Raw genomic sequence first — 72,089 nt, forward strand, 5'->3', positions numbered from 1 at the left:
CATACTTTAAATATAAGTTGAAAACACATTGACATTAAGCTAAAATTAGTCTTCAGATTGATTTTTCTGTGACCTGTCAAAGCCATTTAGAATTTAGTCAATACTGAACTCAGTCCAGTTTTGAAAAACTCAAAACTTTCTAAGGGTCTACTAAACTTTTCTGATTTAGCTAATTGAAAGGTATGACTTTCAAAGTGAGAAATCTAATTCTAGCAGCCTGTATAAAGGGTACTTCTATCTCTTCTCCTCAATCAAGATTTTGAAAGTTAAATAAGAGTATTATAAAAATAATGACCAATATCATATTTTATAATGACATATGCTCTAATTTGTCAGTCTATAAATGTACATCTGTGACATTGATAGGGACAGAGATGAGGCATATGACTACTCATTAGTGCCATTAGGCTGTGATAAGCCTTTTCCATAGTGCAACTTCTATAATTTTCAGTTTTGCTTCCTTAGAGTGAGGTGAGAACCTAGGAATACCTGAAATGCCATCTCAGTGCAGAAGATTTCAATTTTTGAAAAGTTTCTCATTGATAGTATTTCAAATTAAATTAGATTTTATAGATTCATTAATTCCCCACACATTATATTTTGCAAATCTATGTAGAATTCACTAAAGCAAGGAATCACAGTAACTCTCAAACATAGAGTCAACTTCTACTTCTAGGAAGATAGAGTACACATAATTTTTCCAATTTCTCTCACTAAATAAAAGCCTTGGATATTATGCGTAAGCAGGCTTTGAAACATAGAGAAAAGAAGGCAGATGGGATAGTGACCTTGGGATCAGAGGACTGACACAGTGAGTTTCCTAGGATTTCCTTTTTGCCTTATAAGTTTCAGATATGGAGGTGAAAAAGCCGGCCACCCAGAAATGCTGACAAGCTCAGTCAACAAGAAAGCCCTGTCAAAGCCTCCTCTTTTCAGCCAGAGGATCAGGGAAGGGACAGCCTAGTAAGACTGGAAACTTTTAGATAAGAACTGCTCTACTCCAGCCAAATACTGCAGGACAAACTGTGGCAGCACCCCATCCATGCAAAGGTCCCATTGGGAGCCTAGATATCCCACCACATCTGGTTGTAACCAGGTGCCCCAAGTCCCACAGTCTCCTGCCAGGGTGATGTCAAAGACTCAACCAGAAACCAGTACTGCCTGTCTGCTGTAATGAAAACTCAGTCCCCTGAAGTACCAATGGGGAGGATTTAGGGATCCCAGAGCTTCACATCCAGCACTGTTCCTGCTCCATTCTGGGATGATGCCAGTGAGGCCCAGTGAAACACAGGACCTTTACCACTGCCCAGTGGTGAAAAGGCTGGATACCCTTCCCTACTCACGGTGTCCACCTGTGTCCTTAGTTTTGACTACTCCAGCCAACACAATTTTTTCATATTTCATTAAGAATTATTTTTGCACTGCTGATCGCTTTTTGTCTGTATATGAATATATGTATTTGTTTATTACCATTTGTTCCATTATCCTTTTGTTCTTTTGCTTTGTTTTTCCTTTGATGGAGGACTAGTGAAATTTTTGTCTCTGTATTGTTTTGGTGTTTGTTTCTCCTATTACTCTTTCTCTCCTTTCTTCTCTCACTAATAGCCAAATCCTCTTGTTCTCTCTTTTTCCTTGTTCCTTTCATTTTTTTCTTCTTCTTCTTTATGAACTTCATTTGATATTGCTCTTCTGCTTTCTTCCCTGTCACCTTTTGAATACTCTAAACTTTCTTTTGCCTTCTTACTCCATTGTCTTTTTTTCTTAAGGAAATATATTTTTTTACCATCTTCCATAAGTATTTAATTTATACAGTTTCTGTCCCTACCACTTAGGTTGCAGTTATTAGTTCAGTGAATGTCACTGTTGACTTTATTGTTGTTGCTATTGTTAATTGCTGATGCCACCATTTCTGGGTTTGAGGGATTTTGGGTTGTAAACACCTGGTATTTTTTTTTTATGCCATTTACTATTTACTGCTATTGCTGTTCTTTATTTCCATCTTTTCTGTGAGGTGTTGTGAATTTAGTGTGACACTGTGAGTTCACAGAGTAGCTATTCAGCTTCGAAGATTCACACCCAACTTATCTAAGATACAGGTATCCTTATTCCATACACAACCTAAACCCATTCAAACTTTAGCAATACTTTAACACAACAAATAGGTGAAGAAAAAACAAAACAAAACTCCAAACTGATGACTAACCCCAAGCATAAATGTCTATGGGGGGACCTCAAGTATCTTTCATCAATATCTTCTCCTGCAGCAAAAGCAGAAAGAATTAAAAACAGACTGCAGACCCTACACCTGCAAGAGGCTTCACTGTAGATTGCTCCCATATCCTTTTAGAACATACAGAGTTGTCAAGTTTAGAAGAGTAATCACTGAGTATGTACCCAATATATTCTACTGTGGATAACACAACTGTCTGACCTGCTAGAAAAACCACAGTCTTGTAAGATCTACAGAGAAAATGGGATCCTCAAGCTTTGATACAATAAACAACATATAAAAATACTCTAAATATCACAAAATAACTAGCAGGGGAATTACACTACGAAAACTCAGAAATGTATTCAACATTTCACTGCAACCCGATATCCCAAAATACTGTGAGAGAAGGCTCTGCTCTAAAAAGGTCCTCCTACTGAAAGAGAGGGAACATCCATTTCAACAGATGCACAAGTCTCAACATAGAGATACAAGTAATATGAAAAAAAAAATAGGTAATATAACAGCTCCTTTAAGGTTCATAATTCACAAACAGCAGATTCCAAAGATATTGACATAGATGAAATAATGGATAAATAATTCAAAAGAATGATTATTTAAAAATTAATGAATTTTCAAGAGAACACAGAAAAAGAACTGAAAGAATTAAGAAAGTCAGTTTAGCATAAGGATAAGAAAATCAATAAAGAGAGAGAGATTGTAAAAGAGCAAAATGAAAATCTTGGAAATGAAAGGTACAGTAAAGCAAACAAAAATTGTTGTTGAACACCTCTCCAATAGAGTAGGCCATGTAGAAGACAGAATATTGTAGCTGGAAGACAAAGTGGCTGCCCTTGAATACACAGACTGCATTGAAGAAAGGAAAATAGATAACCATGACCAGAATAAACAAGAATTCTGGGACAACATTAAGAGACCAAATTTAAGAATTATTAAAATTGAAGAGGGATTCAAGATACAAGCTCATGACATAGATAATCTTTTCAGGAAAATAATAAGAGAAAAAAAATTGAATTTTATTCTGTATGGTAGGTATTTTAATTATAACATGTCATGGATTTTCAGATATAGAAGGCATTCAAAATTCCAAATAGACAAGGTGAAAAAACGAGCCTCTCCATCATATAATTAAAATATATAATTTACACGACAAGGTAAGAATTTTAAAAGCCTCAAGAATAAAACACCAAATCACCTTTAGAAGTGATTCAATCATACTTATTTATGATTTCTCAACAGAAACTATAAATTCCTTGAAATACAAAACTGTCGCACAAGATCGCTATATCCAACAAAGCTGTCCTTTATAATAGATGAAGAAATGAAAATCTTTTAGCAAAAGCGAAAAGAATTCCTGACTAGTAAGCTGCCGCTACGTAAGAAAACATATAAGGAAATACTACCCCATGAAGAAATTAAAAACAAACTCCAGAGCTCACAAGTGGAAAAATATCATTAGATGAGGAGAGAAGGAAATGAAACACAAACATTACAAATAAATAAAAATGCCAGGAAATGACAAAAATCTCTCTGCAATGACATTGAATATAAACTATTTCAACGCTCCAATTAAGATATAGATGGGCAGAATGGATTTAAAAGACTCAACTCTATGATTTTTGTTTTTTTTTTCAAATGATTCACTTCCAGACAAAGACAATAGGAAGCTGAAAGTGTGAAAGTGAAAGGATGGAAAATGATACTACATGCACATGGAGCCCACAAACAAAGGAGAGTAGTTACTCTGAAACCTGACGAAGCAGACTTCAAACCAAAATTAATCAGAAGAGACAAAGATAGTCACTTCATACTAGCAAAGGAAAAAATCCAACAAGAAGATGCGATGGTGTAAATATGTATGTCTCATAAATACATGTCATGCAGTGTAATTAATTAACACAACTCAACTCAGATAGACCTAAAAACAATAATATTGATTGATTTCAATACAACCCTCTCACTAAAAGGTCAATCAGACATAAACAGAGTAGATTTTTCAGACCTGAAAGATAAATTGTAAATCAAATTGATCTAACAAACATCAGTAGAAAATTACATGTAATGGCAGTTGAACTCACTTTCTTCTTTGCTGCCCATGGAACCTTCCACAAAAGATACCACATGTTAGGCCAGAAAACAAATCTTAGCAAATATAAAAACAATCAATAAAACCCTTTGCATATTATCAAATCATAATGGAATGAAATTAGAAATCAACAGCAAGGAATACTATAGAGACCACATAAACACATGGAAATTGAACAATATAATTTTGAATGATGGATGAGATAAGTAAACAAATCAGGAAAGAGATTTAAAAATTCTTAGGATTAAACTAGAGGGGAGACACTACATATCAGAATCTCTGGTACACCAATGAAGGTAGTTGGAAAAAGAAAGTTTATACCTATGAATGCCTACATTAAAAAAATTATAAAAATCCCAAATAAATAAACTGATGGTGCATTTCAAGGCCTTCAAGGAATATGATTTATCCTATTTCAAAACTAATAAAAGGAAGGAAATAATTAAAGTCAGAGCCAAAATTTATCAGAGAATTTTAAAAGATATAAAGAATCAATATAATGAAAATTTTGATAAAATAAAACATCCTTTTTTTTAAAAGATAAAACAGACCTGAAAAAATTTTGGTCAAACTAACCAAAAGAAAGAACAGAAAGACACAAATTAATAAAATTAGAGCTGAAAAAGGAGATATTTCCACAGACATGACAAAAATGGGGAGGATCATTGAGGGCTATTTTGAAAACTTATATTCCTATAAATCGAAAAGTCTAGAAAAAGTAGACAAACTTCTAGACTTAATAAAGTTGAACCAAGATGATACAGAAAACCTAGCCAGACATGCCCAAAACATATGCCCTTCCGAATTTGAAACAAGAGGATATAGAAAACCTAAGGAGACCAAAATAAAGGCAATGAGGTTGAAACAGTAATAAACAGCCTTTCAACAAAGAAAAGCCCAGGACCAGAAGCATTCTCAGTTGAATTTTATCAAACATTTAAAGAAAAACTAACTCCAAAGCTTCTCAAATTATTACAGGAAATAGAAAGGGGTGAACATTTCCAAATCCATTCTATGAAGCCAATATTACCTTGATATAAAAAGCAGACAAAGAAACATCAAGGATAGAAAATTACAAACCTAAATCCTTGATGGAAAATAGATACAAAAATCCTTAATAACATACTAGCAAATTATATTCAACAACACTTTAAGAGGATTTGTACATCATGACCAGGTTGGTTTTATTCCAAGGACATAAGGATGGCTGAACTTGTACAAATCAATAAATGCAATTACTGCTATAAACAAAATCAAGAACAAAAATCACATAATCATCTCAATAAATGCAGGAAAAAAGCCAACCAAATACAACATCCATTTACAAAAAAAAAAAAAAAAACTAGAGATAAAAGGAACTTATCTCAACATCACAAAGAATATCATGAAAAACCCAAAGCCAACAACATAGTAAAGATGGTAAAACTGAAAATATTTCCTCAAAGATCAAGAATGGGACAAGGACGTCCCCTCTTACCTATTTAATATGATGATTGAAATTTTAATCAGAACAATTATTCAAGAGAAAAATAACAAAGTGGATATGAATAGGAAAAGAAGAAATCAAATTATCACTGCAAATTATATCATCTTCTATACATAGAAGACCCAAAAAAATTCCATCAGAAGACTTCCAGAACTAATAAGTTGAGCAAGTAGGGGGTTACAAACTCAATAGCTTTTCTATATTCATTTCTAATAATGAATCTCATGAAATGGAATCAGGAAAACAATTTCATTCACAATAGCCTCAAAATATATAAACCAAAACAAACAAACAAACAAACCTAAGAACAAATCTAAACAAGGAGATTTATAGAACACTGAAGAAACAAATTGAAGAAGATACCAGAAGATGGTATCTCCCTTCCACATTCATGGATAGGCAGAATCAATATCATTCAAATGGCCATGTTACCAAATATGATCTACAGATTCAATGCAACTCCCATCAAGATGTCAATTTGACTAAGAAAAAAAGTTCTAAAATTCACATAGAAAAATGAAAGCCTCAGTATGGTCAAAGTAATATAGTGAGCATAAAAGCAATATGGAAACATCATAACATCTGATTTCAAATTTTACTACAGAGCTATAGTAATAAAAGCAGCATGGTACAGGCACAAAAACAGACCCATGGAAGGGTATAGAAGACCAAAGGAGAATAAAAGACACAGAGACAATCCATATAGATGCGGTTATCTATCTGTTCCTTAACAAATGTCCCAAAAAACATGTTGGAAAAAAGATAGCTTTTTTAAAAATGGTGCTGGGAAAATTGTATATCGTTATGTAGAAGAATGAAACTAGATCTCTTATCCTGCACCATAGTCAACTTAAAATTGATCAAAGACCTAGGAATTAGACCAGAAACATTGCAACTATTAGGAGAAAACAGGTTCAAATTATAGGCACAGGCAATAACTTGTCAATAGAACTTTTAAAGCTCAGGAAATATTATTACAAATTAGTTAATGGGATGGCATGAAACAATTAAGTACATGAGGAGAGAGCCTATAGAATGGAAGAAAATCTTTGACAGCTGCTCTTTCAACAGAGGACTGATATCCAGAATACATAAAGAACTCAAAAAACTGAATACCATAAAAACAAAGAATCCAGTCAATAAATGGGCAAGTGAACTAAACAGTCACTTCTCTAAAGAATATAAATATCCAAGAAGTATTTGAAAAAAATGTTCCATATCTTTATCACTCACGGAAATGCAGATCAAAACTCCACTGAGATTTTATCTCACTACCCAGTTAGAATGCCAATTATCAAGAATACAAATAATAATACTGGCAAGGATGTGGGGGAAAAGATACACTTGTTCACTTTTAGTGGGCTTGTAAATTAGTCCAATCACTACAGATATCAGTGTAGAAGTTCCTCAAAATATTAGGAATAGAATCATCATATGACCCAGCTATACCACTCCTCAGTATTTTTCCAAAAGAATTAAGGTCAGTATACTATTGTAAAACATGAATACACACATTTATAACTGCACAACTTACATTAGCCTAATGAGGGAACCAGCCTAAGTGCCCATCAGTAGCTGAATGAATAGATAGATAAATAAATAAATGTGTGTGTGTGTGTGTGTGTGTGTGTGTGTATGAGAGAGAGAGAGAGAGAGAGAGAGAGAGAGAGAATTATGTCATTTGTAGGAAAATGGATGAAACTTGAGAGGATTATGCTAAATGAAATAAAGCCAGACTTATAAAGCCAAGGGTCACATGGTTTCTGTCATACGTGGAAGCTCGAGAAGAAGAAGGTTAAAAACAATAGGGGGATATATTATGAAACTTGAAGGGAGATAAGTAGAGTAGAGGAAAAGGACAAGGGAGAAGGAAGAGAGGGCAAAAAAAATTGGGGAATTAAATTAACCAAATTTTGTTATGTGCATGTAAGAATATGTAAAAATAAATCACAATATTATGTGTACCTATTATGCACTAATAAAAATGAAATATGATATATGTGCAAGAATAAAGAGTCATATTATATACATATTTTAAGATCTGTCCCTATTGTTCTTTCCATAATTTCAATGTTAGTTCTGCTCTTTGGCACACATCTGGAGAAAATTAAATAATTGTTTTGTAAGTGAGTTAATCAAGAAAAGCAAAAATAAGAATACACAATAGTGAAAAGACAGTCTCTTCAACAAATGGTTTTGAGAAGAACTTATATCCACATGCAAAAGAATAAAGTTGTTCTCTTTTGTACACAAAAATTTGTTTTAAATCGATTTTTAAAAATTAAATATAAGAGGTAAAATTAAAGCTAGAAGAAAATACAGGGAAAATCTTCATATATTGACTTTTGACAATGATTTCATTGGTATGATACTAGAAGCAGGCAACAAAAATAAAAATAAAAAAATAAGATCATGACAAATGGGAAAGCTTCTACTCAGCAAAGGAAACCAATCAACAGAGTGAAAAAGCAAACTAAGAAATGGGAGAAAACATTTGCAAATCATATATCTGATAAGGGGTAAATCTCTACATATGTAAGGAACTCCTACAACTCACAAGTAAAATATCAAAGTCCTGATTTTAAAATGAGCTAAAGATTCAAATAGATCTTTCTCCATAAAAGACATTCAAATTCTCGGCAGATATATGAAAAAAAAAATGCTTCATATCACTGAATATTAGGGAAATGGAATTTAACACAAGGCCACCTTATACCTGCATGAATATGCACGAGTAGTGCATAATTCCACTTATATAATGCACCTAGTCAAATTCATATAATTAAAGAGTGGAGTGGTCATTTCCAGGAGCTGAGGTAGGGGAAGAAATGGAGGGTTTTAAATCAATGAATTTAACGTTTTTAGAAATATGAGTAAGTTCTAAATATCTGCTGCAACATTGTACCTATAGTCAACAACAATGTAGTACACATGTAAAAAGTTGTGCACAGTATTTATCTCATTTGAAATGTGCTTATCACAATTATAAAATCAGAGAGGTGAAGTTTAAACTAAAATAAAATAGATCTTAAAGAAAAAAAACTCATTTAAATTTTAGAACTAAAACATACAGTAACAAAATAAGAGACTCAATGAAAAGATTCAACACAGAATGCAAGGACAAATGTAAACCCCATAAACTGGGGTGTATTACAAAAGTAATCTAATCTGGAAAATGGAGAATATAAATAAAAATAATGAACATAGCCCCAGGAACCCATGTGATTATAACAAAAGACCTAATATTTGCATCAATAGAGTTCTGGAGGGAAAGATTTCCCTTGAAAATTTGAAGACTAATCATATATAATACATATCTTATATATATAAGCTAACATGTATGTATCTGTTTTTCAATATACACAATTTTTTTCTTGAACATTTGAAGACTGATCAAATTTAATTAGGTCAGTCATCGTGAAGGTTTTGAGATAACAAAAAATTCATCTATCAAAATGAAAATAAGCAAGTGATTGATTGCTAAAGAATATTTTGTATTAGACATCAGTATTAAGCTCTTATTCTCCCTCTCTCTCCCCTTCTCTTTCTCTCACTCTACTTACATATACTTTACATATACCAGGCAGAGTACTAGGTGCTAAAGATTATTCAAAGGCTAGTGGAGGGCCCAGTCACTGAATGAACCAACTCCATCTTATCTGTGGTGCCATTTGCCTCTTTTGACTTTTTTCCTCTCTGAGCAATTTCCTTCTGCAAGTTACCTTGGATTTTAGGAACAACAGGCCCAACTAGTAAGTACCTTCATGATAAGGCACTGAAACTACTTACAAGCAAAGACGAGCCTTACAGAACAGAACACCCATAACGGGCGTGTCCCTAAACGAAGCAATTGTCCTGAAAGAAAACCAAGGACACCGACTCCAAAGCAGGAGAAATCTCGCAATGTGAACAAAACTACCCCCTCTAACGATGACCTTCCAGAACCTCATAGAAACCAGCTGAGAGTCTAACAAGGTAGGTTTATTCCACCAGGTAAGCAAACCCCCTACCGTGTGAGCCCCCAGCCCTAGCCTTTGTTGCTCTATTCTATAAAGTTCCAAAGTTTCTGTCAGTCCCTTGAAGGCAGATCTTTTGTCACTGTACCCTCACATCTGTTCTTCCTAATGTGGCCCACCAACGCTCAAGTTTGTCTAATCGACATATTGAGAGGAGTGGTCAAGCCTGGTCTTTGAGCCCAAGCTGGGGCTGGGCCTTCACCCAAGGACTCTGGTAGCACAAGAACTAGGAAAGACCGTGTCCGTGCTATTAGTGAACTATGTATGCTTAGTTCATAGAATACGTTTCTTCTTCTTCATCTAAATAAGCTACTTATTTTCAACTTTAATCTTCAGTAACTGGAAGAAAGCAAAGCAGGTACTAGGTCCTCCGGTGTTGCTGGTCTGACGCTTAGACATCAATGAAGAAATGGAAGGTTGTTACGTCTTATTCTCCAATTTGGGGTTTTCCTCTGGAAAAAGCAGAGTTCTCCTAATCATAGTTATCTAAGAAGCCAGTTCCTCCAGCAAAATTCTGTTTTCCAATGAAGTGGTGAAAAACCATTATTTAGCTAAAAGACTGAGTAGTGTTTTCTCAGACACAACCCTCTGCCTTTTAAGTAAGTAGATATAATCTTGGAGCTAGAATTCCTCTCATGTCACTCTGTCTCCTGGGGTAACTGACATGAGTCCTTAACATAATATCTTAACATAATATTTCTTTAATAAATATTACCTGAACAAATAAATTCATGATTCAATTAGTGACTGGTTACCTAATATCTAATAACTAATACCGAATAATCTAATATCTAATAACTGACCTAGTGCCATACTGTGGTTGGATATTCTGAGAGGAGCCAGACTGGATTTGTGTAACTTCTTTTCACAGAGCAACGATTGCAATAAAAAAAAAAAAAAAAGACATAATAGATTTTGAAGTAACAGAGTAAGAGATATTTGCAGTGAATGTTGCTGGTGTCATTTTATTTTCTTAACAACACTATGAAAAGATAGAGAGGATGATGTGATATCCACTTTTCACATGAAGAATCTTGAACTCAGTGCAAGTTCCTTGCCTAAGATCCCTCGGCTTTGCAGTAGGACCAGGTAAAACAACAGAAAGTTTATTCGGCTCAGGGTTCAGGAGGTTGGGAAGTCTGTGAGTATGGCTTGCCTACATTGGTCAAGGGACTTTTTGTTCTGTTATTTCATGGTGGGAAGGTAAGTCAAAATGCACAAAAGTTGAAGACTCAATCTTTATATCAGGAACCCACTCCCATAATAACCAACCCACCTGAAATCATGGTCTTCATCCATTGATGAAGGCAGAGCCCTCGTGGCCTGATCATCTCTTAAAGGCCCCACCTCTTAATCTTGTTATAACAGCAATTAAATTTCAACATGTGTTTTGGAGAGGATTTTCAAACAATAGAAACTCTTTCAAGGAAATATTTCAAATTTTGCTTCTAAGCCTTTGAAACATAGAGTGTCATGGTTGGGATATGGAAAAATTCCCCCCAAAGCTCATGTGTTAGGCCACACAACAATGTTCAGAGGTGAGATGATTGTATCATGAGGCTCTGATTATCATCAGTGGATTAATAACTTGAATGGATTTAAGAGTAGGTGGTGAAAACTATAGGTAGGTGAGGCATGGCTAGCAGCAGTAGGTCACCAGGGCTCTGGCCTTGGGGATTATATCTGAACCTGGTCTCTTCCTTTTTTTCTCTCTCTCTCTTTCTCCTCTGTCACGAACGGAGCAGCTTTCCTTCACCAGGCCCTTTCCTCTTGATTGGTGTTTCTGCCTTGGGAGCAGATGACCACGGACTGAATCTTCTGAAATGGTGAGCCAAAATTCATCTTTCCTCCTCCAAGTGGTCCTTGTCAGGTATTTTGGTCATGGTGATGAAAAAGCTAACACAATTCTAAGCTTTAGGTAGACTTGGTGAATACACAAAGTTCCTTCCATACTACGTACTCAATATTTTAAAGAAATTTTTCTTTAGGAATTGAAAATCAAATCTACAGATTTTAAATCTTCCAGAAGACTTAACCACAGGCTGTGGGTGTAGCTCAGATGGTAGAGCACTCTGCTAGCATGAATTTGATCCCCAGCACTGTGCACAGAAAAATGTCTTTGGTAGCATTTTAGTTTTTGAATTCTGGGCATCATCTAAAAATATTTAGTCTATCAGAAGGAAGTCTATCAGAACAGGGGAAATCAAACACGTCCATTGCAACTGAGGAGTGAGTTCTTAGGGACAAGTACACTTGTCATCTTAAAACCTCAGTGTTTTCACCAACATCAATAATTATGGCCAACATTTATTTCTATCAGAGCTTTAAAATAATGATTGTATTTATTTCCCACAATTAACTTCTAGGGTAAGGTTTCACTCTTACACTCATTTTACATATTGATAAATTAAGGCTTAGATGAAGTGATTTTCCAAAGATCCTGCAGATAATAAATTTCTGCGTGCCCAAAGAAATTTAAGTCTAGAGCCCTCAATTTTCCACTTGACACTCACAAGTACCTGTGATAGAAATTACCAGATTAATGTGCCAGCAGGTAACTTATAGATTACATAAACCTCATGGTGTTCAAGACAACCATAAGGTAACAGAAGTTCTTTGGATTTCACAATCACATTTTACCAAAAAAAAAAAAAAAAAAAAAAGAGCATTGTTATTCTTTTTGTTATCCAAGAAGTTTTAAGGAGAAAACCTATACTTTTAAGAATTATCCATAAAACGTGCAGGAAGTCTATTTTGTCATCTATAAGCATCCAGAAGGCTTTCAACCTGGGCATATTCCCAGGGCCCACTACTCTAAATTCTGATGAAATGGATCTGGAGCTTGAACTCAGAATCTGTATTCTTAAAAGCAACCAGATGATGGCAATGGAAGTCACCCTCCCAACACTTTGAAAAACACAGTTTTATATTTCTTTTCACCTCTGATTCTTGAAGCCACCTGGCTTTTCAAAACAAACAATTAAGCTACTTCCTAAATTGCTTAATTACAAGTCTGACAAATTCAGTGAGAACAAACAACAGGTGCTGTTTGCAAGATGAGTTTGGAACCCAATCAAATACCTCCTGTATTTGTTTTTGTTTTTGTTTTGTTGTTTTGCTTCAGCATGATATATAGTTGCTAAGTTCCCAGGCTCACACTGATCTGAGTTCAACTTTGAAATTTTAAAATGCTGAGAAGAAAATTCTATGGGACAGGACATATCTATAATTGAAGAAAATGTCATTCCTTTGATAAGCATCACAATTTGTTGCTTTCATCCTCAAGCTATCCTGCAGTGGCTTTCAGGGTAGTCAGGAAATGCTTTGAGTCACACATCTTAATGGTATTTGTAGGACTGATAGCCCCATACTAGCCCTAGATAATTCTCCTAATGGGGTCTTGGGCTAACACCTCTCTTAAATAAAGATAGGAAGTCTCACTTTACTGAATTGATCCAGGCTTTCCATCCTCAAGGATTTTCACCATGAGTGTTTGAAGGCACCTTTCTTAACCTGAAAACATGGAATAGAATTTGAAGTGTGTGTGTGTGTATGTGTGTGTGTGTGTGTGTGAGAGAGAGAGAGAGAGAGAGAGAGAGAGAGAGAGAGAGAGAGAGAGAGAGAGAGAGAGAACATCAGGTGTCAATATCTGGGGCAAGAGAAATGTAATAGATTCAGAAAAAAATAAGAAGATATGTATTCCCTGCTTTTTCCAAAGTGACAAAATTCTCTTGTGACTCCTTTCTTCCCTAAATTGATGTATTAAAAGAAAATAAAGGGTTTGTTTTTTAACCCGCTTTCTATCTTCTCTTTAAACTTTTAAGTATATGCTGCTGTTTTTAAATAATTAGCAAGTTTAGGATTTCATAGTCTTTTTAAAGACTGTGCAATATTTTTCTTGGATTGATAAGTTTTACCCTGTCTCTGTTTAAAGAGGAACAGTCTCTGAAGCCTTTGAAATTGCTGGCAAACTGGCATGGTGGCACATGCCCATAATCCCAGTGGCTCAGGAGGCTGAGTCAGGAGAATCGCAAGTTTAAAGTCAGTCTCCCCAATTTAGCAAGTTCCTTAGCCACCTTAGCAAGACACTATCTCAAAATAAAAAATAAAAAGGGCTTTGGATGTGGTTAAGCACCCCTGAGTTCAATCTCTGTTATCCTCCTCCCCCCCAAAAAAAGAAAAAAAGAAATTAGATGGTAATGTTTGAGTACATATTAATTATTCTGGGAACAGAGTAACTCCCCACTCCAAATTATCAAAAAAGGTCACTTTACCTAGAAAAGCTTAACAGTTACACCTTCTCATAAGAAATCAGTTTTCCAGAAATTAAGTCTGTCTTAAGATTTTAAAAAGCTAAAAACTTTGTTAAGGTTTCATGAATAAGATGAAATGCCACATAATTTCTATAGATGGTTACTTTTAAAAAAATGATTATTTCCCTTATCTATTCACAACTCATAGCTGTAAATATAGAGAGAGTACAAAGTGGTCTTATAATTTTTAATAGAGTGTGGAATGAGCAAATCAAGCCAACCAATCCCTCCCTCACATTAAATAGGGGACATCTTCGATGAGAACATTCAAGATCCACCTTCTCAGTGGATTTGCACAGTACTCAACTATTAGCTATAGCAAGGAAAATTATTTATACATTGTAGATTCTTGTTTCCACAATCGAGACTGCTAGTAATTGCTTATAGACAAAAATCTTTTCCTTAGTCCTTGCCATTAAGACCATTAAAATATCAAAGGCCAATTGTATTACAGAGGCCTGATAGTGTAGCACTTTCTGTTTTTGTTGCTTTATTTTAGAAAGTGAAAACCTCCTTGATAGAAAGTGTTGGCATTTATATCAAAGATAGTTTTTTTTCCTTTTATGAAATCTGAGTCTGAAAAGTGAAAGTAAAAAAAAAGATATCTTTTAGTCTATGGACCTTCCACACCCTCCAATCTGGGACATGCACAAATCTGGAGATAGTACTTAAAATTTAAATAATTTGATAATGGAAAAGTGAAGTATTCCCACTTAAGTATTCAATGTTTTAAGGTAAAGTACCAAAATCCAGGGTTTGCTTTCTCTTTTAAAGTAAATGATTCAGATGGCCACCTGGGGAGTTTGTTGTTGATCAAATCACAATCTTGACCTCATATACCTTTGGATATCTATCAATCATTTAAGGTTTTGTCTAAGTCATACAATATTTTGAAGCTGGTTTCTTTATCTGTGGAAAGGGCTATTGAGAGATGATTACAAATGGTTTCTAATGATTTGGGGGGTTTTTGTACCCTTCTCTTTCATTTTGGCAATCCTTAAAAGTAGCTCAAACAATATTCAGAGTTTAATTTGAAATAATCAAAGACTGATAAATTGCTGTTCTGATACAGTGAAATCTTCAGAAACTATGATAAATAATAAAGTTATTGATAAATAATCCTACCATTTGTGGAGTTGGAATACAATGTTTTTATTCCACTGCCATGCAGTGTTAATGATAGACAATGTGTTAAATCTCACCTGTATATACAAGACATATAGAAATTGTCCTAAATATGTCATGTTCTCAGAATCTTCCATGTTATAACAAGCATTACTATGTTTCTTATGTTCATGCTTCATGTGTCAGGGCTATTACTGATATTCCTTTTCTTAGTTTTAGAATGTTATGCTCGGATTCGGGACCCCCAAAAGACCACCAGAGACCAAGATGTAAGCAGCAAAGAGGTGTTTATTGTGAGCTAGCTGAGTCCTCCTCGTGCACAGCAACTGGTGACGCTGAGAGGCCCTGAGTCCAGGGTTTGCAGAAGTTCTATATACTCTTTGGGGAAGGCAGGACTTCACATACATCATAGCATCTCTTAGCAAATCATCACAAACCTCGGGAAAATCATAAAACAACTAAACATTGATTAGCACATTCACTGGCGGGAAAAAGTTGGGTAGAGATGATTGGTTAGTACAAGAGGGGGATTCATTTGAACTGATTGGTTTAGGTCACGAGGGTTGTACGTGCTGAACTACAAGGTTTCCCACATGTTATCAAACACCATAAACTACTAGGAGGGTCATCTGGCATCCCAGGTATTTTCTCTGACTCATGCTGATTGGTGGTTGCTAGGCGGTTGCTATGGGTCCTCACCTAGCCTGACTGAGTCAGTGATACCTGGCTAAGCAGATCTCTCCTGTTATTTGTAGATAAACAACTTCAGCAGGGTGGATATGTGCCTAGGAGTGCTCTCTGGGTCTTTCCAAGGACAAGGGTCACGCCCCCTTCCTTGGACAGGCTTTTGCTCTGAAGTAGAGGCTGGTTTTTCAAGAAGTCTTTTCTTAGTGTTTAAAGGAGTGGGAGCTTTCAGGAGGTTGTCTATAATCTTAAAATTTTTAAAAGCCAAAATTATACATCACTGCATTGAGTATAACTAATATCAACCTGTATTCTCCAAAGTGTAGTTTGAAGATTCTTGGGGAAATCCAAGACCCTTTCAAGGGATCAATTTATCTTTATAATAATATATTTTTATCCTTCACTTTGTTGACATGGCACAAAGACAAGGGTATGTAAAGTTGCTAGTGCCTTAGTGTGAAATGAGTCATTGGCACCAAATTGTGCCCCAAGAATAACTGAACACAATGGGTTCTCAGGTGAGCACAAACCCAAGGAGCACTATCAGGAGATAAGGGAATGGAGGAAGACTTATTACCCACAGGGAGTAAGGAGTGCAGAGAAGTTATTTGCAAAGTAATGCTCGCATGGAAAAAAGGAAACATGGGGATGGGGATTTCATTCAGGGAAGATACACATGTCTATTTAGGAAAGCACAGGTAAGGATGGTTGTGTTTCTGAGCACGCTCATTTAAGTGTACATTTCTGAGCATTTTGGTTTAAGGTCCTAGTTGGAAAAGGTGAACACTGTTTTGGGCATGCTCAGTTCTAAGTTCTAGAACACCTGTTCCAAAAGGAAAGATGGTCCATACCAATGCTCTGGGCATGCTCACTTTAGTACAGAGACAAGTGTACTCTGGGTGGCCTAAAAGAATGAATCAGAGTGAGGTAGTGACCTGAGCTGGTTCCTCATACGTTTCTTCAAAAAGTTTTAACTAAAAGAAAGAACAACTTTGAAGGTGTGTTAATGGTCTTTTAAAGGGGTGGGAGCTTTCTCTACTTAGGTATAGGAGTGTGTACTTAGGGGTGCTGACTGGCTTAGTGGCCCACACAGGTACTCCCAGGGAAATAAAAAGCAAGTTTCATGTAAGGTCCTAGATGAAGTTGTACAAGTTATTAATTTCATTAAATTTTAACTTTGGAGTTTATGGCTTTTCACTATTCCTTGTTGGAAAGTGGAAAGTGTACAGAAAAGTGTATTCAGCTATGACAGCTGTCTGGAGGAAGAACTCTCCTGTGATTGAATTGTGAGCTAAGCTGGCCATTTTAATCATGGAACATCACTTGAAAGAACAACTAACAAACCAATTCCTATTATTCAGACTAAGGTATTCTGAAGACTTTTTTTTTTAATTAAATGAATTGATCTGTCACCGCAATGAGAGTATTGGATTGTATTTGTTGATAATGAAAATACTGGGTCCTAAGAGAAAATTAGAATTTAGAAAATTAGTGTTACAATGTCAGAATAACATTTATTGGATAGACAATTAGATAAAAATTGGTGATCTTAAAATTGTGACTGTTTTTAATATTGAAAATGAAAAATGCATCAACATTTGGAAAATCTGCAAATCTCAGTAAATTCATCTTTTTCAAATAATCAATACATGACATCACAAATTCATAAACAGTTGTTCCTTTTTTTTTTAAACAGGGTTGCTAAGTTGCACAGACTGTCCTGAACATGCAATCTTCCTGCCTCAGCCTCCCAAGTGTCTGAGATTATAGGCACTTGCCACTGAGATGAGCAAAAGATGCATTTGAAGTGTAAGACAGACCAACATATTTTAATGTAGCAGAGAAGATGAAGTTTCTCTACACTATTTTAGATTTAACATAACAGTTTACCAGGTTTTGATGTAGTATCAAAGAAGAACGTGTAAATAGGCGATTAAATTATTCTTCCATTTTGAATTATATATCTCTATGAGGTCAGAACTTGTTTTTTTTTCATATACTTCAATCAAAACAACAACTTAATGAGAAGAAAATATAAGAAAACAGCTATCTCCTATAAAGCCAAAACAGTAAAGAGCTTTGCAAAATTAGAAAACGATCCTACTTTTCTAATATTTTTTTGAAAGAGTTATTTTCACAAAAAGGATGTTATTAAGTTGACATATATTTTGGTTTATTATTGCTTTAAATTAATTAATATGCCTCTTTAAACTTTTCAGTCAACTTTAATTTCTAATATGATAAATACTGATAAACATAACATATCAATGCATATTTTTTGAGCTCTCAATAATTTTTAAGAGTATAAAGAAGTTCTTTACCCAAAAGTGTAAGAACCATTTACATAGAGAATTATGAAGTACTAAGTCCCTGGTTATGGGTACTTTGTTTATATCAGACATATGACCATTGTTTTGTATTTTGAAAGGGAGATCAGAAACAACGTACTGCTAACTCCCATCACCTTAGGTAAAAGTTCTTTGTCTGAAGTCATTTGTTCTGTTGTCTTGCAAAGCTGAACACATAAAACACATTAACAAAAACTTTTCCAAATACATGGATTGGAAAAGTTAGGTCTTAGGATGTCAAAACCTGAAGTGGGTGGAAGAAAGATGACATTATTTGCTTGGATCACAAGATGACGTTCTTGTGATCCAAGCAATTCCTGTTTAAGAAAGAAAGCTGAAATGCAAGTTGCCCCATGTTATTCAATTGGTTCATATCATAATGTATGACTCTGGAGCTCATATCTCTTAATTTGGTGCCTACGAACCAAGACTGGCTGACTGGTAGCTGAAATTCGGACGGGAAACTCATAAGTTGGATTAAATGGGAAGTTTTGGGATGTGTCCATGGGCACACAGAATAACTCAATCTGAAGCTCAGTGAGAAGATGGTAGAAAGCTGAAGCAGGTCACATGAGTGAGCACAGGACAAAACAGTTGGTGATGCTTCCTGCTCTGCTTTGAATGAGTATCTGTGTTAAAGACTTCTCTGGCCTGGGATGCTTTTGGGGGGCAGTGGAATCTTTAGGAGGTAGGGTCTCGTGGAAGGAAGTTGGGTCACTGGGGTCTATGCCCTTGAAGGGGATATTGGGACCCTGGACCCTTTTTCTGTCTCTCTTTTTGCTTCCCAGCTGCCTCTTCCACCAGGTAGATATATTCCCTTTCCAGGGCCCAAAACTAATGAGGCCCAAAAGGCTATAGACTGAAACCTCTGGAACTGTGAGCCAAATCTTTCATCCACATAAGATGTATATTTCAAGCATTTTGTCACAGTAACAGAAAGCTAACACACTTACCAACAAAAATTTAAGGAATAATGCTCTAATGCTTTTTGAGTATGTCCACAGCATTGAAGACACTTCACATCTAACACATTCTGCCCGTCACTACAACAACTATGCAAGGCAGGTATTTTTCTCTACTTATCAACTAGAAAATCAAGGTCCAGGGAGATGAAATGTGTTTCCAGGATCCCACAAACATTAAAGATGGGATTTGCATGCAAGATCTCTTTTATTTCGGATCCCTTTTGCATACAAGGAACTTAATCCTCTGGCTTTAAGTTGTGTTGGCCTTTTCCCCATTCCCTTGGTGGAGAGGGGATGAGAGAAATGTGTGGATGTATATCAACTTTTATATCCATCCATAGCTAGAGGACACGTTCCTTTTCTTTATGGCTCATGAATTATAAATTCAAGGGGAGAAAGAATAAATGTGTTTTTCCCTTTAATAAAGAAATTTCAGTTTTACTAAATGTTCTCACTGCTTGAATTATTAGCATAGGAAAAGTTAAATGCTACTAAGCAATAGTTGGCACTCCTGCATTACATGTAATATCCCTGGAAGTTTAGAGCTGGGAGATTAAATGTCTCTTGAAGGTCTCACAGGCAGGCGGTGGGCACCCCACAATGTCCACTCTATTCCTACATCAGTTTAATTCTCATCACATGTAGGAGTATAGAATTAGGGGATATATTTTCAATTATAATTTAGCATTTGAAAACGACCAAAGAGGCAAAAAAAAAAAAAAATCAGGAAGCTCAAGTCTGATTAAGTGAGATGAAATTGCTCTGAAATTTAAGCCAGTCTGTCTAAAATTGAACCACCTCAGGCAGAGTTCAGACAAAGGCTCAAACCAAGAAGTTTTGTTGGGGAAATGAGTAAGTGGGTCTCCCAAGAGCGGCGTGAAGTCAAGGGGCCAAGGTAAAGCTTCCCAGAGGTGTAACCGCTGCATGTGGGGGTGGGGCAGGGTTGGAAAGGTGGAACACTTTGCAGGTCCGCCTGGGGGCTGGGCTGGCTGGCTGGCTACCTGGGGTTGCAGAGAAAATTTTTTTTAACGCTTTTTCACATCTCCCAACACCACACCCTGCACGACGTATTGAAAGCATCACCCCCAGTTTATCGGACTTTTCTGTTTCTGTTTCTGTCTGATTTGTTCATTATTGCCACGTTTATTATATGTGATCCTTATCATGGGCCAATAATTTATCAAGGCTTGGTCGAGTTCGAATGAAATGCACACCTCAGAGGGCCCTAGTAAGAAAAAGAGGCCAAGAAAAAAAGAAAATGTTTTACTCTGTTAACAATTTCATCAGTCCCCCCCAAAACCAAGTCAGTTCATTTGTGAATCCACTCATTTTTTCCTAAACAGTGCCACCTACTGTCCATTTTAAGTCGTTATCAGACTTTTTAGCAAGGACCAAGGAGAAAGAAAAGGGGGCAAGTATCCGAGAAAATAAACTCTACTTAACTTTGGGGACATTAGAAAAAAAAATGAAAAGCCAACTTAGTAGCAAAAGAGTAAGAATTTTGACTCGCCAGCTTCACAGAAAACTCGCAAGGAAGGTCATCCACTTCCTTAGAGATGGCTATATATACACATATATAACTGTTTTTAAGAGTGCTGTATCGACTTCTCCAGACTCGATGTTTTATTAAATTTTTATCTTTAATGTTCTCAATTTGCTTATTTTAACCTTAAAGGACCATATTTAGGGAAAAAATACAATACTTTTCTACTTTTTTTTTTCGCCCACCCACAGCGAGGGTTTGACAAAGGGGAGGCTTTGACGTTTGATGTCAGCTTAAAAACTTGAGCTGGCAGGAAGAAAGGGTTAACAAGTTCTAGACCACTCGCCTTCTTTTGGGGGTCCCGGAGGCTTTCCGAGGCTCCAGGTGCGCGCGCGCGCGTACACACACACACACACACACACACACACACACACACACACACACACACACCGTCACAGTCCCTGCCCGGGGCATCATTTGTCTTTAAAGCAAATTACCTAAACGTAACAGGGAGTTTATCGCGTATCGGGAGGGCGTGTAGCTCAGACAAGACTTCAGAAACATCTACAAAGAGGGTCTCCCAGCTCCGCCGCTGGAGGAGAGGAGGGAATCAGGTGGCGGCCAGCATGTGGGCACTGCATTTCTCTGCACACGTTAACAATCAAGTTAATTGAATTCATTGGAGTTTAGAACCGGCCTCTAGCTCAGAGAGGGCTTTGAATGGCCAATTTCTCTCTCTCCCTCTCCTCCTCCCCGCCTCCCTCCCGCCCGCGCTCCCAGTTCCCTCCCCTCCGGGTTCCCCAGTCCACACCTCCCTCCTCCACTCCCCTAACCCCCCACTCCCTCCTCCGCCCTATTAAAACACCCACCAGCTCACTTGTTAAGACCCCCTTAAGTTGGAGGAGGCAGAAAGGCAACAACAGCGAGGAAGGAGAAGTCAAAGCGTCTGGAAAGAATTACCCAGTCCTGGCTTCGAGCAGCCCATTGAACCAGGGACTTGAACCAGCCCTAGCCAAAGACTTTTTCTCTCGATTGATTCTGCGCTTCCTGGGTTCTGCTGAGTCTTCACCGGCATTTTTTTTTTTTTTTTAATACGAAAAAGAGACTTTCCGTTATCGGTGGGTGGGAGGGGGACTGGAACCCACAAAAAAAGTTAATTTATTTTTTAAAACTGAATTTTTTTTTAAAAAAAGAGAAGACTGAAGTGCAACGGAAATAATAAAAAGAATATTAGTGAATTTCCTTTCAAAGTGGGAGAGTACTAAACATTTGAGACTCCCCCATCTTTTTTAAATGTTGTTTTTAAATTTCTTATTTTTTTTGGCCGGTCGTCTCAAATTCATCTGATCTCTTATTACCTCAATTTTGGAAACTGCCTTCCAGCGACCCTCCGGGACCACACAGACAGGCTGAGGACGACTTTATGACCGAGAGCTGAACAAGGTACGTTACACAGAGGCGTTTGGGTGAAGTATGAAGGTCCTCAGGCCAGGGACATGGAAGAAATTGTCCATGTGAATGTTAAAAAAAAAAATCAGTTTCTATAGAAAAGTTTGAGGTCTGAAAATTTCCAACAGATTGAAAATCCGAGAATATTTCCGATCAGTATCAAGTTTAGCAACATATCCGTCTTTTCCCATCCCTGCGGCTCTCGCCATAAATCCGCTGCTTTTTTGGGTACACAGGTAGCTTCTCTTGGGCAACGCTGTTTGTCCCGAGATGTACTTTTCCATTCTGCATCTTCTGGAGCGACAGAGGGACTCTGTGTTAGGAAAAAGAGAATTTCCACTGTGTAAGGAAAATGCATCCCGCACAGCCTTCCCTTTCCCCCCTGTCTCCCCACCCCTTCCCTCCTTCTTCTTTTTTTCCCACACACATTGTAACTGTCCTGCGGGTTTTACGGTTAAGCAGCTCGCTTTTTGCTTGGAATGAAAGGGTTAAGCGATCCCGGTTTCCAGCTCCTACAAGCTGAGACCCCCGAGAAGGAGGGTCCTCCGCCACCTCCTCGCAGCTACCGGCCTCACTCGGCCACTCCCCCTTTACCGAGCCTCCCCTCCTTTGCACTTCCCAAACCCCATTAAAGTGTCAGACTGGGTCTGTCCCTGCTCAGCTCAGCTCAGCTCCGGAAGCCTTACTCCGGCCAGGGGTCCCTGACGCAGGCGGTGGCACTCGCAGCTGGGAGCTGGAGGAGGGCGCGCATCTCTCCTCCCAGCGCAGCGCCGGCCCGCCCGCCGCCCAGGGCTGGGCGTGCGAGGGGACCGCGCGCTGCGCTCAGGCAGCTGCAGCGACCTAGGAGCCAATTCCGACGTGGCACCGAGCACGCCGGCGCTTCTTTCCCCAGCTGCAGCTGGGGGCACCGCTGGGTGGAGGTCTTGGGGGCGCCGTCCCGAGCACCCACAACAGGGTGGGGGCTGGGGGCCCACGGGAACCCGGGTGAAAGTGGGAGTGAAGCCAGAGGCAGAGTTGGGGTGGATAATCAACACCTTTGGCGGAATTCGTCACGCTAGTTCCCGCCCAGAGGGAGCCAGCGCTCTGAAATGGGTCCCAGTGAACAGGAGGGCGGGTCTGAAAGGAGGTTCTGTGTTAGGGTGCGAACCGGGAGGCTAGAGAGGCTGCTTCCTCTGCCCGAGGAAACGCAGGCGAGGGGAAACGGCGCTGAAAGGATCATTAAAGCTGGCAAGAGTGGCTGGGAGCAGAGAGGCGGTGCCTGGGGAGGAGGGCTTACAGGAACCCGATCTTATTTCAAGGCCTTAGGTGCCAGTTTCATCCAGAGCCTCTCCCTCCATCCCCAAACGCCATCGCTGAATTCTTGGACTGAAAGGCACTGGCGCGCTTCTGCTCCTGGGGGAGCAAGCTGCTATAGCCACGCTCCCAGAGGGTTTAGGCAAAAACCCTCTGGCACCTCCCTGCCCAGTTCCCCGCCCATTAGAACAGTGGCTGCCAAGTTGGTCGCTGCAGCTGCACAGAAATGCTACACCTCCTCAACCCTAGAGGCTGGGCTGGGATTGCCTTTGACGTCATGCCCAGGGGGAGGTGTGACGCAATAGGTAGGGAAGCCCTGATTGGTCAGGAAGGGCTTCCCCCTCAACTCACAGCCTGAGTGTCTGTAGACTTTCAAGTCAGCCTAGAGTAACGCGAAGCAAGCTGGTGGACGGGTTTTGCTGAAGACTGGGGAGGCTGGTAAGAGGGAGAAGGATTTTACTCCCCGATGTAGATTTCAAGGCAGCCTCAGATTTCTCACTGCCCTGGGTGAAAGCATATGATAATATGCCTTCGGAGGTGTTAAGCCGGATTGTGAATTTTTTTAAAGGTCATTCTAATAATAAAGTTTTGATGGTCAACGCATATTCATAGGTATGCTACAAGGTTTTTAATTAAAAAATATATATTTCTATAGAATGGGCAAGAACAGCTATTTATGCCCGTCAACATATTTGTAGATATTTTAGATTTTACAGAATTGGGTTGAAAAGAACTTTTGTTCTCCTTTTTCTTCCAATATGTGCAAGTTGACTCATTCATAAAATTAGTTTTACTACATACCTTTTAAACACTTAATAAAATTACATATACAGCGGAGATACTGTTTTTTGAATACCCATCCTCTTTCACGGAAGTTTTCCCTAGTAGCTTGGCTATTCTTTTTTTCACTTTCAATGAAAGTTTAATACCTTAAAATACCTATTTTGGCATGTATACTATATTGTGTATGCCTTTGCATTCTGAAAAAAAATTCCAAATTCTACATAATTGTTTCTGGATTAAATCTAGAATATCCTTTCCATTCTCTTTTTGCTTATATATTACCAGAGACAAATGCAGAGGAAAATGTATTGTAGGTATACTGGCAGATGCATGCTACCTGGATTGCTTATATTGTACCTAGAGTTGAAAACTTACTTTACATAGATAGTTATGAAGCATATAAAAATTCAAAGATTTAATAAGTTGGTGGCTTGCATCAAATAAAGTTATGACTCTCTTCAAAGAAAAGGAGATACTTAGTCAAGTACCTTCCTGGAAAACAGGAATTATGCAAGAAACCAATAAAAAGCTGTTTGTAGAAAGTAAATTAGCTTGGACATGATCATTTTTGTTAGGTCTTTAGGATATAGTACTTTTCTCTGCAGGATGTCTTTGTGAACTAAGATTTCTTTTAAAATGTTTTTGTTTCTGAAATTTTAAAACACATACCTTTTTACTGATGCATTTCTTTTTCTATTATTGGCAAGGCAGGAAAAGCACTTTGTCTAAGGATCAAGGTGGAGATCTGCTTTGACAATGTCTATCCGACAGTTATACATTAAACTTAAGATCAAATAAAAAGTCATTGCATTATTAGCTTCCTGGCTTTTTCATGAAGTGCATATACCCCATGTCTTCATTTGGGTTCTCCTTTTTTGCATGCATACCCAGATCATGTTCCTCTACAAAGCTGCCAGGATGAGCTGGTAGAGCAGCCTGGGGACAGCTCCACACTTTATTCCTTTCCTATCTGGCCGAAATCTGCATAGAATAAGTATCATCCCCTACCACATGTAGCCTTAAATTATTTAAGAATACATGCATATTATGGGCCCTGGGCTTTAACCCAGAGTCTTGCACATGCCAAGTAAGTACCCTACCACTGAGCTACATCACCTGTTCCCATTTAAGAATATTTTGAATGTTATCTATGTGGAATTCATAGGTATATACTGCCTTGCTTACAATCTAGGAAAATGTAATTGATATGAGTTGATTAAATATAATAAGTTTTATTTTTAAATTAAGTATTTATGAATAGATGTCTTTTAATGGAATACATTTGTATTTTAGGTAATTAAAAATTGAAATTAAATAAACATTAAAAAGTCAAATAACCAAAATTTCATAAAGCAAAATATGATATAGCTTATAAGAAATAATAGCCATTATTTATCACATATCTATGTTACAGGTCCCAAAGTAGACACTTTCTGTATATTGTATCTTATCCTAATTTGAAGAGAATATTTTGTGAAGAAACCTAAATGAGTTATGTGACTCATTCAAAGTCCAGTTTTAGTAAGGGATGTGGATGGAGTTTAATCCAAGAGTTCAGTATAATACCCTTGAACTGTACTACACTGCAGCTGGATTAGCTAAATTTTATGGGGTCTCAAATTGAAAAGAAACTACATCTGTTTGAGAGGACCAGAAAAGATTTCACACAGAGACTTGGCATTTGTGTTGCCTTTTACTGTCCATGATTTTGACCTACAAAGATAGTTCTCAAGATTCAATATGAGTAGTGAAGATACTCAGTGGCAGAGTACATACTTGCACATTTAATATAGTATGAAAATTTCATGTCAAATCTTTGGAATGTTCCCTTTATTGGTAAGTAAGTTAAGGATGATAAAGTTCAGGATCTAATCAAGCAGTTGGGAGTATTGGCATCCTAGGAGTAATTGATTAAAATTGATGGTGCAAAGAAAGAGAAATCTGAAACCTAAGGCTCTGGATGCAGCTACCACTGGTGTGATGGTGTGTTTAAAAGGCTTGTATCCTAATCCTGCCAACTTGATGCCAGGGTCTTTGCTAGTATAACTGCCTTGAAACTGTAGGCAGACTTCAAAGACAGGGAGAGGAGGACAGAAGAAGGAGAAAAGAAAGGGGTCTCAGTGCGCTGTATCCCAGAGGGCAAGTATTCTAATGTGAAGACTTTGGGGAGGGATTTCATGTGAGTATTTTTGTCTCAGATTTCTAGACAGGGACATTAGCAGAGGGAATCCACAGAAAGGATGTGCATCAATGCAAATGAGGCATGATGTCTTTGACTTTAACCCAGTGAATGCCAAACCAAACTTTATTGCACATTAGAATCTCCTGAGATTATAATTAATTCCTTTCAATTAACTTAGAATGTTGTTAGAGCCACATGTCAGGGACTTTCCCAAGTCATCAGGTAATTTGGATGTTCAGCACAATTTGAGAAATACTACTTTTAAATCTTTGACTCACTATGCCTTCCTAATCCACCATTCACAGGCAGATAGCCACCATGAGATTATGATTTATTTCCAAGAAGCTGATTTCCATTGTCTTTGCTGGTGTCACCTGAATATATTAATAGTCCCAATTCTAATTGTTCTCCTTATGGTACAGGCCTTTTTCCTGCTCTTTGCACACAACATAAGTTTATATGTAAAGAAAGCCTGTGCTCTAGAACTGGTTCTGTTGATGAGATATGATATCAAACAATGCTTTCATTATGGACAGACACATTCTTTAATGTCTTCCATCATTGTTTGTGCCTTCGTGTGCTTATATTCTGACTATAAGTTAGAACAACACTGACTTAGTCTTCAGTGGATTTGAAAATATAATGAGGAAGAGAGGAAGTACAAGTGCCCTTTAACTTCAGCTACTCTTCCTTTGGACTGAAATGTTAGTTTGCAACAGCAATAATACCCACAATAATTAATTTTTGAATGCATACATATTTCAAGTGCTTGACATTGTTTATGCTATCCTTCCTAGTTAGAAGAATCCTGTAAAAAGAAATTATTCCCATGTTAAAGATGAGGCAGTGAAGCTTAAAGAGTGGATAGGAGGAAGAATTTGCCGTCTACTCTCATCAGGTGGCAGTGATGAAGAGCACAAAAGTGAAATACTGAAGATAAACTCCATCCTGCTTATAGACACTCAGTGATGGTAGTAGCAGTTTTAAACTTAATGGGTCTTGATCATATATCTAAAAATTTTGAAGTTCAAAGATAATTAAATTGTCCAAGAACATATGACTTCTTCACAGAACCCTCAAGGTTTGGCTTAAAGTCAGTTTGCCAATATAAGGCAAGACTTGGGCTGAATCCATTTCTTCTAATTCCTAACTCTTCTAATTTTTTTCACCATAACACAGTTATTATTTGTTATCTAATCAACAATAGGTTAAAGGGATGGAGAGTTGGGTTCATTAGGTAATTGTCACTGATAGGACAATAATATAACCTGGGAAGATTTTAGGTATTTAAATGAGTTCCATTTTAAATCTCATCATCTGTTGTTTGAGTCAGTATGATTAGCTGCATTTTATAGAGGAAAATGAAGATGTCAGCTCTTATGGAACTTGGTCAGGGTCAACCAACTAATTAAAGAAAGAGTTAGGACTCTTTCCCAATTGAGTTTGGTTCTGGAGGCCAAATTCTCTGGAATAAGAGGTGGATTTTGAACACTAGTGTATATGATTTAAAAACTTTTGTTAGTCTAGTAAATGTTATTAAATTTTTCCAATTGAAAAGAAAACATACAGGCACACTTGTGCTTGAGTCATTAGAACCCAAATACCCCACAAAGCATTGTATAGATTAGTCAACAATACATATACCAGGGTAATGGACTGCAGGTTGATAAAAGAAGATCTCATTATTCCTCATGTCCCAAACACAACCCCTGAAATCATAAGATGGCTCAAATTGCAGCTCAAAATTTCTGTACATTGCTCTTGTGTGTTTTCTGTCTTTATTATCCAAAGGTTTTTAGGACTGGTTTAGTATTGCCTACAGCCATTCATATATATTAAGCAAGAAAGTATGGAGCTGTTTTTAAAAATGGTAATGGGGGAGAAAAAGTAAGAAAAACCATTGGAAGGGAGGTACCTTAAGGGCCTGGTTGACTCTCAGCATGTATTCAGTGTTCCTGCAGTGATGACAGGGATGGGACCCATGCCTACCTGTCTACATTGATTGCCTAAGTCCAAAAGAATTTATGCATTCATTTGAAATGCATTTATTGAGTACCTTCTATGTGCCAAACCCTGCTTTCAGTAGGTTTCAGTATAGGGACCTAATGGTTATGGAGACTTATAATTCCCTGTGTTCTGGAGAGTGCACAGGAACAAGTTAGAAAACCCAGCATGGCAAAGGGTGAGCATATGCTGGGGGTAAGGAGATTGCAGGGTGGGGGATTATTTTAGAAAGGAGTGGTAAACTGTGACCTCTCACAAGAGGGTCATCAGCCCTAATCTCTGCAGCCTTTCAGAGATGCTGATAAATAAATGGAAGAAGCACTTTATGAAAACTATGGGAACTTGGTTTTCACCACTGCACTAGGGCACTGAGAGCAGCTGTTGTTCTCCCTTCATCCAACATTTTGCTTTCTGGGTAATGTAAAAAGGTCAAGGCAGAGGAAAAGGCTCTGAGGCCCAATGACCCAAAGAGTCCCATTTGGGGTATATGAGCTAACAGCAAGGCTTTATATCTGCTCCACAGGTGGACGCAATGGAAACAGTAATGCCTTTCTTATGGTGAAACAGAATTTTGGCTGCTGGTATTAGAAGCAGAATTGCTGTTGCATAGATGGAATCGGCAGCTTCTTTTGAAACAATCCCCATGTTCCGTTAGGGTGCGCTCACATAGGAAAGTATGTGAGACCAGAAATCCTCTCTGAGCATTGGCTGGCCTAGGATCTGTATTTGAGCAAGTGCCCATCCCCCACTTTCCACAATAGCAGGGATACCACTTTCAAAGTTTTCCCCCAAACTCCCTTATACAACACCATTTTATTAGAACAAAAAGATGCTGCCTGTCATGAGAATTCAATTCTATTCAGCAAATATTTATCAAGAAGAGTCAGATGTTAGAATAGTATGTGCCCCTAGTATGGTTTTTGACTTTCGATAGCAAATTTACATACTCAGCCTCTTGGTCCCCTTGGCATATGCATATATTGTAACATGAGTGAAGAATATATTTGTCACCTAAAGCCACTAAGATTAAATAAGATCATGCTACTAAACAAAACAAAATGCAAAAAAATTTCTTCACTGACTAAAATCTACTAAATGATGAATGAATGTTATCAGCCATCATAACGAGGATGAGGATGATAGGAATGATAGGATTTCATTCATTCAACAGATATTTATTGAATGGTAGTAGTAGATAGTATAAACCATGCAATGTTTTATGTCTTTTGAGAACAGATGTGTGTGTGTGTGTGTGTGTGTGTGTGTGTGTGTGTATCTATTGACTTTATGGATCTTACATTACACTCTATTAAGCCATTCCTTACCTTGATTTCAGTTCTGTGGACAACAGAAGTTATTAAATAATTGGTGTCAAGTTCAAAAGCAATTTAAAGGTTAAATATTTTTTGATAAGCTCAAGACTGATAATGAGCAAAAATTACTTTTTCCTATTTTAAGTGTTTGTGGAATATAGATTTCTAAATAATCTTTCTGTCTCACAGTAAGCAAGCTCTTATGATCTAGCAGGGGGCTTTGTTTTTCCAACTTGACAGAAAAGCCATGTAGCCATGCTCCTGTTTTAATAGGAAAGTATGCTTACGAATCAGAACACATGAATCAGGGATTGTCTCACAAAGTCTTACACATATGGCGCCCATAGCTGTGAAATGACCCAGGGGAATAATAAAAGAAAAAACACATCCTGTGTGTCACTCCCTGAGATCAATGTCTTCACTCAGCAAAGCTGGCTCTAAGATGGGCCTTTTGCCCTTTAGGCTGTACTGAAATGCTGTGTGTCATACTAGGCCATGCTGAGATATGGAGCAGGAATATAAGGGTTCAATTTTAGTGACATGGTTGCAGTTCATTAGTAACTTTTCCCAGGCTTCAAAAGGACATCCTGAGGCTCCCATGATGTAAGAGGGTGTTCCCACTTTAGCAGTGGCCAGCAGATGCTATGTGACCACTCTCTGTGTCCACGTGTGCTGATAAAAGCAAGGAAAATGTGAATAATGGAAAAGAATGTCAGGCAGCTCTTTTGCTGGTGATGGTGATTTAAACACAAGCTAAATACACACTTAAGCTTCTGCCTGGCAAAGTGCTTTAGTCCCCATGAAATTTTTCACTCTTGTGAGAATGACTCATGTCTTGGAAATGACAAGTTCCAAGTCTGGTGCTCCCAGCACCTTCAGGCATTGGTTAACGTGCCCTATGGGAGGGCTCAGCACCCCGTCAGCTGTTTTAATTAAGGGGATGCTGTATTTGCTTGCCTTTCACCAAAATCTCACCATCTCACCCTTTTGCAGTAGTCTCAACTTTCCATTTGTGTTGAGGTCGCTTCTGTTAGGCGAATATTACACATATTACACAGTATGGTGTCCTATGCAGCTGCTAAAAGTGGAACACACATTTGTGCTTGTTTTGGACATTTTTAAAACAGATATGTTAAACTGTATTGTGTTTCTTTTTAAAAAACACTTTCACAAATGATTTTATTTTGCTATTCAGCACAACCCTGTAAAGAGTCTTTGAAAAACATTATTATCTACATTTAACAATGACAACAACAACAAACCTGGTTTCTAGGCTGCTGTGTATTACCTAGATTTTACTAGCTAGGGTAAACTAAACCCCCAAATGCACAACAGCAATCAGAAACAAATAAAAATCCAGAAATCATTTCTTGTAATGCAAGGGAAGTCCCCTGTCTGTGGGCTCACTCTCTGTCTCTCTCTCTCTCTCTCTCTCTCTGTCTCTCTTTTTCTCTTTCTCTGTCTCTCAGTGGTACTGGGGATTGAACCCAGGGCCCCACACATACTACTGAACTACACATTCAGCCGTTTTAATTTTATTTTGAGATAGAATATTGCTAAATTGACCAATCAAGTCTCAAAATTGAGCTCCTCCTATTTCAGCCTCCCAGATAGCTGGGATTATAGGAGTGCCTCACTGCGCTGGGCTCCGAGTTCAAGCAGATATCCTGATTCTTGGGAGATTCCCTTCTATAAGGCAATTCAAAAACCAAGCTCCATCATGGGACTCTACACTGCCCTAGATGTCGATGTGTGTACCCAGCCTGCAGAAGGGGTCGATTGGAGGAGGACATCCTCTCTCTTAAATGATGCACATCTCAGATTTCAGGAGGCTGGAGTGTCATGGGTGTACCACACAGTCTGTGCTCAGGAAAGAGAGGTATCACAAAAGCAGCCATGCTAATGTTTAGCAGAAGTAGAATGCATATCTCCTTAGGACCATTTTGATACATGAACAGAATGGGAATGTGTGAATGGTGTCTTTATAGAGCTGAAAAAATATGGTGGCTATGCAACTGTCAACAACTAGGATGATACTATATTTCTATGTGGATATTCAATTTTAAATTTTGATTTGGAGTAGGAAACTATAAATATGCATATCAAGCAAGAGGTTTTACAGAGATAAATCTTAGCCCCAGTTTCCACTTAAAATAACTTTTTTAGTTTTTAAAACATTAGTTGAGTCAAAGAAAAAGTTTAAGTACTAGTTATATACAAATAAGACAAATATCTAATTTTATATAAAGGTCCAAAGATGGGAACATTTAATCAATTATGACCTTATGATAGTCCATTCTTAGAAGAGGAAGAAAGAAAACTTCAAGGGGGAAAATGACATAATAGGTTTACCAAGCATCTTTTCTATGCCCAGCACTGGAAATTATTTTTGAAAAGAACAGAAAAATGGCTCTCTTAGCTTTGAGTTGTTCAAAATCTCATTTAAGAGACACATAAAATGTAGGAGAAAGTACAAAACTGGTTATAATTAAAAACTAAAACATGTTTTAGGTCTAACATCCTTCAGTTTTTAATAGTATGCACACTCACCTGTTAGAATTAAGCATGATGTTATTTCTTCTTGAATATATTCATTATTTCTACAAACACTTATATGTGCTTACTGTGTTCCACTAAGGTTCCTGATCCGCAGGATCTAACATCTAAGATTGATGGTGATAGATGAAAGGGATAGATATTTGATGTGTGTATCCAGTTCAAAATTACAAGGGCTTTGAAAAATATTGTGCAGAACACATAGGAGTAGAGAATTGTTTGTGTCAATGGGAGATTTGGGGTTAATCAAGGATAAACTTCCTCATTAACAGATTGAAAACAAACAAAATGAAGCTCTGAAAGTAAAGTTCAAACAGTTAATTGATGAGCTAGGATATGGTTTCTCCATCTCCAATCTCAGCCAGATACATGGAAAGGATGTAAATTGAAGGATTTGCTTTGGAAATGAGATGAAATTAGACATAAGAAATTTATCAAAATCTTCCATGGGTGTTGAACTTGTCAGTGTCAAGGAATAAAGAGATAAGCTGGTACAGGAAGAAAGATTATGCTGGGCTTCAGAAATTTTGATTCTATGCCTAGCTATGACCACATAGAGTACACTATAGTCAGAGAGGCTGACACATTAAAAACAATGTGTGTGTGCTGATAAAAGCAAAGAAATTTGTTTAATATATTATGGTATTTGTTTAATACATCTAGGTATTGGTTTAATACATTATGATATTTCAATAGCACCATTACTGGATTGGATTCTTGAGTTGTGCCAGAAGGGTGTCTTTAGCCTCATCTTGCAGATGAGCAAAATGGGTGCCGAAAGTCACATAGTAAGTGAAGGGAGTAACAGTGGTAGAACGTCTACATGCTCCGTGTAGTGCCCCCTCTTAACACCATGTGTATAACAAGCATGGGACAGGAATGGTTAACTGAGAGTGTCATTTGATTATATTGCAGATGCATTGTGAGAGGTTTCTATGCATCCTGAGAATAATTGGAACCACACTTTTTGGAGTCTCTCTCCTCCTTGGAATCACAGCTGCTTATATTGTTGGCTATCAATTTATCCAAACGGATAACTACTATTTCTCTTTTGGACTGTATGGTGCCTTTTTAGCATCACACCTCATCATCCAAAGCCTATTTGCCTTTTTGGAGCACCGAAAAATGAAAAAATCCCTAGAAACCCCCATTAAATTGAACAAAACTGTTGCTCTTTGCATCGCTGCATATCAAGAAGATCCAGACTACTTAAGGAAATGTTTGCAATCTGTGAAGAGGCTAACCTACCCTGGGATTAAAGTCGTCATGGTCATCGATGGGAACTCGGACGATGACCTTTACATGATGGACATCTTCAGTGAAGTCATGGGCAGGGACAAATCAGCTACCTACATCTGGAAGAACAACTTCCATGAAAAGGGACCTGGTGAGACAGACGAGTCACATAAAGAAAGCTCTCAGCATGTAACCCAATTGGTCCTGGCCAACAAAAGTGTTTGCATCATGCAAAAATGGGGTGGAAAAAGAGAAGTCATGTACACGGCCTTCAGAGCCCTGGGTCGAAGTGTGGATTATGTACAGGTAAGTCCCAGATTCCTGCCAGGGCAAACATACATTGAAATAAAGCAGCTTTTGTGTCTCTCCAGTCATATGCTATAGCCCATCCTTGTCCTGAACACAGTACTTCTTTCAGTTCATTTGAAAACAGTATAACTGTTGAAAGCACATTTTGAAAGACAGAAAAAAAAATTCTTGTAAAACTGTTAAGACTATCTATGAAAATGCTTAACTTGGGGTCATGTTCTTGGTTAGAAATCAAGATTATTTGGACAGGAGACCCTTCCTTCCCTTCCTGTGCCACCTTTCCTTCTCTGTCTCCTAGGTTCTGCCAAGTCAAATCCAACATCATTTTCCACACCCTTAAAAGTCTCCAACTCTTGTAAGAAAATAGTGTCCACCTAAGCGAGGGGTCTTGACAGAATCTGCAGGCTGAGGGAAGTCTATATTATGTTTTGTACACAAACTGGGAAAAATGGGGGTGGAGAGGATGATTTTGATTAAAAAGAACAGGGCATTCAAAATTGAGCTAGTAAGACAAGGAAAACAAAAACACGTTAAAAAAAAACAAAACTTAGAGCAAAATCGAAGTAATGTTTATTTCACTCCCCAAACAGCATTACCTCACTCACTCCAACTTGACCTTTGAAAGCATCTGTGATGATGTTTGCTTGCATGAAAATTAGGCAGACTGTGTCTCTCAGTAATTGGCTGGCAGCTCTCTATGGGGTTTCTCTTGTCCCAGTTCTCACTGAGGTTTCTTCTTTGGAACATTAGGAAGATCCCTGCGAATTTTCTAATTTTAATTTTCTGTAAATTCTTTAATTGGATTTTGGACATGAGATATCAAGAAGGAAGAAATATCACTGGTATAATAAGCTACTGGAACACTGCCCTCTTAAAAGTAAAGTCCTAGTTTTCAGAATACCCATTCTACACCAATTGTTCATAAATATAATAAACTGTGTCCTTGTTTTAAATTAAAAAAAAAATTTTTTTAAAAGGTCTTTATTGCCAGAAGTTTTAACTGTTGGATCTCAGAGTTACGAGAAGGGAATGATCATTGGCTTTTGAATCAATTTGCTGAGATCATAATCACAGCTATTACTAACTGATTGACCTTGCAGACCACCTTCCTGGGCCAGGGATATAGCTCAGTTGGTAGAGTGCTTGCCTTGCATGAACAAGGCCCTGGGTTCTATCCCCAGCACCACCACTACAAAAAAAAAAAAAAAAAAAAAAAAAAAAAAAAAAACCAAAACAACAACAATAACAAAACACCAAAACACCTTCCTAAGCATCAGTTTACTGGAAAGAATAAAAGCCATCTTAGAAACAGTTTGAAGAAAATTTTGTCAAACAATGTATTCCAAGTACTTAGCAAGAGTTGTTCATGATATTGTTAATATGATTACAACTTTTACTGTTAATATATTTATTATATATTCAGCTAGTCCATACTAAAAAAAATTATAGTATCTTTCATTTGTCCCTTAGGATTAATTTTCGTTTATATCTGAAGAATTTTGAGGTATTTCTTTGTCGATACCTATCCACATAGTAAGCTCTCCTCTGAGGAGTTGGCTGAGTTTCTCTCTTAGGTTTCTCCTGATTTCCAAAGGTAGAACTTTCACAAATGAGGTGTCTTCAGTTATTGCAGGACATTTAGGATCTACATATGCAGCTCTAGGCCTAGATGAGAGGATGGCAGGATATTCTTAAAGGCAGGCATATGAGAGGAACTTTGAGGATATGAAGAATGATGCTCTGTGCCTAAAATGAGGAAACATCTGTTTTCATATTTTGCCTTTAATTTTAGTTAAAACAACTGCTACATTTGTCAGGTCTAATCAAGAAATCTTTGTGTAGGTTTTTTTCTCTTTCTTTTACCTTCCCCTCCCGAATCCCCTTCTTCCATCACTCTTGTTTTGAATTTTGTTTGTATCCTTGACAACTTCACACTGTGCCTGTCCAGGAAAAAAGAATAATTCAAAATACGAAAGGTTAGAATAAGCTTCCTGTTGTAGCCCTGATCAGGCTTGAGAACTGTCCTTCCTTCAGGCTGATCCCCTCCAGATAGACTTACCCCAGCAGCTGCTATGAACTAGGCCCTAATGCCTCCTGGGATTCTCAGCCAGCTCCAAGCACTCCAACACATGCTAAAATCTTTTAATGTTCTGAAGCTAATAATTCCATCCTGCTATTCCTCTTCAAATCTCCTGATTTTGGACCATGCTTAACCTATAAAAATGGTAATTTCTTAAGGTTTAGACTACACACTTTGATCTTCTGACTGTCCAGGCTTCCAGAACTGCAAAGGGTTACATATTGATCAGTTGAGAAAGATTTTGTACACAGAGACTTAAAGGAACCTAACCCCGTGTTTCTGCTAGAAGCAATTTTTTGGTAATAGCTAATCAATCTTCATGGCAACTTTAGAGAACATAACTACCATAAATAATGATAATTAACTGTGTATAATATCTGCCTGGTTCCTGTTCTCTACAGAAAGCCTAAGCAACTGAAATGTTCTGAGGGCTAGACTCTAGAATTGATAATATTTTTTTTCTTTCTATTCTTCATGTCAGAGGAAAGGATTAACAGCATACTGAAATAGGAATGAGGAAATCTGAATTCCAGACCCAGATCTGTTCTTTATTTGCGATGGACTTGGCTCCAATTGCATCATCAAATGAGCTTGTAGAACACATGATCACTGAGATCCCTCCCAGCTTGGGATTCAACTCAGTACCATTTTATCTCCATTGACCTCTTGATTTTTTTTTTTCAGCAACATACTGGAGATCTGCTAGAGACGAAAACAAAGAGAATTATCAAAATTTCTTTTCATTTATTAGTTACTATCACGGCTTATCACTTTGAAGCTGCCCTTTCCCCAAATCTGGATTCTTGAATATAAACTCTGATTTAAGAGCTACCATTGTGGGCTTTCCAGATTTGTTTCTTTTGAATGAGAATTTCAAACATTTGGGAAAAAAAAAAAAGATGTTTCATGGCTCAAGACTTAAAAGAGTTGACAACATTTGGTTCCCCACTTTTCCTGGTGGCTTGTCACCTTCACTCTGCAGCTTCTGTAACTTTCACTCATGTTCAAGTTTTCTTAAAAATGGAGACTGAACAACCAATAACTTTTTTTTATTACTTTAATGCTTGGAAGAGATTATACGTTGACTAAAGGTAGGAATTATATTATAATGACTTGTATAACTCATTCTCTAAAGGAATGCTTATATCTTTCTATTTCCATTCAAGAAAAACACAACAGAACTGCCAAACTGCTTAGATGTGTGTGAATTAGAAGCTTTCTGTTGGCTGGATTTGAAATCCCATACCATAAGCCAAATTACTTTCAGAGATGAGCCTTTCATTGACATTTTTGATTATATCAGAAGTTTTAAATTGTGGGCAATATTTTGTTTCTGTAAAGGTTACTTTTTGTCCTTGTTTTCTGTTTTTTTCCCATGTCCTGCATGTATGTAGTCCCCCCCCAAAAAAAATTACCAGCCACATGTTACTACTCCTTTTCACCAGACTTTGAAGTTTTCAGGGTCTAGATTTTAAAAATGTTTGTTATCTACATTTATATACTTCCAAATCCAAAGATCATATTCCTGTTTGCCATGTCCAAACCAGGTGGAGCTGCTTCCCTCCACCATGTCCTTCCACCATGATGCTCTGCCTCACCTCAGTCCCAGAGTCATGGGTGTTGGCTGACTGCAGACTTAGCGTCTGAAGCTTTGAGTAATGTCACACTCTTCAAGTTCAATGCTAATGAAGAGATGCAAGATACAACGCATACTTATGTAAAGTTAAATGAGTCTAAGTATGCCATTGGCCACATGATGAGCTTTTGTAATGTAATAAAAAAAAAAAGTACCAAGACATGAATTGACGTGAACATACTTTATATACAAAGATAGGAAAAATTGTCCTCTACATGTGTAATAAGAATTGTAATGCATTCCACTGTCATGTATTTAAAAAAATAAGATCAATTAAAAAAATTCACAATGGTACATTCTAGGTCCAGAATAAATCATAAATCAGCTCAAACCACTCTCTAATTATTTTATTTCTTTTCCCTAATTAACAACACAATCTAAGCACTGTCTGCTCTAGAATTCAGCTTTTTGATATAAATTGGTTGGATGTTGGGTGAGACATTGGTTTCCTCGTTCTGAGTAAATTATTGCTTATTTACCATAATTAATACAAAGATACCTTCTCTCTGGACTATTGTCTTGAATTTGTGCCTTTGGTTTTGAATTTTCACTTCTTAGTACATGTGACCTACATTTATTGAGGATTTTTTTTATGAGTTAGCCATTATTAAGTGGTTTACAAGCATTATCTCATGAATCAACCATCCCTACCAATTAAGGAGATGGTATGGGTAGTCATATTTTTCACCTGATAGATGGAGGCTCAGGAAGATGAAGGGATGAGTACAAGTTAAGAAGCTAGTCTGAGTTTACACAGCTGGGAATTATGTTGAGAACCAGATCTATTTGATTCCAAGGTCTTGTATAGTGCTTTCCTTTCCTTCCTATGGTATGTTTACTCTGGTTTACCATTAGGAGTTCAGGGAGAGTAGAGCTATCTTGGGTTTCCTAGTAATTAACTATTTGTAAGGTCTTGGGGTTCATTTGTTTGTTTTTTTGTTCTGGTCCTTACCCCTTTTTCTTAGAGAAATTGCTAGGGATGGATGAGCAGAATATTCTTTTATTTTGGATAAGTTGTGTGGCAGGGACCAAGAGCAAACTGCAGACACTCTAAAAATAGACTCACAAGGTCAAAGTTAAGATGAAGGGTCAAGGTTAAGATGAAGGATCAAAATGAAGATGAAGCTCAGGTTTAAGAAGGGATTGAGACTTATAACAGGAAAAGGGTGAAGCCAGTAGCAACATCCGTGGTCTTGATTTGTTTTCAACCTGTTTCCTCACTGAAGGCAGTAGGAGGAATAAAGATTTCCTCTTGCTACATTGGCTTTCAGCGTTCTTTAAAGTAGAATGAGTGGTAGAGAAGGAGATCCATCAGTCAAGCTGAAAGAAAAGATATTTTTTAAAAAATGAATCATGGACACATGGTATTTTAGACAGGGTCTTAGAATTTGAAAGGTATTGGATGGAGCAAATAGTAACATTGTAGAGAACTTTATTGGGATTGCTGTGAGGTAGATGAACTTTTAATATTAGTGAGAAAATTTGCAATGGATAGTTTCATGTTCCTTTTACTGATTTTCTCCACTGAGACATATATTTGTGGTAATGATTACCATGATTCTTTAGACTTAGATTTGTTTAAGAAGTATAAAAATTTAAAGGTCATCACTTTATACTAATGGGATTCTACTCTACAGTCCTTTCTAATTCACAAAGTACTTTCATATGTGGAGTCTCACTAACGCACTATGATGGTGGTACAGGGTTTGTCCAAGGTTATAGACATTGTAAGTTATGGGACTTAATATTTTAATTTAGGTTTCTTGATTCTGTGGGCATTAAAATAGGCAAAGTCTAAAGAAAACCTGCATAATAGTTTATTAGTGAGGCTCAGTGGTGCATGTCTGTAATCCTACCTACTTATGAGTCTGAGGCAGAAGAATCCCAAGTTCAAGGCCAGTCTGGGCAACTTAGTGAGACCCTGTCTCAAAATAAAAAATAAAAAGGGCTGGGGTTTTAGCTCAGAGGTAGAGTCCCCTTGTGTTCAATACCCAGTACCAAAAGAAAAGAAAGCAAGAAAAAAGAAAAGAAATAGTTTATTAATAGCCTATTCTTTATTTTTAATTTTTAAAATAATATACTTTTTTAATACTTTATAGCACAAGAAAATAGAGGCAACTTTAAAAATCCTAGAATTAAAATTGGGGCTTAAAACATTTAAACTCGCTGTTATTTAGGATATTTATTTTCATGGTACTAGGGATTGAATTTTAGGTGCTCTACACTTGAGCTATATTCCCAGCTCCTTAAAAAAAAATTGGGACAGTATCTCACTAAACTGCTCAGACTAACCTAAAATTTTCAATTCTCTAGCCTCAGTTTTTGAGCAGCTGAGAGTACAGGCATGTGCCACTGCCACAGAGTCTGTATGGTGGCTGTTATGTTAATGAAAGTAGATTATTATTTTGAAACCAGGGTTGGCAAACTTTGCTTATAAAACAAATAAGGCTAGAATATAATTAGGAGGAACCAGCCACTTCAGTTTTAACCTGTAAATATTCGGCTTTGCAACTGCTCCTCTTTGCTGTTGTCCTGTGAAAGCAGCCATAGAGAACATGTAAATGAGTGAGAATGGCTAGATTCCAATATAATTTTTATGGACAGTGAGGTTTGATTTTCATATAATTTGAATGTGTCATAAAATATTCTTTTGATTTTTTTTTTCAGACTGCTTAAAAATATAAAGACATTCTTAACCACTAGGCTATATCAAAACAGGTGGCAGGCTGGACTTGACCCAGTGGCCAGCCCCTATTTCCACAGGGAACTAAAGGGAGGTGTTAACTCTTGGCTAGAACAGAATAGCTGGAAGAGCACTGGTCATATGCTTTTTTTTCACTTGATTCTGTGGATAAAACTGAGATGCCTGGTTCTTTCCAATAATTTTATCTTGTCATTTTCCACTCCCTTTACTCCAAAGTTGTGACTTTGCTTCATTTCCAAATCTCCTAGTAAAAAAAAAAATCTTTCAACAAATTGCAGTGATACTCTCAGTGTGGCCAAAAAGACTTTTGATTTGTTCCCGGTTTCCTGTATGCAAATCATGTCTGTCATTTTTCCTTATGTGAAGTTCAATTCTGCATGAATTGGTGTGTCTCCCACAGATTCTAGCCCAGAGCTGAACAGCCAACATTCATGAACGTGCACACTTGTTATTGGTGAGGAGGTAACTAGATATTTTGTCTTTGCGGATTTTAAGGGCCAAGGCAGTGTTCTTCACATCCTACTAAGCAAACGTCACTGTGTCCCTGAATATACATGCTTTTCCAGACTGGCAAAGACTGACTTTCCAGTTGGCATTCAGTCATCAAATAACATCCAGGAATGGAAATTCTTTAAAACTCATAACTCCTCATAGAAGAAACCTCATTCTCAGGAGACTTCTGAGAGCTTTCCCTTCTAATGCATTTAGGTCAACAAGGGAACAGTCTCTCACAGGACATTTGGCACTTCCCTTTTGGAAACAAGGAGGGGCACAGGCCAATTTTAATATGCAGAACCTCAGAGGTTTGGTTCAAGTGTGGTCATTTCAAAGAGGCTCTTTCCCTGCTTGCTTGGGCTCCCAAGCAGGCGGAGTTATTTGAACACTAATTCCAGATTGCTCCTTTCCTGTTGTTTTTAGACTTATTTTAGCCCTTTTGGTTTTACCTTTCCCAGCTTAAGTCAATAGAGGAGGGTGTGGCCATGAACTTGGGAGGCTGGGTTCTAAGGTGGGCTGGACTTCTGCCTTCACCTTTCTCTACCCTTACTGCAGGGCTCCTGACTGGCTTGAAGCCATGTACCAACTGGTGATAGACAAAACACAGGAGAGGAAAACATCTCTCTCAGATCACTTTGTGTAGTTCCTGAGGCTTGGGATAGCTGGATTTAAAACCAAGTGCCAGTAAAATCCTGTTTTTGAAAATAAAAAATTAATGCCTACCTTTTTTCTAATTTTCCTCCTTAAGATAAAGAGACTCTGCTGAACCTAAATGAAATGCCAAAAAGCAATAAATAGATTCTTGTTTTAAAAGTGAGTGCTTCTAAATAACCAGACTAAAAATTTAAAAATACAGGAGTTAACCCCCAAATTGCCATACTTAAATCTATAGGCGTGATAAGTTCACTTTTTATTACTGAATGTCCCATATACTCCTTAAATCCTTAAATTCCAATAATGCACTTAAATCAATCTTTTCACCAGCATTTTTCATTAATGGAAAACTTTACACACACACAAAAAGCCATGAGTAAAGTTAAGAGTGGTACTTTTAAAAAATTTTGTGATTCCTTAGCAAATAATATGAAGAATACATTCTACATTTACCTAGTATCTTCTTCAACCTTGAGTCTTTATACAGTTATACACTGATTTTTTTTTCAATGTTGACTTTTTATGGCAGAGTTTGGAGAACTGTTAAGATAATTACTTTTGATTATAATTATAGTCACGTGTCACTTAATGACAGGAATATAGGCTGAGAAATGCATCACTGGGTGATTTCACAGACATCATAGAATGCACTGGCACAAACAAAGGTGGCTACAGGATCATTAGAAAATCTTATAGACACACGGTAAAATGTGGTCAGTCTTTTAACAAAGTATTGTTAATGTGGCACTTGATTGTAAATAGTCTAAATCTTGATTCAATTCAACTAGTATAGCTGGACCTGGTGGCAGAATAATAAAAAAAAATTAGCTAATATTTTATGCCAATCGTGTCCTTCATTGTTTGGCTGGCTCATCATGTGCATTCTGATCAATTTATGTTTGTTAGGACCTTGGTGCATTCAACAGAAAAAAATACTATGTCCAATTAGTAAATATTCCAGGGATAATGTCTTAGTTTATTTTCTGTTTTCATCACAGATTATCTGGGACTAGGTGATTTATAAAGAAAAAAATTTATTTAACACACCGTTTTGGAAACTGAGAAGTCCAAGGCCATGGCAGCAGCACTGGCAAGGGCCTGTGAGCATGTGCAAGAGAGACGGAACACAACAAAATACAAGGGACACCCTCTTTTTCTTTTTCTTTTTTTAAAAAATTTCTTTGGTATCAACCTGCTCTCACAGTAACCAATCCAGTTCTGAAAGAGCCAGAGCTTATTGAGTGAGGATCAGCCTGGTCCTGAAAAAGCCATTGGTGTGTGAGGGCTCTGCCTCTTAGAGGTCCCACCACCTCTCAACACTGTTCTGTTAGGATTCCACTTCAACATGAGTGCTCAGGGGGACAGACAGTTTCAGATCATAGCAGATAGGAAGATGGGGACATTTTTTCTCCTAGTTCTGGTTTTCTCATATGATATGGAGGCAGCTCTGTCCATAAATTTAGCCCACCGGGACTCTGCCACCTGACTTCCTCCTTTCCTGGGAGAAGAGCTGTGCCTTAATCTAATTGGTGAGTGTGGAAGGAGTAATGGTTTACCCAGCTTTCCTTTCTACCCTGTGTTCTGGGATGGGGCTGCTAAAAGATACGGCATCAGTCAGACCCTTTTGAAGGGGCAGAGGAGGCAAGTCCCACTTGGACATTGTGAGAGACTGGGTCCAGTGCTGAGGGACATGATTATGACCCTCCTTCTTCACACAGAGAAACCCTATTCTTCATGTCAGCCTCATAGCTGTACAGGTAGCAATATGGATTCTCTAATCTACTTCATTATTCATTTAAATTTCTCACTTGATTTAGAAGTCAGGCCAGAAGGAAAATTACTATTTATAACCTTCCTCACTTTGGCCTCTGATAAAAATGACCAGTAGGGGTGCACACATTTAGAGGAATTCCAAAAATCTTAACTTTAATTGTGTAGTTGGTTTGGCTTCATCATTGCTTGTTATGACCTTTATAAAGATTGTTTTTAAGAGTAACAGTTGACAGTTCTAGAATAACCCATGGTGATTTATATCTGCTTTTAAACCCTGAGGCATAGAAGAACAAATAACACTCTAGAATAAAAAGGTTTTCTTAAGGTCACATGAATTCCCTTCCCTTTGCAACAAAAGCGGGTATTTGCGAGCCCAAGTGGTATGGGCACTGAACGCTCTTGCTTTACAACCATACAATCACCTGGAGGAGACCTGCCTTCTGTCTCTCAATCAGCATATTAAAATGAAATGGTGGGTGGGGGCTCCACTAAATATATCTTCTTTTAGTCCAGTTGGATAATTTTATTATTATTATTATTCAAAACTGAGAGACAAGTTTTTCAATTTTTATTTGAGGCAACTGAAGAAAGACATCTAGGGTGACTAACCATCTGAGTTTCCCTGGAATGGAGTGTTATCTGGGACAGGAGACTTTTGTTGTCAAAATTTGGAATATCCCTGGCAAAGTGAGAAAAACCTGGTTAGCCTATAAATTATACCCAGCACAGTATTTTAGCTCTTCTATCTAGCAATGTCACTAATTTAAATATCGAACTTTCTGAAAAGTCAACTCTTTGCATTGTCCAAGATATAACAAGAATAGCAGATTCTTGTGATACTTGTCCACTGAGGTCTTGTGACAGTAAGGCTTAGGGCATAGCATATATGCCTAATTTTGACTAAAGTGCACTCATAGTTCTTTTCTTTAACTCATTTTCTTTTTTCTCCTTTGCAGGTGTGTGATTCAGATACTATGCTTGACCCTGCTTCATCTGTGGAGATGGTGAAAGTTCTAGAAGAAGACCCCATGGTTGGAGGTGTTGGGGGAGACGTACAGGTGCATATAGCTTCATTTTTTAAAGAAGACACTTTTAAAAACACTTTCTTTCATCAATCCATTGAATACATATTTATTATTCCGTGCCAGGTATTGTTCTTGGTGCTGGACCCATTAGAATGTGCCATTTCAATGTCTCATTTCCTATCTAAATTGAAATGACTTATTATTTTTTCCTTAGTCATGGGGTATCCCTTGTGTTTGTAGTAACTGATAAATTATATACAACATAGCATAAATGTGCAATGATTTCCACCATATCTCCTGGGGTCACAAGTTAATCTTCAGTGTTCTGCTAAAATCTGATATTGGAATTCACTTAGTTATAGAAGTAAAGAAATGAAAATATGGTTAAAAAAATACTTCTCTATTTAAAATCTGGCCAATGTGTGGTTGATTAAAATACAAATTGGAAAACAAAGGGAGAAAATAATTGCAACTCAAATGTGTACTAATAAGGCAAAGAAACAGCAGGTAGGTATTCCAATATAAACCATCATTTACTACCAGTAGAAAAACAATTAGTGAAAGAAATATTAGTGAAGGTAAGTTTGAAATTTGCAGAAAGGAAAAATGAGTATGCGAAGATGTGTGAAGATTAAAACACATGGGGTTAGACTTTAACAAAAGATGAGAAGTATATGGATAATTATCCTTAAAATTTAGATTTTGTGTTGCTGTGTAACCCATTTTGTGTATGCATGTTCATAGAAATGGTGAAAACAAATTGTTTTAGGAAAAACAAAAAAATAGACAGATGATACAAAGGAAGCATGAAAATCCAGATAAAAAATGAATAATAGTGAGACAGTGAAGAGCATTTAGATATATCACCAAGAAAAGACATAATTTTCAATAGACTTTATGTAAAGCATTATTTCAGGACTCAGATTTTATGAGGAGGTCAGAGTGAATTCTTATTTCATTGGCATTACAAGACAATATGGAGAGCAGGGAAGGAAAACTGACAGCCAGGGATTGGATCAATTAGAAATGAACCAGAACAGGAAGGAGCAGGACTTTAAAACCTTCACACCTTAGATGATAGGAAAGAATTTATGGAGGAAGCAGTTATGGACTGAGAACTAAAGCCTAAAAAACTCAGAATTATATCAGAACAGCTGGAACTAGTAACAGCAAAAAGAAGACAAGAATAATGTAGTTGAAGAAAATGGTCACCATAGAAGAATACACACACATACATACAAACACACACACACACACACACACACACACACACACACACAGGTCAAATTAATCTAGCAAAACAGAAGACAAAATTAACTATGTCAAAAAGAGGAAGGAAGCCCAAGTAGGGGGATAAAACAACAAATCTCATGCTAGGTAGTCATCTCAGTATGGTTCAGGTTTTCTTGGCATTTTTAGCTAAAGCATACATTTATTTATTTATTATTTTATTTTCCTCCTTGCAGATTTTAAACAAGTATGATTCCTGGATCTCCTTCCTCAGCAGTGTGAGATACTGGATGGCCTTTAATATAGAGAGGGCCTGTCAGTCTTATTTTGGGTGTGTCCAGTGCATTAGTGGACCTTTGGGAATGTACAGAAACTCCTTGCTGCATGAGTTTGTGGAAGACTGGTACAATCAGGAATTTATGGGCAACCAGTGTAGTTTCGGTGATGACAGGCATCTAACGAACCGGGTGCTGAGTCTGGGCTATGCAACAAAATACACAGCTCGATCCAAGTGCCTTACTGAAACGCCTATAGAATATCTTAGATGGCTGAACCAGCAGACCCGTTGGAGCAAGTCCTACTTCCGGGAGTGGTTGTACAATGCCATGTGGTTCCACAAACATCACTTGTGGATGACCTACGAAGCCGTTATCACTGGATTCTTTCCTTTCTTTCTCATTGCCACAGTAATCCAGCTCTTCTACCGGGGTAAAATTTGGAACATCCTCCTCTTCTTGTTAACTGTCCAGCTCGTGGGTCTCATAAAATCATCTTTTGCCAGCTGCCTTAGAGGAAATATCGTCATGGTCTTTATGTCTCTCTACTCAGTGTTATACATGTCCAGTTTACTTCCTGCTAAGATGTTTGCAATTGCAACGATAAACAAAGCTGGGTGGGGCACATCTGGAAGGAAAACCATTGTTGTTAATTTCATAGGACTCATTCCAGTGTCGGTTTGGTTTACAATCCTCCTGGGTGGTGTGATTTTCACCATTTATAAGGAATCTAAAAAGCCATTTTCAGAATCCAAACAGACAGTCCTAATTGTTGGAACATTGCTCTATGCATGCTATTGGGTCATGCTTTTGACACTGTATGTGGTTCTCATCAATAAGTGTGGCAGGCGGAAGAAGGGACAACAGTATGACATGGTGCTCGATGTATGATCTCACATTGTTGATGTTTGCAGGCACACAAGCAGACACACACAACACCTTAGTTCCTCCAGGGGCGCTATAGTAATTGTGGCATCAGATGATGCCACCAAAGGAGACATATCACTGCTGCTGCGACTTGAACAAAGACATTTTTATGGATTATTTTGATTCTGCCAAAGTAAAATGATACATCAATAAGAAGAAATTGAAATTAATCTGTTATTTCTATGAAAATGGGATGGATTCTTTGTTTATGCACTTTTTCCTTACCGTGCATCTGCCTGACAGTGTTTGCCCTATATACCTCACTAGCCATGCTTTATGTGGGTTATCATGGAAGAAAAGGATTTTGGAAACTCAAGGAAAAGTTCTTTCAACCTATACGACCTAACTTATGGACTGTTTTGATAGCTAATTTTTTTAGGAAGGATTTCTCTTCTTTTTAACTCTACCAAATGAAATGCCAAAGGAAATGTCGAAGGCCGTTGGCTGTGCTGTATTTTGATATAACTGTACTGTGTTTTAAAATTTTGTATGCTGATTTTAAAAACAAATTTTGCATATTCTATATTTTACTTTTCTGCCAAAATACACCTGTTCTTCCTTTTTTTAATAAAAATAAATTCTGAAAAAAATCATACTTAAAAAAAAAAGACTTGCCCAAAATGTGAAGCTTGGTTAACTGATGTTCATGATAGAAAGAATAAAATATTTCTCGTATTCTGTACCTTTTAAAAATTGAATAGTTTGTTTCTGTGAAAAGAATTTAAAATCTTCAATATTCTAACTTTTGGTTTTCATTTATTTTAGAAAAGGCCAATATATCTGTTCCACTTTGGTAGTAAACATACACACTTATGTGTGTATCAAAAGAATTCATTGAAGAGCAAGGTCCAAGGGTAGAAAAGTGCAAGTTTTTCTTCAGGTAATAAAAAGGGAATGCTAGTCCTTGAAAGAAAACACGAGGCATTCAGCACTGGACAAATCATGAATATCAAAGAGGAATAATTCTAGCTATGTTTTCCCAAACCAAATAAAATGGAAAGTGGAAAAATTATCTGAATAATTTGGACAAATGTAACGCAGTTCTTCAAGGTCCTGTTTTATAACCTGAATGTACCAGTTCCTATCTGTACATTGAACATTTTCATCTATTTTTTTTGAATTGGTCATTTTGCATTATGTATTAATATGATGTTTACCCAGGTGAACTGGATAAATTATAACAAATATAAAACTTACAGATTCAAAATTGGCAGATTAAATCTCTGTGTCCTTCTACTTTCCAGGGAAGACTTTTTTTTCCCCTGAATTATTCAGATAATGAATGGCCTCATCTCTCCTGTTCTTGGTCTCCATAAAAATGTCTGCACAATAGAAATGACAGCAAGATCTAATAAGACTATCAAGAATTGGCACATATAAAAGCTGATGAACCTGATACTCTGAACTTGACCAATTTAGTTGCTACGGGGCCTCATTTGTTCAGTTTGTCTTTTACATGATTGATCTTGAGTTGTAGTTGGTGCTGTGTACACCTGTGTTGATGCACAATCAGAACATGTGAATAGTTGAATAAAAAGCACTGTGGTGAAGCAGAGATAGTGAAGAAGATCAAGCAGAGTGCTCCTGTCTTTCTGCTTCCCTTTTATGCAGATACCTAGTACAAATATCCTAAGAAAAAAAAAACTGCATGTTCTACCTACCGAGTATAAAAAGGTACATTCACCTTCTGAATCTCAGACTCTCACGGATTGGAGAGCCTGTGGGAAACAAACACACCATGCCAATAATTAAGACTAAAACTTGAGTTTGCCTTTTTAACTATTTATGTTCTAAGTTAAGCTTTGATAACATTCAAATGTCAAATTCTCTCATTCTTAAAAAGTTGAATTAATTGCCTGTATTTATTTTAGCAATTATTCAATGTATTTCCAGTATAGGATGTATAGTATAATTGATTTTTTGTAAATAAAATATTTTTGATAAATTCATTGCCTTTTTTCCTGAGGGAAGGGGAACTTTGTTTTCTTGATTGTAATGGTATGGATTTAAAAATGGGGTATAGAAAAAAAATCATGTTGGGCAAAGATAATGTTACAGAATGGCATATTTGGTAGAAATCTCTAAAATTAGTATGGTTTGGAAATCTGGAAAACTAAGAGACAAAAAGATAATCTTAATCAATGTTAGCCTTTTGTCTTTATCTTCTTTCTCTCAACTCCCTTGAAAGTAACCCAAATTTACACAAAAAGTTTGATTATAGTAACTTATAGCAGAAAAATCACAGATATAAAGAAAAATGAGCAAGTTTATTATAGCATTATTTACAAATAATAATGAAACTTTAAAATAACCTAAAATTCAATAATGAAGGGGAAAAGTAACTCAACTATGGCATATCCAAATAATGGAACATTGTTATCCACTGAGCACAGTGTTCTCAGAATATATGAGGAAATCATACAAGTGTTATCCTTAATAATAAATAACTATTTTGTATAGTAACATGCCAATTTTGTAAAAAAAAAAAATTGTTCAAAAATGGTTATCTCTAATACTGGGAATTTGACCAATTGTTATTCTGTAAACATTTGTGTGTTCTCTAAATACCATAAACATGTATTGCTTTTATAATCAGAAAAAGGATAATAAATGTTTTTTAAAAGTGGGTTGGGATATCTAATAGCATTTCCTGGTTTGAGGAACTTTGATGGTAACCCATCTTGCCACTTCTCCCTCAAATTCATCTCATTTCCTAATTTTCATAACTTAGATTCTGTGAATCTTTTATTACATTGGTACTGTTACATTACAAACTAGAGCCACTAAGCATAAGTGCCACAGTAGATAACAGAAATATGTATAGTTCCAGTTCCAATATTGATAGTCACTTGGGGCTATAAAAGGACTGGAGATCTTTTAAGGTGGTACCTTTTAAGTTTTGCTGGCCCTATGGTCAGTTATCCGAATCCTCCTCAACTCTGCTATCTTAGCACAAAAGCATCCTTAGGCAATACGTAGACCAAAGTGTGACTGTGATCCAGTGACACTCTATTTATTGGCAGTGAAATTTGAATTTTATATATTTTTCACATTGTGGAAAATGCTCTTCTTTTGATATTTTCAGACATTTAAGAAATAAAAAGCCATTCATAGCTTACCAGCATTAACAAAACATCCAACAAATCAGATTTATTCTGCAGGCCATAAATTAATGACCCCTGCTCTTTTAGGAACCTATTGACTTATATGTATCATGGAATAACTGACACCTAATTTTTGAGCATGAACTTTACTATGTGTTAGGTGTTGTCAGAAGCAGATTTTATAGGTTAATTATTTTAGGCACCATATCAGTTCCAAGTGGTCCCACTATTACTGCCATTTTACAGGCGAGGAAGCAGAGTCTCAAGGGAATTTGGTAACTTCAGATAATAATACCAGTAAATTGCAGGGCTGGAGTTCAGTGTCTAGGCATCCTGACATCAAGGTTACCCTTCATACTAGTGGCTACTCACTGTGTTGTCCATAGTCCAGCAGCATCAGCCATGTCTGGGAATTTGTTAGACATGCAAACTCATGGCCCTACTCTGGAGTTATGAATCAAAATCCATGGTATTTAATAGCATTTCCTGGAACAGGTGCATAATTAGACCTCTAGATGACTTTTGTAGACATGTAAGTGGGAGAGGCATGGCCCTAATCCATAATCTTATATTCTTCCCCTCCAGAGTGAGGGTCATATCTAATATATCTGTCCATTCATTTGTATTCTCCTATTAAGCTTTGCTACTTTTGATATCATTTATGGGTATTGGCAGATAGCCAGTTTTAACTAAGTTTAATAAGTACCAGTTACGGGCAGAAATGAAGAATACTTGTTTCTATACTCAAGGAGCCTATCATTGAGTAAAAAGACTATTATCTACACAAAGATTTGGTGTAAAACAAAATACAGGTATAAATAGTGGCATGAAGATATAAAAAGAAGGAATGAACAAGTACAGTTAGCTGTGTGAAGGGAGGTTTCATGATAGATAGCATGCTGTTTGGGTTGGTTCCTAAGAATGTGCCAAGAATGAATGGGAACTAAGGACTTTTCTGTGGAATAAATAATATGATTAAAGTGATAGACATATGATTTTAATAGGTGGTCTTTAAGCAACACTAATATTTAATTGAGGTTTGGGTTACATTTAAAGCAAGCGTAACTATAGTAAGTCAAATTGAAGGTGGACCGTAGCGGACCATACTCAGCTGGGAGAAACACTAGAAATGGGTATTTACATTAATTCAGACAGATCCTGGTACATTCAGGAAGTTTTTAATGGGGTGCTTACAGTATTGCAAAGTTGGGTACTTTAGGTGGTTTGGGCTTGAATATCCCACATGAACCATTGTATTTATGGTCACGATTTAGTCTGAGCATGTTTGGAATAAACTGGCACTGTCTTCGCATCACTCGATGGCATTTGTCACACAGCTTCCCATGGCCTGGGAAGTCACATCCTCACTTCATTAATGGCATGGGCTTCCCCTCACTTCATTAATGGCATGGGCTTCTGCTGGTTACCTAGCCCCATCTTTAATTTCCTTTCTGTGAGGAGTCACCACCAGCTGGTCACAACAGCCATTTGACTGAACCTTTGCCATGTCTCTCAAATTCACCTCTCATCCTTGTTAAGAAGTTCTTTTGTCTCTTGACCAAATCATTGAAAGCACCTCCTGATCCCCTCCTTTCACCCCATTTCTATTTCATCCAGTGGATGCTCTGTATTTCTGTCAAAGGCCTAATTTGGGATACAAAGGCTTCACCTGGCCTCATCGTCAGCAAATAATTTGTTGCATTGAACACTTCGGAAAGCTCTCAGTGATGATGGTTAAGCTCCACCTTCCCTGGAAGTCTCCCTCCTACTGTTTTCCTTGGTCCTACTAAGCTAGATGCTGTGCTTCCTCCTGAGCATACTGTTTCACCTTCATCTTTGCTTGCATTTTCCTCTCATCTGGAAATGGATTTTCAATGGTTCGTCTATCCCTCCATCTATTGATCAGAATTCTTCTACTTCCTTCAATTCACTATCCTCTCCTTTCCCATATTCCTCAACTTCAAGGGATTTCTCTCCCCTCTTTCTTACTATATTTCATGTCCTCTCTGTTATGGGATACCCTCTTTCTCCCACATTTCTAACAGATTGGGTCTGTGTGATCATGACTGGATAGACTAAAGGTTTTGGGGGGACTAAGGCAAGGTTCTCATCATTTTTTTTAAATATCTCCGTGGTAACTAGCACATGCAGGTGATAAATAAAACTTGGTGAATAAACAAATTAATGCATAAGAACAAGGAAGGAAAGATAGACCCAAATAATGCATTTTGGGCTGATGCTTTTGTTCCAATAAAAAGAATCCCTTGGGCACTGTCTACCAAATTAAGAAATCCATTCATTAAGTGGATTTTAAATAGTGATTATTTGCCAGACTTTCTTGGGATTTTGGACACTTTGTTAAGTAATTGAGTTCCTCCATTAAGCCAAACTCCCACCACATTTGGGGCCTACACGGAAGCTCTTTTTCACTTTTCCTTTCTTCTTTGTGATTGAAAAAAGTAGAAATGTGGACTCAGTGAGTGCTTGCTATCAGTGCTCCCAGATGCTGAAAGATCATCCATGAAATAAATAAATGAGATTAGCAAACACTGAATATGTCTGATTTTTACACTGCAGAAATTGTTAGAAATCTTCTATGTATTGATGAGCTTCACGAACCTGCAAGAAATGCCCATCACATTCAGAAAACCTCACACTTAAATTACAACAGTCCTTGTTCCACAGGGATGGTTTTTTTATCATCTGGGTGAGCATTATTATTCTGCAGAACATGGTCCAGGCCACACTGGCATATAATTCCTGACATCACAGGTTGGATTTGTTTTCACTCCAGATCTGGAAACACCACTCAGAGCTTAACCTCCAGCTTGCTGGAATAATCAGCTCCAGGTGTGGAGACCACGAGATAATGGGGAGACACTTTCAGGTTCACTTAGCTGAGCCTCTGACTACAGAATCAGGCTCTTCTCCAAAGAGCACAGTTTGCTCATCTGTGGTTGGAAAGTTCCCCACACTGTCGCTTAGGCAAACCTAAGTGACATGTTTTAGCTCGGCTGTTCAGGGCAAGGAATGTCATCCTGGTGTTTTGGGAAGATATACAATTAGTGGGTTACACAATATTTGACATAGCTTTGGCATGTATGAGAACACGGTAGGAAAAGAAAGCACAATTGCTTTAGGAACTGAGGGAACTGATTTTCTGTCTTGGATTGGGCTTTTTGAGTTACAAAACAATTAAGTCGTTTTCATCATCAGGTCAGGACAGAATCACAGTACATGTGCTCATTCTCAGAATGAACAGAGGCACTGTGTGTCATTTAAGTAAACATTTAACTTCTCCAGACACCACATCATGTGTCTTTCTCAATTAAAAAAAAAAAAAGATGAAAGTTTTAAAGAAATAAAAACCCTGGAAAAAGGATTATTTTGGGGGAATCGAAATTGAGTGTTTCATGAAGCTATTGATAGAATCACAGCAGAAAAGAAACTTTAAGCACATAAATCCAAGTGGGCTATCTTAATTCTTCAGTGAACTAAGGCAGAGGTATTAAGAGGAGAGGAGAGCAGAGAAAGTCCAGGCTTCTTACTTCAAACAAGGAAACTGAGATCCAGAACCGACTTCAGCTCTTAGCCCAAAGTTTAAAAGCTAGTTACAAACTCTGAGGTATCTGGGTCTCTTCTACCCATATACGAGTTTGTGTCCTGTTTTATATGCTGGAAACCTCAAATGTGCAAGTTCTAGACAGCTTCTCCACTCTTAGAGTGATACATTGAGGCTCTGCTTAAATTTGTTTGCCTTGAAAGGAGTTGTAAATTATAAGCTTTTAGGATCATGGGGCTTTGATATTTAAGTTTTAAATATAAAGCTACCCAGGATAGTCTAGCACAGTACTTAAAATGTTTAGCTCCATTAGGAGATACCATAAAACATCAAAAATGGATTCTAATGCTCTTTCCCCACACCATTTTGGAAGTGGATAAGGCCACACAAGTTTGAACCTCTGACTCATTGTGTACTTGGGCTTTGGTGGCAGACTGACTAGCATTCAGAGTACTGCTCTGCTACTTATCAGCTGTATAAACTTGAGAAAATTACACCACTTTTTTGAGCCATGTTTTTCTCATGTGAATAATAATACAGGGGATGATATTCAGCTCTCAGAGTTATTGTGTAATTAATAAATATGAAAAGTGCCTAGGAAAAAAATCTTGCCAAATAATAGGAATTTAATAATATTTTTCTTTCTCTTCCCTCTCTTGTAAACAACCAGGTTCCTTAGTGTGGTCTCCTTCCTATAATTTCTCTACTCAGCAAAACACTGGGCTCAAAACACTGTAACTCAACTACAAAGAAATTTTACCTGTCCAAAATTTTTTAATTCACCCATTTCCTTTGCTTCTCTAGCTTTAAGATTTTCTCTATGAATAGGTGGCCAAGTTCTCATTCAGACACTGAGCTGGCAAAATTTTTAAAAAATTTTTTTATTCACATGTAATAATTGCACATCTGATTGGGGTACAGTGTGATATTTCAACACATGCATAGAGTGTGTACTGATCAAATCAAGGTAATTAATGTCTCCATTTTTTTATTTTTTTAATATTTGGAGTCTTTGAACTCCACTCTTCCAGATTTTCATAAAATGTATAATATGTTGTTCTGTTCTTAACTGTGTATGTTTCTAATATGTGCTGATGTCTTAACAAGAACACTCAAGGAATAGTTTTGAACCTGACAAATGTTTTAAATGTCTAAAACATTGGGTCAGTATATTAAAAAGAGCATGACATTGGCCTCTGATGAATTTGAGTCCTGACTTTATTGGTTCTGGTGTTTAGCAGACACCCCGATTTCTTTATTTGTAAAAGTGTAAGAGCTCCCCTGATACAAACTTCATAAAGGGACACTAACAAAATAAAAAAAAAATGATAATAACACTAGAAAAAAAAAAGCCCATTGGAAATTCAGAAAAAAAAGTTCTCCATATTTGACTTGCTGTTATTAGTTCTGAGCATTAGAAGAAGTCATTCAGACTTTTACCATGGCAAAGGTTGGATTAGGTTCCTGAGTTCCTAATGGACTCTTCTTTTCATCCTTGCTACCTCCCAGGTCAAGTGCCCACACTTCATGCCTATTGTCAGAGATGTCTATCGTATCTTTCTTCCATTCTTGGTGTTCTGTATTTCATCATTTAACAACCAGTGGGAAAGCACAACACCCACCTGCTTAGAATTTTTTAAACTTATTCTTATTTCAGGATACCATGTTCCATAAGGCTCAACAGGGTCTGTCTCCATCTCTTTCAATGACCACCTGTTGAACTTCTTTCTTTCTTCCATATTATAACACACATTGTGTTCTTCCTGTTCCTCACCAGGTGCTATTTTTGGTGACTGAAGCATTTTTCTCCTAGAATTTAGCATGCTTGATCTCTTCTTGTCATTTATATCACCTTCTCAGAGAGTCCCTTCCCCATCCTATCTAAAGTGAAATTCTAACCCTCCATCGCTTTTTAATCATATTGTTTTGTTTCTTTTCTCAAAAAATACAGCCACCTCATTATTGGAAATTTGTAGATTTACTTATCTGTTTATTTGACTATTATCTCTCTCAGTACCCAGATTATAAAACTCAGAGAACAGGGACCATGGTATGTATCTCAGAGCTCAGAACATTGCTTGAGATTTTAGAAAGTGCTCTATGAATACAGTTGAATACATGAACATACACAATATTGGTGCCAAATACTCCAACTTTTTGTAAATCTTGGATCTACTTAGCCATATTTTAAAAATGTATGGCTTGTTGTTATGTATAGATTTGGAACTAGAACTTTCCTTCTTTACTATAAATGTTGTAATCAAGAGTGAGTGAATGTGTATTTAAGTCCACAAGCTAGGATTTAAAGTTTTTTAAACTTTTAAAAATGTCTGATAATGAGAGGAAGGGAAATACGCAGATTCTGATTATTGCAGTTATTGCTTGCCCAATATTTGACCCCACCCAGGAGAAGTTCTACCCCAGATAGCCAAGAATCAAGGCACTGGGTGGTGATTTGTGACCAGCAATAACTGCCTGATTTTTGGCAGGAGAAACATAGTGATTAGAGACTACAAAGAGAGCTAAGAACCTCCGATGACCTTCCAGAATGATGACTGAGGTCCTCGTGTTGCTGTGACCCCATTAGATGGCCACCTTCCAAATTGTTTAAAACATTATTCCTGGGCGTATAGAGCTGATATCTCACTGTATGGATAGGAGCCCAGCCTGGATGAGGTCTGATGAAGAAAGCATCTCCACGGGAATGATACTATCTGTGAAGGACAAATCCAATGATGACATAGGTATTTCCATCTTCCCTCTGCATGACTGAGTCATTTCCTTCCTAGACAAGATAAGGAGCAGCCTGTCTACAGGACTATGACTGGGTCAGAGTTCCTATACAAAGGTTGAGCTCTCTCTCCAGAGGTGACCTAACCTAGCTGAGCCTCTGCAGTCAGATAAATATGGGCCCACAACATAGCCTCATTTCTTCCTCCCTTCTCCCACAGCCAATGAGAAACATAGATCTACACTTTCATTCTAACCCCACTAATAAATCAGTGTTTTTCTTCTGTTTAAATTGGCAGATGTGATTGGTAGTGAAGGGAGGTTTAGATTTGGAGTGCACAATAATTAGTTTATTCTAATTCACCTACTTCCTAATTCACCTACTTCCTGCTCATAGGCTTTTGTTTAATTAATTTTTTAAAGCTTCACTTAACTTGTTCCATTATCCTACAAGACCTAGGTGAAATATCAACCTCCTCTGTGAAGTCTTTCTGGTAATCTGTGACTCCATCTTTTATTTCCAACTGGCATTTGTATTTTCCACTAATTGTGCATTCAATATATCTTATAATTTATAAGTTTCGCTCTTCTCCCTAACAGATTGTGATCCATTCAGGAGGGAGATTATGTCTAATTCATCCTTGCAAACATATTTTAACCAATGCAAAATGGTTATTGACTGAGGGAAGACTACATTGGTAGATAAGTGGAGTGAACAAGTGATATTGTCATTTATGACTAAGCAATAAATACAAAATCCTTGTTCAAGTCAGAAACTAGCAAATACTCATTGATTTCCAACCAAATGGCAAGGAGTTTTGAATGTGTGATTTCATTTAACCCAAACAAACCTATAAGTTAAACATTAATAATTGCATTTGAGACTAGTACAACCACTCTGGAAAGCAATATGGAGATTCCTCATATGGAATCACGATATGATCTAGGTATCCCACTCATGGATATTTTATCAAAGATATAAAATCAGCATACTATTGAGATACAGCCACCTCAATGTTTATAGCAGCACAATTCTCAGTAGCTAAATCATAGAAATCAACCCATGTGTCTGTCAATGGAAGAATGGATTAAGAAATCGTTATATATATATATATATATATATAGATAGATAGATAGATAGATAGATATGCACATACACAATGGAGTTCTACTCAGCCATAAAAAAGAATGAAATTATGGCATTTGTCAGTAAATAGATGGAAATGGGAATATCTTTCTAAGTGAAATAAGCCAAACTTAGAAATTCAAAGGTTGAATGTTTTCTTTCATATGTGGAAGTTAGAGTAAAATAAAAAACAGAGGGAAGGAAGGATAGGATAATATAAAGAACCCATCAAATATAAATTAACAGACCAGTGACAGGAAGTCAGGTAGACTGGAGGAAGGAGAATGGGAGAGGAGAGGGAGTATGGAAGGGAAAAGAGGGAGGGAAAATGAATAGTCATGAACTGAAATCAATTTCCATGCATGCATGAGTTTGTCAGGATGAACTCAACTACTATATATAACCAAAGAGCTCTAATTTTAAAAGGAAGATAGAGGAAGGAATTTTTACTCAGAAAAATAAGAGGATTTCCCAAAGTCCACTAAACATTAAGGCAGCATTGAAAACAGATTTATTCTCTTTAACTCTGATGCTCTTTCTTGTCTCCCATAACCATCTTGACAAATAATTTTTTCTAGAAAGTGTATCGACATTTATCATGTCTCAGTAAACACACTTTCATAGGGTTTTAAAATAATGGAGCCTATTTATGTTACTTTTAAATCATCAAACAATGTAGATATCCAGCAATATTCTGCCTAGAGAATATAAAAGACAGATGCTTCTGAGATTAGAATGCTTAAAAGCAAATTTTGGGGTTAATGGTATGAATTAGAATTCCAAATCCATCATCTCTAACATGTAAAACCCTAAGTAATTTACATAGACACAGTGAAACTAAGTTTCCTCATCTCTAAATAATACCTTTCTCCTAACCAGCAGAGCAAGAGTAGCCAAATAAAGCAAGGAATATACTGAAGATATTCATGAGCAAAGACCAGACAAGCAGGCATGGAGAAAGGTAGAGACATTGCGGTTATGGCTAAAGAACCCTGATGTCTGATCTTTCCCAAGCCTGTGTCCCTCCATGAATGTGGTCCAGCCTTGTCTCTGTCTTTGTATTGATTTACACTTGAGTCACATTTTCACAAGGGAGATTCTGATTGGCTAGCATAGATTACATGCCTAACTTTTGGCTAAGGGATGACGGAGTTCTTCAATAGCCCTTGCCATCAGTTCTGATCACAGCAAAGAGGACACGATTCTCCATGACAGAATAGGGATCCTCTTACCAAGAAACTCTCTCAAAAAATGAGAGTCCTTAAAACAACAAATACCTTGTTAAAGGTTAAACGAAGATTAAATGTATTTACAAAGTCTTCCAGTGCGGGGCTTGTAGTAAACATTCACAAATATCTTTTTAGTATCAACAACAGAGGCTTCTTTAGCCTAGAGAAGTGATTTAGCTTACTGGTTGGAGCAGTATGCCTAGATTGGAAAGTTGGATATTATGCTATGGCTTATGTCGTCATGGAGAAGTTTAAGTAACCTCTTTGATTCACTTTCTACATTCATAAAAATGGTATCATAAAACTATCTATCTCAAGGATTAGAGAATTTATCTAATGGTCTTTTGTGTGTAACAAATCATCCCCAAACCTAGTGGTTTCAAACTATAGCAACTTATTATTTTTCACAACTTGAAATTCTGGGCTGGGCTCAACTGGTTGGCTGGTATGTCTGCCTCACAAAGTATCTCTCAGCACTGACTAAAACGTTCACAGTGGCTTCTTCCCCAAGGAGTCTGTTATCTCCATTACAGTTTCTGAAACGAATCTAGTTTAGTCCAACCACAGTGATTTCTTGGTCAGGCAGCACCATTGCGATTTCTCTCTGTTCTATCATGTTTTCTTTCCAGCAGGATATCCAAACCTCTTTACATGGTTTCATTGGTCGGGACTCAGGAAGGAATGAAAACTTTCATGGAAAATGTCCGAGAGCACAAGTATTTTTCCAGTCCCTAGTTCTGTGAATGTTTGTGAATGTCCAATTGTCCCCATCAATTCACATGCCTAAATTCAGGTTCCATGTGGAAGGGCTACATGCAGGTTGTACACGGTCAGGTACATAGTTGATGGAGATGTTCCGCAGTCTACTGCCTTGAATCAATAGATTAACATGTAGAACATTTAAAATAGTGCTCAGAAAATATTAACCAGTCTTCTAAGCCCTTCATGTTACAAAAGATACATACACACACACACACACACACACACACACACACATATATATCTTTATATACATATATAAAGATGTATGTCTTTTATATATATATCTTTATATATAAAAAGATTCATTATCATTTTCAGACATTTCAAACAAAATATTAAGTCAGTCTTGATCGTGAAGTGATCTATTGGTTTTGTTCTCATATGAGTGCTGAAGTCATAATATTCTTCCTTGAGGAGGAACACACCTGCCATTCAACAGTAGTCAACTCTTGGCAGCTGGGGGAATGAGCACTTCCGTCCTGAAGTGGGCATTGCGTCTACCACATTGTGCACATTAGTGTGCAGGTTCATTGGTGTTTGAAGTTTCTTATTCAGCAGACCCTGCGTGGGCCTCAGGAATCTGTGCGTTGTCCTTTGTATCTTGTCTATATTTTGGTAAGAATTGCTCCAATACATAATGAAGTCAACTCCTCATCTGAAAAAAACTTTCTCTTAATTTTTATTCCTCAGTCAGAATTTCTTCTGCCCATCAATGCATCAGTGCATCCCTCTAGGATCTCCCAACCTGTCTTTGGGAACAGTGGACTTACCTCGAACGCCCCAAGGTTCCTGACTACAAGGTTCACTTCAGTTTCCAAAATGGCTTCTCACCCATCGTTTTCCCTCTTCCCTTTTCTCAAGAGGTTCTACTATAATACCAATTTTTAATGACTCTAAAGGGAAACAAGCCTACCAGTCCCAAACTCCCAATAAAAGATGGCATTTGTGGCCAAGACTTGGGAATAAATCTCAAAGCCTCCTAGAGGTAGTTCACTAAACTCTTAGTTTTATTTTAATGGAAATTCTGGGAGAGAGGATGTCCCTGAGTCTTCTCTGTAAATATTTGCCTTATAATTCAAAAGTCAAGCATGGTGCTACCTGCTGTTTTCTTCAAAGCCAAAATGCATAATGTTATTTGTGTTCATAAAGAACATTTGGCCCAGGCAGGAAAGTACAGAGTCATAACCCCGAAGACACAGGAAGGGCCAGGGGGATTGCCTTGCCTTTGTCGGTCTTTTCTTCCATAACTGGGGATTGAACCCCAGGGCCTCACACATGCTAGCCAAGCACTCTTCCCCAGAGCTCTATCCCGGCCCTTTTTACTTTTTATTTCCAGACAGGGTCTCACTGAGTTTCTGAGGCTGGCTTCTGACTTGTGTTCTTCCTGTGTCAGCCTCCTGAGTCTCTGGGATTAAGTCGTGCACCACTTCACCCACAGTGATTGCCTTTCTTTATCCATGTATCTTTTTGAATTTCAGAAGAAAATACCAAGGATTTTGAAGACCTTGATTTGAATAAAACTGCACACCAGATTGGTATCATAGCCTGGACTCGAATTCAGATTTTCTGAATGCAGATTCAAAATTCCACCAAGCTAGGCAGGAATAAAGAAAGATAACTCAGAAGGGCAACAAATAAAACCTGGTCATCTCCCTTCATTAAAAGCCAGGAAAACACTTCACATAAAATGTGGATTAACCAGTTCCCATCTGTCTCACTTCAGAAGAGGAATCAAGAGATTTCTTTCCCCAGGCAAATAAATCTTTTTTTCTAAAAAGGGGTAGACTGTTAGTCAAGTGAAAGGTGATAAGAATGACTCCCACTTGTCACCTACAAAACACTTTTATTTTTTTTATTTAATATTTTCAAATTAAACATTTCAGGATAATTGCAGATCTACATGAAGTTGTAAGAATAAATACAGAGAGATCTGCTATTTTTCACCCAGTGTATTCCAGTCTGCTCATGGTAGCATTTGCATTCTGTAGTACAATATAACAACAACAAAAAAAATTGACATCAGTACAGTCTTATTCAGATCTCTCCAGTTTTTTTTTTTCTTTTTGTACTCATGTATGTGCTTTTGTTTAGGTTTAGTTCTCTAGAAATTTATATCATGTATAATCTGTTTGTCTTCTACCTAGTCAAGGCACAGAACAGTTATGTCATAAGAGTCCCTTGTGGTGACACTATGATCACACTCACCGGCCCCCTATGGATTCCCTAACCCTGGCAACAACTCTGGCTACCGGAGAGATCCACTGCAGAAGGACAGGTGCAGAGGCAGGATGACATGTGAAGGGGCCATGACAGCATCTCAGTTGACAAGTGATGACAGCCAGACTAGGATGTTCACACCCAGGGACAGGAGGACAGATTCTGAATAAGCTTGGAAGATAGAATAAACAGTACATTCTGGTGTAGTGAATGAGGGTTTGGAGAGAAAGAGAAGAATCAAAGATGATCCCAAGATTGTTTTGAGAACCAGAAAGATGGAATTTCCTGACAGATGGAAGAAATTAAGGTGCATTCTATTTGGGAAAGAAGATTAGAGGGGTTGATTTTGATATTTCTATTAGACATCAACGTCAATGACGAGTGGGAATATAGATTAGAGCTAGGAATACAAATTTGGGAATTGTCACCACATGGACTGTAGGTAAGGATCTGGGACTGTTTGAAACCACCAAGCAGGGAATGTAGACAGAGAAGAGAGGATTGAGGACAGGGTCCCAGAATGCTCCACTGTTAACAGGTCATAGGAAAGAAGAGCCTCCAGCTAAGAATTCCCAGGTCTTGTTCTCCATCCTGGCTTAACTATATATTCCGTTTTCTAGTTGCTTATCTTATTTACATGCTCTCTAGTTTCTTAGATATTTATTTCTTGTTTCCTGCAGAAGACTGAAATTTAATGTGAGGAACAGTGTTATGTTCTCTCTCTCTCTCTCTCTCTCTCTCTCTCTCTCTCTCTCTCTTTCTTCTTCTTTTGTTGGGGGGGGGGGAGGTGCAGACTTGTGTATTATTCTGGATCCAATCAGAAGAGAGAAAAACACTGTAATTTCAACAGGAAAAGTTTAAATAAATAATAACTATAACCAGAGACTGGAGTAATGAGGTATAAACTATTAAGGATTAAATACAACTATAAAAAAATGTAGAAATGGCCAAGATGCCTCTCCTAGAGCTGAGACGGACAGCCCACAGAAGTGCACTACCCTCTCACCTAACAGGATAAGATCTGCTCCTGATGGGGACAACAAGACTCTGTCTCATGAAATAGCTGAAGACTCTGTGTTGCCATCCTGCAGAGAACTGCTGGAGATCACTGCTAAGATTAGGTCTTGAATGTCCTCCGAAGGCCCCTGGGTTACAGGCCTGGTTCCTAGCCCAGGGTGCTATTGGGAAGTGGATAAATTTTTAGGAGGTGGGCTGAGTGGAAATAATTGGGCCACAGGGGACATGTTCTTGAGGAGGATATTGGTAATCCAGCCCCTCCTTTTTTCTCTCTCTCTCTTCTCAGGTTTTTTGTTTGTTTCCCAGTTACCCTGAGGTACACAGCTCACTCTGCCATATTCTCCCATTATGATGAACTGTCATTCCACATGCCCTAAAGCACTGGGCCAATCAACCACGGAACTGAAAGCTCTGAAACTATGAACCCAAACCTTATGTGTTGATTATCTCAGGTATTTTGTCACAGTGCTGGAAAACTAATGCAATCACCATTCTAGATCTTGCCTGAAACCTGTCCTGTAGGATGTGCCAGAAAGGTATTAATAGGGAACAATCATCCCAAACTCATTCTTTTTGAGACCACCCAAAGGGCATGCTAGGGAAAGCTCCTCTGGTGGCTGTTACTGGCTGCAATGCACTGTGGGTGCAGGGGACTGGAGCAACTCTCTGAGTCTATGATGCTGGACCTTGGTGCTGGAAAGACACATGCTAGGTAGCAGCCAAATGCTTGAGAAATTTCCTGTGCTGTAGGGTCGGACACTGCAGAAAAGACCATCACTGGAGATGTCTAGAAATGGAAGTCTGTGTAGGAACTTTCTAAGAGGAGCAGATCACAACCAGGAAGCACATCTCCTTCTTCCTGAAATTGCCCTTCTGAGCCACAGTACCCTCTACCAACAAAATCTGTTCATACCAGCTGACAAAATTAAAAATGTTTAAATGGATCAGATCCATTTTCAGAGAGTAGAAAAAAATGTGTGAATTGGAGATGGTAGGCCATAAATCAGTTGCCAACACAGTTTTTAGGCACAGTGATAAGCACAGTGCTAAGATCACTATATTTAGGTGTTAATGTTGTTTAACCTTGACATTGAAGAATAGGAAGAGGAAGGAAGGGCAAGGGAAGAAAGAGTTAAGGAAGGAGATAATTGAAGGAAGGGAATTGGAAGAGAGGTTAAGAAGAAAGCAATGCTCCTTCGTCTTCAAGCCACACACTAACTACCATTCTTAATCAGCAATATTTCATGGTGCGGGTCCAGGTATTCTTTCCTGATAGTACACATTATTATTGTTGCTCTCTTACAGGTGTGTTTTTCTAAGTAATTTTCCTTATATTTTAAAAGTAAAAAATTCCTACAAAATTGATCATTAGATGGAACCAGGAGAGATTGTAAGGTGCTTTGCCTTAACTGTATGTTTTCTTATTTATAAAATTTCTTTCACAAGGTCAAGAAGCCTTCTTTGTAGGACAGAGCACTAAAATGCCAATAATATAAACATAATTTCAGCTTCAAAAGAAATATTGGACATATTAAATCTAACACTGATATTTAAGGAAAAACACCCAAACCTTTTTGTGAGAAATGGGGCTTGCAAAAGGTATATACAGTGTTTTGTGATTGTTTTCCACTTTATGGAGAATCTTGGGAATAACAGGTCAAATGAATGAGGTAACTTATAAAATCCTTTATTAATACATGAATCTTCTTTGGGCTGAGGCTGTGTGGCTCAGTGGTAGAGTGCTTGCCTAGCACGTGTGAGGCACTGGGTTCAATTCTCAGCACCACGTATAAATAAATGAATAAAATAAAGATCTATACATCTGAAGAATATTTTTTAAAAAATACATGAGACTTCTTAATCCACCTCTCATTGATTCCAGGCTGTTTTGTGGGCCCGAGGCATGTTCATATGCCCCAAAGATGAATCACACATTGGGGACCAGAACTCCAGAAGCAGTGTACAAAAATTAACACTAAACTAGGTGTCTGAATAAAGAGACAAATGAGCTAGTCCCAGGCTAGGGGTTGTGGAAAAAGAAGCCAGTGAAAGTGAAGGAGGCATGATCCAAGGGAGGAATAACCCTATCTGACAAGCCCTGCTGACAGGAGTTTTATTTGTTCAGAGTTCACTGCTAAAGAGAGGGGGTTTTCTAAAATGTACCTCACTAACTGACTTAATTTTTGGAATGAAAATAAAGCCACAATTTAAAAAGTCACAGAGCCTCATGCAATATATCCAGCTTTCTGGACGCTTCACAGAGAACACAACATTCTGGGACACCTAATTAAGTACCCTGAGCTCCTTGTAACAAAGAGGAGGGTCCCTGGCAACCCGCCCTCCTTGCAAAGCTTGTTCTCAAACCTTAGGCTCCCCCAGGGCTCGCCATGATGGTTTTCATTTAGGCCTGGCGGGGCCCCCCAAGTAGAAGGCTTGTAGATTGCTTCTGAATCAACTCTGTCATGCAATACTCAGGGTGCCAGGTTTGAGGAGGAAAAAAAAAAAAAAAGCAAAACAAGAAACACTTCTAAAGCCCAGAAAAGCTTGGCTCAAGCCTGTGCACATAATAAAAAATAACAAAGAGGGAAATGGTGTGTGTTTGTTCTTATAAAATATGGAGGCACCGTTTTTATTTATCATCTAAACTCAAGTGTCAAAACTGAGCCACAGCTGTGCCAAATACATTCAAGTGATAGGCAGGAGGGGAGTATCCAGGTAGGATTATGTGATGTGATGTATCTTTCCATTTCAACACCCAAGCTAATGACCAGGCTGGGTAGCCCAGTCATTGTCTCTCTTTTCCACATTCAATTCAGAAACTTAAACCGCCCTGGGTGACCAAATTCTGCTCTCAACCCACACTCAGAACAGGCTGTCCTCAGGTTCAGATCTCCCAAACCCAAGAGGAAAGAGAAGGGAAAGGGGAATTCTTAAATTCTTTTTTTTTTTCCTCTTTAAAACTCCAACTGAACCCAGGCTTCAAAAGACAAGTGAGAGACCATATTCCTGCTCTTGACCTTTGATGCAATTCAATCTCCAGGATTTAGAGGGTTTTAAATCAGTGTGTCTCCACCCTGTTTGGAGAGTGTCATGGTAATCTCCAAACAGAGTTGTATTTCACTTTCACTCCAGCCCATAGTGATGTTCTGAGAGCCCCTGTCATCTGTGCCACTCCCCTGGCCCATAGATTTAGATGGCATCATGCCAGCTCTTCAATGCTTGATAGGTTTAGAGATTAAAATCTATTTAGATATTCAGCATAGAGGTTTCAAATGTAAGCTGCAAGAATTGGATTGCCTATGCTTAAATCTCAGCTCTATTCAAAACTTGAATAACCTCAATCTAGTCAGTTAGCTCCCCTGAGCCTCTCTTCGTTTAGTAAACGGAGATAAAGAGCAAACACTTGTTGAATTCTTATTGTATGAGATGTATTCAGAGCACTATATGCTTTCAAATCATTTACTGTCACAATATTCCTACAAAACAGGTAATCTTATCATAATCATCACTACGATTTTATTGAGAACAAAAGAACACGGTGATTAAATAACATGTGCCAGGGGACACAACTAGTGTTCTGTGCAGTGGAGAAGGGATTTAACCCAGCGAGCTTAGCTCTGGTGAACCGGGGTCCACAGCATGTGGATTAACTCAATGTGATGGTGCTTCCTCCACGTACACTTCTTCTAGTTGGAAAGAAAAGTCTGGCACCTACCCTAAAGGGTCACAACGAGGCTTCAATAAGCTCAAAAAATGTTTATAGCACAGTGCCTGTATTACAGCAAGCACTTAATAAATTCTAGCTGTGATTATTATTGATGAGAGTAATGAGAATACAAAGTCATGGAAATGTGTTAGTGGTAATAATGAAGAAGTTTGAGAAAAATTCTTCTGTCCTTCTCAAGCAGATGTCACTTTCTTGAGGGCAGAAATCCAAGACAGTGGGGTATCTTGTCACCTTGAGCTGATGGTATTGGAGTGAAACTCCTTCCTATTTAGAGCCCTAGGATCCCTGGCCCCTGGGGACAGTGTAAAGAACATAAGACAACACACACACACACACACACACACACACACACACACACACCTGGAAAAGGGTCAAAGCAACAATTTCTCTACCATCATTCCCCAAGGTCATCATTGACCTTAATCTTGGGCCCTATACCAGCTGATTTCCTCACTAAACTTGAAGGGTGTGTATTAGTTTTAAATTTTTACCAACCATGAACCTGAGCATAAAAGAGGCTAAGAGAACAGTTGATGTGACACAACCAAAGGAATACCGACCCAGGGTTTAATCCAGACCCATGGTGCCATAAGACTGTGGTGGAACTCAGTAATTGTTTATGCAAAATGATTGAAATAAATTGCATAGATTTCTCAACATAGGGATCACCCCCACCACTTGCTGCACAATTTTCTCCTTTGACAAGCATCTTGAACATCTCATAAATATGGGACATGGGTTGCCTTATAGTGTCCACATGCCCTGCCAAGAGGTCATTTGAAAAAAAAAATCTACCTGGTAAGCACAGGGCTCTGAGTTGGTACAGCAGAGGCAGCTGTCCAGAAAGACATAACACAGGGAAAGACTCATAATTACAAACAGTTGGGTCTCTGTTGTTTTAAATATCCTTCAGTTACTCTTTAGTTTTCTGTAGGTAAAAATAGCTTACAGGTTGCCAAGAAACCACAAGCAGCCAGAAGTTCTTTCTCAATGAACCAACACACACATTTGTTATTTAAATTACAATAAGAGGTTGCTCTTTAAATTATCAACTTATGTTTGTACAATAGAAGATAGGCCCATCAAGATATCATAAAAGGTGTTTTTATCTTTAAATAGTCAAAATTAAGAGAAGAACATATCAGAAAAATTCAGGGTCTTAATACTCTTCCCATTAATCTCATTTAGAGTTATAGAATCCCATGTGCCCCCAGAGAGTGTGTAGTTCAACAGAGCATGAGAAAATTGTGTTTGAAGAAAGGTTGTCAATATTTCTAAGTAAGCTAAGCCCAAGGCACACATTTTTATTTTACAGCTGCAGGTTTTTATGTAAGTAACTTGTGTTACTTCAAAGATATATCAGAGTGTTGAAGTCATAAATCTGCACCTCAGAATGTGCGCCTTATTGGGAAGCAGGACCACTGAAGATGTATCTTCAGTTATGGACATTCCAAAGTAGATGGACCTTTAGTCTACCTAATGTGACTGGTGTCTTAGAGAATCAGGGAGAAGATGGTCCTGAGATGACAGAGGAAGGGTCTATAGTCTATAAGCCAAAAAACATGTCATCCAGTAACCATGAAAAGCTAGAAAGAGACAGGGAAACAGGTTCCCCTCAATCCAACAGAGAGAATGTGGTCCTGCTAACATTTTGATTTCATATTTATAGCCTTCAGAACTTAAGGGAAAAAAATTATGTTGTTTTCAGCTACCCAGGTTTTTATACTTTGTTAAAGCATCTCAGAAAATTAGTATAGGCCATTCTGACACTAAATCTGACTCAATTTGAGATAGGGCAATGAAATCTTCACTGGGTTAGAGATTGGATACCACTTTGTTAATCTGATTGACTCACTTGTCTTCTCAGTGCTTAAGGGATCAGTTCATTCACTAAGGAATGAAAACACTAAGTTAAGGCGATCTCTCCATTGTTTCAACCATCAAAATGGCTCTGCCCTCCAAGGCACAGCTCAGACTTCTGCACACTTTCTCAAGGACACCTCTCCTGACCCTTCCTCTCACACTGTTCGAGTTTGGGGGGCATCATTTTATCTCCTTGACGGAGGGACTATTTTACTAAGCTTGGAGTTCTCCAACATGTGTTCTGCATGAAATTTGCCCATTCATAGGGTGGATACCCCATTACATGAAAATGAACTCGTCATATGGTCACAGTACTTTTTCACTTTTTCAGGTAAGTCTGTCTCAAGATCTGACTCATAGCTCACCTCATCAGTGTATCCTTCTGCCATAGTTGAAAGGTCAGGATCTTCAGAACAACTGCCTAAGGTTTTCCAGTAGGACGATCTGATGTCATGAAAAAGGAGGAGGAGCAGTTAGTCAATTTTCTGGATTAAAAGATATTTCAGTGAGCAAATATTATATGCAGATGAACCTGATTTAATCCAGATTTGAAGAAAGTGAATGTGAAATATATTTTTGAGACAATCAGAGAAAGCTGAATATGAGCTAAGATAAAATTAGACTATATTGGTGAAATTAAAATAAACTTCATTAGGTATGATAATGATCTTGTCATCTAGGAAGAGAATTTCTTCAGTTTTCAGAGATATTTACTAATATATCATATGTTTAGCAGTAAAGTTTCATGATATCTGATATTTCTTTTTTTAAAAAAAAAAAGTTAAAGAAAATATGGTAAAATGTTACCAATTGTTAAATCTAGATGTGTTTGGAGGATCATGATGGTGTTGTGTTTTGAATATGAGGTTGGTGATCCAGATGGGACCTACTTTCCACTCTGTGTGATGTTGCTCAAGTCCCAAACTTATTTGAACCTTTGGTTTCTTAAAATGCAAGGTGCCCAGCTCATAGATTTATTGTGAAAGCATTGAGATAATGTAGCTATTAAAATTAGCACTGGGAACACTCAATGAATTGCAGTCATTATTCTTTTTATCATCATTATTAATTTGTTTGGAATGTCATGTTAGCATATATAAGATCCATCAGTGTGCCCCTTTTAATAAAAATTTTAATGAAAACATTCCAAATTCACATGGACATTTTGTCTTGTCTAAACTAGGTAAATAGCCTTCCAACTTTGTGTGTGTACACTGTGGGAAGCAGTACTAGCAATAAGAGGGAGACTGTTGCTGTGTATGGATTAATTTTCCAGTTAATACAAGCAGCCGAAAAGATACTGTGTTGGTCAGTTACTCCCTGATATTATCTTACAAAGTGAAGATGAGCAAGGAAGTGTAGCACAGACAGAAAGTGAGGGCTCAGGTCATGGAGGTAGCCAGAGGCATGAAGTCTGAGTGAGGTCTCCTGACTCCCAATTCACAATCAGGTCATCAATTTTGCAACTCACCTAAGAATCCTGACACGTTTACAGATGTGTGGTTGCTCAGACTAGCCTACTCCCTCCTTCAGAAATGACCCAGCAATCCAGCTCTTCTTTAAGGTGTGATCCTGTCTCAAAACCCCGCAGGCTCAGGAGAAATTCCTGGATGTGCATTGCTGTGTACCGGGTGTGACTACAGCACCTCACGCTGTCTTAAGAAACACTTCCCCAGTCCCAACCTTTGTAATAGACCATAAATCAGGAGTTTTCCTGGGTCTGGCTCTGTCATGACGGCTCTCTTTTTGGTCTTCAATTTAACTTGCTAGTTTTTAATGATCCTACAAAGTCTAGGATTCTAACTCTGATTTTCCAAAAGAAACTTTTAAAAAGGTCAATTCCTCATATTTTCCCTTACCTCCATAATTAATAGCACCTCCCACCCTCCCTCCTTCTGTTCTATATATTCACTCTCTGAATTCCCTTTTGTACATATTATCTGCACATGTGTGGGTGTGTATTAAGAGAACATGGCACTATTCATTCACTCAACAAAGATTCATCTAGTTACTAATACACAGCTGATAAAATTTTGGATCAATGGAGTTGTCTTAAAAGGATAATTTCCTGTTTTATCCCAATCAAAACTCCTTGCTAAAATCGATTATTGGGTGTTTTCTGTATTGCTATTTTTTTTTTTATTATTGCAGTACTAGGGATTGAACCCAGTGTACCCTATCACTGAACTACATCCCCTTGTCCTTTTATTATTTTTTTTTTATTTTGAGATATTATCTCGCCAAACTACTGAGGTTGGTCTCCAACTTGTGAATTATAGGCATGTGCCATCAGGTCCAGCTTTTTCTGTATCCTTTAAACTCTTTACATACTTAGAGTATAGGAATTTCTTGGCATCCAAGAAGTTTACCCCATTATTAATAAAATGGTTTTTCAGAGCAATTTTATATTTATTATCTCGTTTGACTCTCTTAAATAACCCTATGAGCATGTAGTGAGGGTTATTAATTCTGTTTTAAATTAATAAAATGGAATAATAAAAAGATCAGTTCTCTTAATCTTCAGCTGTGTGTGTGTGTGTGTGTGTGTTTGTTTGTGTGTGTGTGTGTTGTCTGCTATTTCTTTCCAAGTCCATTCATTTTTGCCATGGAAACTGGCTAACGCTTCACCAAATCCACATTCCCTTCTTCCTAGGTATACACAGGCTATATTTACTACCTCTGATTATTACTCAAAATTTTGAGTTCTAGACAATGAAATGAGAATAGAAACGTATGGCCCTTCTGGATCCAATTCTGAAGAGCTTCCTGATAAGATCCTTTCATGCGTTATAAATTTGCAGATTGTTTGTTATAGCAGCCAACTCTTACTGCTAAAATCATTTCTTATTACTCCTTTTTCTCAGTTTCTCTTTTCCCCCAGACATCTGTGAGATCTGTGACCTCCTTCCTAATGATGCTTTGCTTCCATGAAAGCTACTAACCTTCTATCCTTCCTTCAAGGATGACATCATATGAGCACTGTGTGTTCAATGACACCTTTCCCCCCAAATCCCCTAGATCCCCCATCTCTAAATACACACAGCATCAACAATCAATATCATATACACCTTGGCACTTAATTAAGTTGGAGAACATTTTTCATGTCTACTGAACTGCCACCAAATCAGATGGCTATAATAAATTTCTGCTGATTAATTGAACGTTTTAAGGTTAATAAGTAATATCGCAAATATCTGACAATTTCCAATTTATGAGTTTGCAGTGATTTACTGAGTGCCTAATATAAGTTTGGCATTGCTCTGGAAGCTAAAACCAAAGTAAGTGTACACCCTTATTATCTTCCCTTAGTGCATATGTCTGGTCACTTTTCTACCCTACAACTTTTCTCCCAGAGTTGGCTTCTTTCTGTGCACTGACAGGTATGTCTACATGGCTCATTGAATAGGTTGGGTCTTAAACCCAGACAGTGTGAGGGTCAAATCCAAGCTCCTTGGTTTCTCTTTGGTAACCTGGGATAATACTCTTATTCTCCCTGTACTACTAGTTCTTTCACTTTAAAAGAGAGAATCATATATAACTTACAAGATTGCTATAATGATGAAATAAAATAGCATATATAAAAAAGTGCCTAAACCTAAATAATGTAGCATATGCTCAGAAAATGGTTTCCAGTTCATGTGGCCCCAGCCAGTTTGGAGGAGGAGGTCATCTTTCCCAGGGGAACATGTAGTCATTTGGAACCAAGTTTGAGGTAGTGTAAGTGAGCAGCTTCATGGGCCTTCTGAGCCCCTCTGCTCGTGTTTAAGAATCTCCCTGAGCTCCTCAGCTGGGATCTTTACAGAGAAAAATAGGGATGCAAAGCCTTTGTGTAATGTCTGCATTTAGAAGGACAGAAAGAGAAAATTAATTTATTAGATATGAGAAACTGGGGAAGATGGAGAGATGGACATTATCCTAACATTTTGCATCTTTCTGATTTATCTGGTCCTTTCATCTTAAAGGATGACTTAATAATAGTTAATAAGCTTGTTTTATCCCTGAGTCACAATGCTTATGCAGTATATGAAATTCCCATACTTTACTTGTAAATGAAATGATTTTAGAAACATGAAAACACAGTATGCAAGTTCT

The 72,089-nt window shown here is 37.6% G+C and overlaps 1 protein-coding gene across 1 annotated transcript; it reads left to right on the forward strand.

Moving 5' to 3' along the window:
• The first annotated feature begins 21,917 nt into the window (after positions 1–21,917).
• Has2 (hyaluronan synthase 2) lies at positions 21,918–48,605 on the forward strand. Its single transcript, XM_005316195.4, has 4 exons — positions 21,918–22,179; positions 33,232–33,858; positions 44,160–44,261; positions 45,695–48,605. The coding sequence occupies exons 2-4, from the start codon at positions 33,232–33,234 to the stop codon at positions 46,622–46,624; spliced, it is 1,659 nt and encodes a 552-aa protein (XP_005316252.1). The 5' UTR covers positions 21,918–22,179; the 3' UTR covers positions 46,625–48,605.
• Positions 48,606–72,089: the final 23,484 nt, after the last annotated feature.

Source organism: Ictidomys tridecemlineatus, chromosome 7 (genome assembly GCF_052094955.1).
Source record: "Ictidomys tridecemlineatus isolate mIctTri1 chromosome 7, mIctTri1.hap1, whole genome shotgun sequence".
NCBI classification, from domain to species: domain Eukaryota; kingdom Metazoa; phylum Chordata; class Mammalia; order Rodentia; family Sciuridae; genus Ictidomys; species Ictidomys tridecemlineatus.

Coding starts and splice junctions, on each gene's coding strand:
- Has2 (XM_005316195.4), top strand. CDS start 33,232: ATGCATTGTGAGAGGTTTCTATGCATCCTGAGAATAATTGGAACCACA. Junction 33,859..44,159: donor GAAGTGTGGATTATGTACAG/GTAAGTCCCAGA, acceptor TCTCCTTTGCAG/GTGTGTGATTCAGATACTAT. Junction 44,262..45,694: donor GTGTTGGGGGAGACGTACAG/GTGCATATAGCT, acceptor TCCTCCTTGCAG/ATTTTAAACAAGTATGATTC.